This window comes from Phyllostomus discolor, chromosome 8 (assembly GCF_004126475.2).
Source record: "Phyllostomus discolor isolate MPI-MPIP mPhyDis1 chromosome 8, mPhyDis1.pri.v3, whole genome shotgun sequence".
Lineage (NCBI taxonomy): Eukaryota > Metazoa > Chordata > Mammalia > Chiroptera > Phyllostomidae > Phyllostomus > Phyllostomus discolor.
In genome coordinates this window covers 99,530,100-99,602,188 of record NC_040910.2, presented here as the reverse complement: position 1 = coordinate 99,602,188, position 72,089 = coordinate 99,530,100, and positions in this window count along the sequence as shown.

Here is a 72,089-nt window from a genome sequence, read left to right as displayed (position 1 = left end):
GAGGGTCAGAGAGTCCCCTTGGCCGGCCTGCTGTGGCGCCGTTGCTCAGCCGCACAGCCAGCAGTCAAGCAGAGAGATGGCAGCCGTCACAGATTCTTCTTTGAATTTTTTAATTCACTGTGCCGTAGGAACCCGGACAGTGGGAAGAAGTTACACTGTTCCCTCTGGGGAGACAGAATGATTACTTATACCGCTCGGATTCCATTGTAAAAGTGCTGCACCGCATCTTTGAATGAGAACCCGGAGACCTAAGAGCAGAATTCCCCAAATGAGCCTTTCTGCCCAGTGGCTGCTTTCCGCGCTCTTGTTCTGTTTACTTAGGGAAAGCGTTTTTCAGCATATCTGCTGACTGCTCTTTCTAAGAGCAGACACTTAACAAGGAAATAATGGCCCCCTGGGTGAAAAATCATAGAATGAAATGCCCCAAGGCATGTACATTTTATTACATTAAATTAAAAACACATCATCTACTATCATCCAACCAGTAAACAAAGAATAAGCAAGCAAGAAGAATGCTAAGCAAATATTTTTATTAGGGAAATAGCTTTTATTGTTTCTATAATATGCCTAAACTTAATAAATGTTCATTATAGAAATTTGCATAATAAAGAAAATCCACACAATTGCATGAAACTCACCTAAAATAGTAGCTAGAAATAAACAATATTTTCACATTTCTATTGTCTTCAAACAATTTTTCAAAAATCTAAGATTATATGATATATGCTATTTTGTCTATATTTTATTTTTAAATCAAACATACATTCAGAAGTTTTCTTTTGTTACACATTCTATAGAATTATTTCTGACATTTGCCTGTCGATGCATATATGTAATGTAATAGAATCAATTCTTTGTTATTAGTCATTGTGATGACAAATATTTCATAAAATTAATGCTGTGATAATCAACTTTCTACAAATATGTTAGAAGAGGAATTCTTTTTTCTTTTTTTAAAGATTTTATTCATCCATTTTTAGGGAGGGAAGAGAGAGGGGGAGAGAGAGAGAGAGAGAAACATCAATGTGTGGTTGCTGGGGGTCATGGCCTGCAACCCAGGAATGTACCCTGGCTGGGAATCGAACCTGGGACACTTTGGTTCCCAGGCCACGCTCAATCCACTGAGCTATGCCAGCCAGGGGTCAGAAGAGGAATTCTTTGTCAAATGTCTAAGGACTTTGTCTTTAAGAGGTGTTACACAAACTATAAAATACATAATGTCATCCTGATCCAACCCACTAGACCAATGCCTACGGCATGTCTTAGTATGTTCACCCACAGCCTTCCCAGCACCAGATATTTCCCTTAAGAAGAATAGTTTGGAGGTGACCTCTGAATATTGCATCTACTGTCTTAATATTTTATGCATATTTGAGTGAACTTGATTATTATGTATATTTGTCCATATACACATGCATTTTTATTGGACATTTAGAAATTGTCCTTTTGAAGTTATTATTTTTTCCCTAATAGGACTATTTATTATTTTATGTCAATTCTAAGAGTTATTTACATATTAGGACTAGCTCTTTAGTTGTCATTTTATTGCAAATATTTTCTCCAATTTTTTTGTATTTTACTTACCTTTTTATGTATTAAAACATGGCTTTCTCTCTTGCTTAAAATCTTGACGAGTCTTCTATACTCTGATACACATCACACATGAACACACAAATATCCAGACAAGCGGAAAAACATTGCAATATGTTAGTGTCTGTATTATCAGTTATCCATGATATTCCCTTATTGTCCTTTTGCTGTGTGTAAATCTGCAGTGACACCACCTTTCTTGTTCCTATCATTGGTAACTTGTACTCTTTATTTTCTTGTGATCCGTCTGTCTTTGGGATTTCATCAGTTTTATTGATTTTGTCAAAGATTAGCTTTGGTTTGAAAAGCAAGCATAAGGAAAATATTAATGGGTTAATAATATATATGTAATATAGTGCTCAGAAAGAACCAACTGCACCGTATGCAAAATAACAGAGGCCTGTAAAAATTACTCAAGCTTTTTTTTAAATAAATAATTGATCGACAGTGCTAAGATTGTTAAATAGGAGTATGTATACTGTTTGGTTTTGACTTTTGAAGCAACTCTGCATTAAGTAAAGGCATGGGAAAAGAGTTTGGGGTAAGAATAATTGAAGAGTTCAAAGGAAGGCATTTGAATTATAAGGCTACTATTTAGTTAGCCTTAAGTGGATTATTCAGGTAGAATAAAATTCCAAAAGATATTTTCAGCTTAGCTATCTCTACTCTTTGAAAAAAAAATCAGTAAGCCAGCATTACCTCCAATACTCATTAAAAAGATTCTGTAGAAAAGTTTTGGATATATTTCCCTTAAAATAATAATGAAAGAAAATGTCAACATATTGTGGAAGTGTAAGTTAGGACAACGCCTTTGAAATAAACATTTTGGCAGTGTGCGATTCAAACCAGTGTTAATACTGTGATCTGGCAATTCTCAGTCTGGGAATCTTTGTCGGGGAAATAAACTGAAATGAAGAAAAATCTTTATGCCAAAGACATGTTTATTTTAGCAATATTGTTTTTTAATTGTGAAAATTCAATGGCAACTCTTCGCCAATTATAGCAATAGTTAAACTTGCTGGCTCATTCAGTCATTTGAGAATAATCAATGAAATGTTTATAAAGGCTGTGTAATAACTTTGAAAATGCTTATAAAATAATGTTAAGAAGGATTGCAACAGTCAATTACAATTCTTCACAACCAAACGAAGCTACAGATGAACAATAATCAGTCACCATATTAATGTATCCTTGTTTGAAGGAGTTTGGAAAGGCAGAGCCAAACAGTGTTGTGAAGACTGAAATCTAAATTGGTCAGCAAGTGATATCTGTGACTCATTGTGTTTACTTAACTTCCTAAAGTAGGGTACATGATGTCTCTTTTCCTCAGTTTCCTCAACTTGGAACAATAAAGGGTTATATCATAAGAGTGATTGCTTTATTAAATGAGTTAATGCATTTGAAGCATTTAGAACAAAGCTTGAAACAACAGAAACACTCTAAAGAGTGTATTTATTGCTACCTATAACTTGGATGACAGATGATGTATATTTCTGTAGTGTGTTTTCTATATTTTTAATTAGTAACAGTTTATAATGGAGTCATAAAAAGTAACTGGCAGACACTCATTTATCAAAAATAAGTGAGTGTTTATAAAAAATTCCTGCATTTTGTTTCTTTATTTTCAAATCAGTGTGTGTGAAGAAAACCTAGAGCCTTTCATTTTCCAAATTTAGCTCCAATGGCCAAAGGAGAGTTTACAAATTCCATGCCCGCCTTGACAGAAGTGGTGAATGATTCTCTGTGGTGTGCTCCTCTCTCCCTCAGCACCTGCTGCATTGCCAAGCAACACAGAACCAAACTCTCATAGGCTGGCTTAGGTCACTTATTGACTTTCCTGATTATAAACATCAAAATGACATTGAAAATAAGCCAGGAAATCAAATGTAAATTTCTTGAATTCACTATATTTTATCACCACAATTTGAACATATTCAATAACTCTAAGGTCAAGTTTCCTTCTGGAATGAAATGCACTATAATTCAAAAAATGTCTCTTGCCAAACCCTAAAACAACATTTAGAAAGAGTCATACATAGATATGTATGACTATCCACATGAGTGGTAGTGAAGAGGAATATAGAAGACCGCTTATGAGTGGTAGATAGAAGAAGTTCTTTCAAAATACTGAGAGTGTGGTACCCATTTACTGGGAATGAACTTTTATTCATTGGTCAATCCCTCTTCTCCTAAGATTTCAGCTGTAACCATTACTTAAGGGTCTTTCTTGATGACCAGGGGCCATGTTCACTTGAAAACCCTCAACCTGTGTTTTCTTCCATTGAAGCACTTCCAGTATCTTTTACGTATGAAGTTGGTGGTAGAGCATGAGTAATGAAAATTCTACAGTTGTGAGTGTTTCTAACAGCTTATCCTTTCAGTGATTTTATGTCTGCTATGTGTTTATGTGAGTGGTGTTTATGCAGTTCATTAGCTTTGTGTTACTTTTTATCTACTAGTCGGAAAACTTTTAGTAGCAGTAAGCCTAATGTATGATTGATGGAAATTCTGTAGGAAATCCCTTGTCTTGCAACTAAAATTGAAATATAGTCCTTAGTGTTCTTATATATTTTTATTTATTCATGAAGAACAGTGGCAAATAAAGACCTTCTCCCTCCAACCCATGACAAAAAGAGACATGCCTTGCTTATCTCTAGCCTGGTTAGAGCCAAAGCAGGAGAGTATTCACTCTATGAAATAAATTATATGTTTCCATTTGAGAGGAACAGGAGCTGGGAACTACCCTGCCCCACATCATTCAGAGCAAACCCCCAACATAACCCCTCTCCTCAGAAATTTGTACCCAGTGCCCCTAACGGAGCAAAGGCCAGGCTGCCCAGGCAAATCTGCACTCTGGCAGGCTGCACAGTCCAAGTGCCAGGGGGTGTCAGTAAGTCCCAGGGGTGGTCTTCATCTGACACAGAGGTGACAACACTGCTGTCCCAGCAAGGATCTGTCAGTCACAGCACAGCCATGCCGCAGCTTGCTTTGCTGTAGGTTTGGGGTTTCGGATATTGCTGTATATCCACACCTCTTCGCTGATATTCTTCTTCACTGACACTTGTTAATGGGTCAATTGTGAAGCAGAAGGGAGGGGTTCTAAATTTCCTGTTCTTTTTTTCCTTTTGTCTGAAGCATCCCTTACACAAGGCTAAAAAATCTGTTGCTGTTTTTTACCTTTGGGTTTATACTGGGGCCTATGCTATAGTTTTTGTTATTGTGCTTCTCTAGTTGACTTTTTTCTCAGCAATCTTTGGGACTGTCCTATACATAGATCCTTGTTTTCTCTGTTGGAAGGTGGTATGGATCTGTGGGGAAATGTGGGGAAATATTAGACTTTAATGGTGTCCTTCGAGCCATGAATCTGTACAGTAGTATTTATACAGTCATATTTATACATGTATTTATTTTTTAAAGATTTTATTTATTTATTTTTAGAGAGGGAAGGGAGGGAGAAAGAAAGAGAGTTAGTGAGAAACATCAATGTGCGGTTGCTGGGGGCCGTGGCTTGCAACCCAGGCATGTGGCCTGACTGGGAATTGAACCTGCAATGCTTTGGTTCTCAGCCCGTGCTCAATCCACTGAGCTACACCAGCCAGGGCTATACATGTATTTATACAGTCATATAAATATGACTGTAAGTGTATGGATAATAATTAGAATAATTATTCTAATTATTAGAGGGAGCTCATTGTTAGGAAGAACAGAAGTGGAGAAGGAATGACTGTGTGCGTGTAGTGCAGACTGGGGACAAGGGAAGGAATCAAAAGAAATCTGTGGTGGGTTCAACAGCCATGCTTCTAGGTTAGTGACGGAGAAAAAGCTGGGCTGGGTGAGCGTGGGTGGAAACAGAAGGAAGTAAGAGGTGGGCTGAAGTTGCTGAGGGCATCCAAGTAAGCAACCTGCCCGAGTAACCTGATGTCCCACGGGGAGACTTTATCGTGGGCACCACTAAGGCTGTCAGGCAAAGTGAATGTGGGTGGGAGTGTAAGAAGCACCACTCAAGTGCTTGTGGGACTTTTCCTAGAACTCCGTAGTGCTGACCCAGTTAAACATCTTTAGGTCTTTGTGAAACAACATGTAAAATTCCGATGTAGTCAATGTGTTCCCGACTACAGCGGCAACTTGAATATCATGGAGTTGAATACCATTCATAGCTGTGGTCTCAAAGACTTTTGAAGGCTAACTGTTATTTTTAAATCTTTGAACAGGTATGTCTAAAATGTATATGTATATATTTATAAATTATGGATGTATGCTATTGAACTATTATATTAGTAATATTCTAAAATATACAGTAACCAGAGGGGAGAGGGGAGCGGGGAGGGAATTTCAGGGGAAAAGGGGAAGGGTTTTCAGGAGCAAGTATAAAGGACACATGGACAAAAACAAGGTGGGGGGTGGAAATGGGAGGGAGGTGGGGAGGTCTGGGGGTGTGGGCTGGGATGGGAGTAAAAGACAGAAAACTGTACTTGAACAACAATTAAAAAAATAAAATAAACAAATTATACATACTAAAGGATGAAGCGTATATACAAATATTCATGCATATGTTTCATTTTTTTCTTAAAAACGATGGCATCATCACTGATATCACACTTTGAAGACTACTAAATGCGTTTTTCCTTGATTTCAGCTGAAATCACTCTCAAATCCACTATCCCTGATGTCCACTGGAGCAGGTAAGGCCATAAATGTTATTTCTCCATTACAGATGAGACAACAGAGATGCAGGCAACTTCAGGGTGATTTATCCTAGTTTCTATAAATAGATTTAGCTTGCCCATTCAGATGAGCACTAGGAATTTACAGCTCCCATGACAGAAGCCAGCATGCCACATCTGCAGTTTCCACAGGGTACCTCACGTTGGCCCGTTCCTGCCTTCCTCCTTTGTCTCACTTTCTGGGACGCTCTCACTCCACAGTTAGCTCCACAGATTGAAGGCATGTGCAGATGGCCCCTGCCCTTCTAGCTGACTCCAGCTCTCTGCCCTCTGGTTCCCCACACTGTCTCAAAAGGCTGTTGCTTTTCGGCCCCAGTGAAAAAAAAAGGGTAGGTACATTGGACACCTCTCCTATTCCCTATCATGCAGAAGAGGACATCCACAAAACACGCTGGCCCAGGATTCCATTTTCACGTGTTGGTGCAACCCTTCTTCTTTGTCGTCATTTGGGGATGTGCTGAGGTTCTGCACAGCTCGTCATACTTGGCTCCCAAAGAAGTGTTGTCTCTCATCACTGCCACCCAAAGCGATTCAACCTGCTTTAGGTTTTCCAAAAGCTTTTCTTTACTTTTGTCTTATTTTTTCTTTCTTTTTAAAATATTTTATTGATTGTGCTATTTGTCCCAGTTTTCCCCCCTTTGCCGCTCCACACAGCAACCCCTGCTCCTCTCAGGCAATCCCCCACCTTTGTTCATGTCCGTGGGTCATGCGTATAAGTTTTTTGGCTACTCCATTTCCTATGCTGTACTTTACATCCCCATGGCTATCCTGTGACTACCAGCTTATACTTCTCAATCCCTTCGCCTATTCCCCCAAATGCCCCTCCCATCTGGCAACCATCAAAACGCTCTCCGTATCCATGATTCTGTCTCCGTTCTTCTTGTTTGCTTAGTTTGATGTTCAGATTCAGTTGTTGATAGGTATATGTTTATTGCCATTTTATTATTCATTTTATATCTTCTTTTTCTTAAACAAATCCCTTTAACATTTCATATAATAATGATTTGGTGGTGATGAACTCCTTTAGTTTTTTTCTTGTCTAGGAAGCTCTTTCTCTGGCCTTCTCTTCTAAATGGTAGTTTTGCTGGGTACGGTGTTTTTTCTCTGACACTAGATTTCAGTATGAACTTCAAGCAATTTTTCTCTTGCTTATGACTACCACACTTGGAGGTACTTGCAGAGCAAATTACTATGAATGCAGCTGATTTTTTTTTGTTTTGCTGTAGGACAGTTGCAGCTTCAGAACGCTTGGATCCTGACCTGAGTGACTGACCCTTAAAAATACCATCATTTATTTATTTTTTATATGCCGGAAATGACTGCAATGGATTATGTTTGTTTCCTCATTTATAACAGCCCTACAGGATTCTCATTAAGATGCACATTTTAAAACTCTGAACACGGAGACTTACAGCATTACCTCCCTTGCTTACTCACTGTCAGAGTAAGGCAGCGGGCAGGGGAAGGGAGTTACTGTGACAGTCACACCCTGGTCAGTCTGACTCAGTTGCTCATCATCTTAATCCTTTGCCATACTGACTGTAGACAAATTGTTCTTATTTTTTTCTTATTTTATATTCTGCTCTGCATTACTGGGTATGGTTCAAGTATAATCTTGTTGAAATAATCACCGAGATATTTGTGAACAGGTCAGTATAATCTAGACTTAGATATTAGTATATTTGGATATCAGTATCTTCCTGGATTGTGGTACTCAACCGGTATTTTTGCACTCAGAAGTATTTTAGAAAATGCTTCATCTCTTTAATTTAGGTTGCTACTGTATATTGCTAACACACACACACACACACACACACATTCACACTTACACTCTAAATAGCTTAACAGGCCTAAAAGTAGACATAACTATGTCTATCGGCCACAAAGAGTTTACTAATTAGTAGAGAAAGAACATCCATACAGCTAATTTAAAAAGTCGTTGAGGTTAGTGCCTTCTTCTTAATTGGAGTAGTATTGTCAAGTATTTTCAGATTTAGTGAGAAATGGATTGATTCAATTACTGATGGTGAAGGGATTACAAAGATTAGGTCTAGTCCCTGTACTCAAGAATCTATTAGACTTTACCTCTTATTTTCTAGATTTAATGCGAGGTGGTGCCATGCTCACCTTGTAATTGATAACATTATCCTTAGCTTACCCTCTTGTTTCAACTTGGAACCACTGTGCCAGTCTACGAGGTGATTCACCACGTGCTGCCTTTGGCATGTATCTGGTTTCCCCAGAAACATCCTCCCTCGCCCAATGGCAATGGAAAGTCTCTTTGCCTCTTCGTGTTCCCACAATGGTTGGCACGGGGCTGTGCATGAAGTAGGCTGTTATCAAACAGGCAGTGAGTCGCTGAATCGAATTTTAGCAGTAAATTTGGAAAGCTGAGTGGACAGAGTTTTCAGAGCATACTGCCAATAACTAATTATGAGATCACAGACAAGTCATCTCTTTTAGGCTGAATTTTATTTGTAAAATTCATGTGTTATGAAAATGCTCTGAAAGGATGTATCTAGCTAGGGTGACCATATAATATATTGCCCAAACTGGGACATTTTTAAAAGTAAAAGTGGGTGCCCATAGAAATTACACCCACACAAAAAGCAGGCCCCAACTCGGAAGTACTGCCATATACAGACAAAGCATCTGGTCGCACTTCGAGCTCGTAAATTCTGAAGTTCCGTAATTTGACATTTTGTTCATTTTTAGTTTGTATCGTTGGCAATTAAGAATGTAGAATTTGCCTTTCTCTGCCTGCCTTGTTTCACTTCATATAATGTTCTCACATACTGTAAGATCTTACTCATATGTGAAATCTAAAAAAAAAAGTCAAACTCATAAAAACAGAGAGTAGAATGGTGGTTGTCAGGTTGCTGGCAGTAGGGAAATGTTGGTTAAAAGGTACAAACTTTCATTTACAAGATGGGTAAGTCTTGGGGATCTAATGTACAGCACGATGATTATAATTAACAATATTGTGCGGTAGAGTTGAAATCTGCTAGGAGAGTAGACCTGAAACATTCTCTCTACTCACACACACACACACACCATCAAAACGGTAACTGTGTGAGGTGATAGATGTGTTAATTAATGGTGGTAATAATTCGACAAGGTATGTGTCTATCAAATCATCATGCTAGGCACTTTAAATATCACAATGTTATTTATTAATTATATTTCAAAAACAATGAAACTGGGAAAAGTGTATAGAATTTGTCATCAAAAGTCCCGAGTGCAAATTCCATCTCTGCCACGTACTGTCTGCGAGCTTGGGAAATTTTTTTTTTTATCTTTCCTGAGTCTCTATTTCTTCCACTTATGAGAAAAATTGATAGCATTATATTGTTTCACATGGTTATAATAAGAATGCAATAAAATTTGATATTTAGATAGACTTAACATGGTGACTGGCACATGATAACCAAAATGAATGGTGCTATCCATTCATCAAAATAATAGTACTATTATTATGATTATATAATGACTACTATAATGATTAAAATTATTTTTTTGGACAACCGATGTCATTGGCCTTTGCATTTCATTATTGGCTGAACATATTACCTAATGTGACCTACATGCCACAGATTCTCATATGGAGTTGAAACAGTACACCCTCTTGGACGAATGATTTCATCCCTAAGGCATTTTGTCCAACTTCTCACTACCCACCTAAATCACGCAAGGTAGTGTTGGCTTAAGGTGACCACTGTTTTTACAGTCAACTTTGAAAAGTTTTTTCCATTTGAAGCACACTTCTCTTTCACTTGTTTCAACTTTCCTTTGTAACAGAACTCCCCCAATCCATCTGGGGAGGCTAATTGTCTGGATTAAAGTAGTCACAAGGAAATACAATCTAGATAATCAAAGCAGAGCAAAGATGAGGGAGACAAAGAACATGTAAAATGCCTCATCTTATATCAAAAAGGTAACTTCTGGGGACCAGCCTGTGTGCGAAACGGCCTTCAAAGAGAATTTTATGACAAGATTTCATGAAAGAAGGATCCCCCAAACACTGGTTGTGCAGAGTGCTGTGTATTTCTTATCAAATTTCCTAGTGCATTAACTTTACCCTTTACTATTACTCTAAGAATGCTGCACTCCTGAGTGCCGGTGCTATAAATCTTCAATAGCAAGAACGAATATCAGTCAATAAATACTTAACAACAGTATAAATTATGTACACTAGAGTAAGTGAGTATTGCAGGGAGGAGCACAGACTAATGGACCTTCTTACAAAATGCTATCAAGACTAAACATCCTGAATCTTTAAAGGAGGGCTACCTTGCCCAAGAGAAATAATCCTTACAACAGCATCATCTTACATTTTGGAAAAGGTTTTCTCAAAAGGCAAGGCGTAATATATGTGAAATCTGCTAATTAAAAAAAAATTGTTTACTGTCATCAAAATGTCCTTAAGGTATGAAACCTATAATGTACTCTTCAATCAGCATTTGGTTTGTAAATTGTAAATCATTATGGATAAACTCCACAAGATTATTAATGAGAGTTTACATCTTAGTTGCTCTTTGAAATATCTTTATTGAGTTTTACTATACTGCAATTTATTCATTTATCTTTTCATACTTAGATCTAATTTACTGAACAAACATTACTAATTGTTTCCTAGAACCACTATTTGCAGCGGTTTGTTTGAATAAACAAAACCACACATAGATAAAATTATAGTTCAGTAATGGATTTCAAAGGAAGTCATACTATAGATTAGTTTATGCCTATTAAATATGGGCTTACGTTTTTCTGTACTTGCTTCTGGTATCTGACCAGTGATAAACTCTGGATAGAAACATGAGGCACTTCTGCTCAGTGTCCTAATGTGGAGAAGCCCCACAGAGTCCTCTAAAGCACTTCGTCATGGCAGTTCCCTAGACAAGTCTTGTGCAAAAGCCAGGAGGAGGCACGCATGGAAAAGACAAGAAACTAAAAACCAAACTGACACGTTGTCTTTAAATTGAAGTACCCCCACCCTTTCCATAATTCATCTTAAGTGTCATAACATAACTTGCTTTGGAAGAAAACTTAATTGGGGAACCTGCTGCGTGCCTTGATCTTATTTTACAGATGATTATTCAACTTGCGCTTCACCGTGAACACTCAAAGAGAGGTATTGGGTGTAACTGAAGTTGTAACCTAAGAGAGAGACCGCACTGCCAGTTTCTCTCTGCCATCTCTTCCCTGTGGCATAGTGACGGAATATCAACCTGGCAAGATGAAATAAAACCTCAGAAATCCCATTAGTAAGGAGATTGCTAGATTTGTTAGGCATAAATAAAGAAGGATAGCAAACTTTGGTTCTTTACAGCTCCCATTGTTCGTGAGTTTATTTTCATTAGCCACTTTATTCAGGTTTATGTCTATATCCAGTTTTGACCTATTACTTGATAGAAGACTAATCACATGTGAATGTATGCTGGGAATTAGCCAGTTAATGTCCAGGGGCCTAATCCAACCTGTAGCTGGATTGGCAAACCTGTTTGGCAAACACCATGTTCCTGGAGCAAAGTCATGCCCATTTGTCGAGGTAGTATCTGTGGTTTCTCTCCCTCGGCAACACTGGGGGTGAGTTGTTACCCAGACAGCCTGTGCAAGGTTGCCTCCCTGAAACTCGACAAAAGTGTTTGCTCACCCTTGATATGTCCTCATCACATCCTAGATTATTAGCGGGGAGAAAAACTTAGGCGGTTATGCCACCATACAACCGCATCTGACCGAAGAGAAAACTGAGGCTCAGGAAGATACTAATTTGTTCAAAATCACAAAAGCCACCCAAAACCTACCAGGGACAATAATGTGGATGAGGAGCCAGTTCCCACTACTTGACCCATTAGCCCTTGCATTCAGGCAGTACACAGTGCACCAGGCTTCCCACACACCAGCGATGGGGGGTTTTGACAGTGCGGTTAGCAATCACATGAAAGCTTTTGGAAACAAGTGTTCTTACAAAGAGTATCAACGCTCAGCATAGCAATGGAACAGTTAATATTTAACAGTTGCAGTAATGATCTCCAGATCTTCTTAAACTTTTCCCTCTTTCTTCTAAATAGTCATTCCCTCTGTTTTTGTTTTACACTATGTATATACAGGGTCTGCCACAAATAACACCCCTTTTTTGTTCCATAAAAATGTTTTATTACAAAATCATAAGCATGTAATTTTGTAACAAAGCAATGCCACACTCAAGCATACCATGTGACAATTTAGGTGGAACGTTCACATTGCTGTCCATCTCGTGCGAGACCTTCACTTACCCCACCCACCACACTCGATGGTGTTCCTTCTGCCAGGTCCTATATTTTATCACAAAATGTTCTAATACGTACTTTTGGGGGAAATTTTGTGAGGCATATATTATAATTATCAGTGTAGATCAAATAATAAAAGATGGCTTCTTAGAAATTTAAAACCGTGAATGCCAAGATTTTCCTGCCATCCTCAGAAATATTTAAATGAAAAATTCTCTTTAAATCACTGTTGGAAAGAACTGCAGCTGGTGCCTTGTGATTCAGGAGCTCCCAGTTTCGCCTTTTCGCATGGGTGTGCTGGTTGCTTTTAACTCCTAGTGTAAGTTCCAGTAATTCCTTTGTGAAACATTTAAAAAATCATCATTGATTTATCCAGCTGTTATCTTCATGACTGCAATATATTTATGGATTTTTTAAAAAATTGTATATTCTTAGGTTAGTTTCCAGAATGAGTTAAATATATGTTAGAAGCTGAGGAAACAGGTGCAGAAAAAGTGGCACAGGTTGCTTAATTCGACTTTGTAATGCTCAAAACGGCACATGGGGCAGAAGTGGAGTGAGAATCAGGGGTCCTTGGTCAGAATTTACACTCCTGGGTTATACCTATTTTAAGGAGCAAGAAAAACATTGTGTTCACACATCTTCAAACTGTTCTCTACATTTGATCATCTCTTAAAAATTATGAAAATATTTAGTAGGTGATAATAAGCTTCTTCAAACTAATAACATTAGTGAAAAGAAAAAATGTGTATATGTGCAGAATTTATAACTCATAAAGTAATTTCAACATGTATTAATTAATTAATTTAAAAAATTTTATTGTATATGAGAAATCACACACACACACACTAATACATGCAATTCAGTGATTTATTATAGTCTACAACCAGATAGGTCAAGAAATAGAATGTTTCTAGGACCCCGGAGCCTCCCTCCTACCCTTTCTGTCACTAAACCCTTCCTTTCCTTGAACGGCAGCCCTAGACCTGATCTATGTGGAAATCATTTTCTTGCATTGGTTTGGTTTTTCCACATAATCATGGGTCACTAAACATACATGTTTTCTACATTTTATAGAAACGAAATCAAGCATCAATTTTTGTGTCTGGCTTCTGTTACTTACATTTGTGAAATGCGTGCACTTTGTTCATTTGTGTTGCTATATAGCATTGAGTTATACGAACATGGCACAATATATATAAATTCTACTGTGGAAAGATATGCAGGTAATTTCCAGTTTGACTATATTGTGAGTAATGCTCCTCTGAACATTTTTCTCCAATTTTTGTGCACATGTGTGTGCTTTTATATTAGACAGATACTGAATAATGGAAGCCTTTTGTCTGTGGGTATAATATGAGTTTATTCAATATTGGTAGATGATAAAAACGATTTTCTAAAGCAACTATATAAATTTGCACTCCTTCTGTAATTGCAAGGGGTTATCATTAGTCCGTACCATCACCAATACCTGCTATCGTTGTCTTATTTTCAGCCATTCTGATGTGTGTGAAGTGGTACCTCACTGTGCTTTAGTTTCCCATTCCCTCTTTTCTGGAGAGATTGAACAATCACATTTATTGGCCATTTGTATTCCTCTTTTGTATTCGAGTATTTAGTGGGTTTACTATGAGGTTGTTTGTCTTTTTCTTGTTATGCAGGAGATCTCTTTATATTCTAGAAGCAATTGATTTGTGGATCTATAACACACATATCTGCCATCACTGTGGGGGGGCAGCTATGTCCCTCAAAGCCAACTTTTTTTTTTCTATAAAGAAAACTTTAGAAATACCTGGAAAGCAGATATTGTGGGGATCGAGTGTGGCAGATGGTGTGCCTTTACTCCTAAGATAAGCCCTATTGCCAGTGTTGAACTCCTGAGTTTCCACCGGAAGCCTGGGTGGTTATTACCAAGTTTCTCCTCCCCCTGCTTGTTGAGGATCTCCAACTTTGTCTCCCAAGCACAACAAGAATCAAAATAGTTCATCTTTGCTCTTCAGCTGCTTAGTGAGTTCTGATCTGGTCTCATCCCACGTATGCACAGGGCACGCTTGGTTGACTACCTCTAAGGGAAAATGTTGGGCATTTTTCTTCACTCCAGTATCTTAGCTTAGCAGCTCTGAGCTGCCACGTGTGCATCCTCAACTTGGCGAGGATGCTGAGTTTGGCTCGACCTCTATCCCTTACACTGGGAACCCATAAATGCCCATCCTAGCCTTGCCTCTCATGTCCCAGCTCTTTTGGTTGCCCTTTAAGTCTTTAAATATTTTTCCCCTTGTTTTGAGCTTTTGAATCTCGTTTCAGTTGAAGAGCAGGGTAATATAGGCTTACCTGTCAAGACCGGAAGCTGAACCCTCTCATCTGTAATCTAGATCATATCTCCGCCATCCTAAGCACTTCACTCACTGGAATAATCCTTTTATTTTTGTATGCTTTTGACTTCCTCCCATCTGTATTGCAATTCCAGGATGCTCAGGTTTTAAATGTATACCCTTCCCTAAACCCTCCAGTATCAACCACCACCTTTTGACTCTTCTTTCTACTTCCTCGCTTTTCATTCATTCTTCAAACAAATTCACTCTGGCTTGCCACCCCCTCACCCCACTGAATCTACACTCTAGTTCACACTGCCAATTGCCTCTTTGGCACTAACTGAATAGTTTTCTGACTTATTTTTCTTACTAGATTTTTGACAATTATACTCCTTCATCTCAAAGTATTACCATTCTTTGGGCATTGCTCCCCTGATTGTGTTCTCCATCTATTTGTCTTACTTCTCTGGTAGCTCTTTTTGGATTACTTTTGTAAGCTCTAACTTATCTTCCCACTTCTTTTTGTTTTAATTTAAAACTTTATTTCACAAAGAGGCAACTTCCGTTTTTGGTCTCATTTGTTTTTGACATTTTTTAATTAAATTTATTATGTGATGTTAGTTAATAAAATTATATAGGTTTAAAATGTGCAATTCTATGATACATCATTAGTATATTGTGCTCTGTGCCCACCACCCAAAGTCAAGTCTTCCTTTGTCACAGCATATTTGACCCCCTTTACTCTTTATTATTCCTCTACCCCCATTCTCTCTGGCAGCCACCATACTGTTGTCTGTGTCTATGAGTGTTTTTTTATCTTGTTTTTTTTTTTTCAGTTTTATATCCCACATACGAGTGAAAACCTATGTTTTTTCACTTTTTCTCTCTGTCTTATTTCATTCACCATAGGTTCTTAAGATGCATCCATGTTGTCACAAATGGCAGTATTTTATCTTTTTTTATGGCTAAGTAGTATTACATTGTATATATGTATTGCATCTTCTGTAACCAATCAAGTACTGAAGGACACTTTCATTGTTTCTCTGTCCTGGCCACCAGGAATAATGCTGCAATGAACATATGAGGGCATATATCTTTGTGAAGAGATATTTTCAATTTTGGAGGACGATATCTATTGGGGAGCTTTGTCCAGAAGAACACCACTCCTCCCCCATCACAGATGAGAATAAGTCGACCAAGGTGACCAAGGCACGATCTGCTTGGAGAGATAAGGTGGCTGTTCTCTCAAAGGAGATGGGCCTTGAGCCTGTTCCTCAATGGGCTTTTATTGGGTTTAATTTGCACAGGAATATAGGTAAAGCTTATCAATCACTGTCAGGCAGTAATGATCAAACAATAGATAGCATTCAAAGAACTATCAGGGCTTATTCTGAGTCAGTGTCAGATAGCCAAAGGGCCATGAAACTTAGGAAACAAATTCATTTTATGCTTTGACTCTTATCGTCAAAGAATGAGGGCATTCTTAGCAAAGCAGGTTTCACAGGATTTTATGCATTCTTTCTTAGGCCTGATCACCTGGGCAGCCCGCCCTTTCCAGCACAGGGCCACACCCACCTCCAGCAGTGTTTCAGGCTTAAGTCAGGCAGGGGATGTAAGGCAACTAAGAGATTAGGAGACTTTTTACAGATTTAATGAGGACTCAGGCTATGACAAAGCTGAGGGGTGAGGGTCTATGACCCCTTTTCTATAGTCCCCTAAGTCCTTCCCTGATGGTTCCTTCTTGGCAATGCCTATCTTAGGTCATCCCCCCCTTAAGAAATCTTACCCACCATTGGCTAACCAGTCATCCACCTGGGGCCACGCAAAGTGAAGTAAAGGGAGCAAAGGCTGCCTCCCTGCTGGTAGGATAAGCTTTGTCTCCTTAGTGGCTTATGGTCCCAAGGTCTTTTTACTCAGCTTTGGCCATGGGGGGTTACAGCTTCTGAAACCAGGCAGGGCGGTTCCCAACAGATACCCAGAAGAGAAGTTACTGTGTCACAAACTCTATTCTTAATATTTTTTTGAGAAACTTCATATATCTTTGCATGGATATATGAAATGATACTCAACTTTACTACATATCAGGGAAATGAAAATCAAAACTCCAATAAGATACCTGTTAGAATGGCATGAATGGTGTTATCAACAAGACAAGTAATACCAAGTGTTGGAGAGGTTGTAAGGAAAAGGAACTCTCATTCACTGTTGGTGGGAATGTGAACTGGTATAGCCTTTCATTTTGAAAAAAATCTTTTTATTTTCAAATATTTCATCCATATAAAAGAATATGTTCTTTACTTGTATCTTTCTCTTTCCTAGAAAGGAGATCTGATTTTTGTGATTCTTACCCTTTTTTAAATTATAGTTTTTCTATATATGTGTGTATCCCTATCAACATATTGAAAGTTTTACATGCTTTCAATTTTATATTGATGGCTGCATATTATATGTATTCCTCTCTTTTTACCCCTCTCAATATGTAGCGTGGAGCAAAAGTAGGTTTACAGTTGTTCATAAGGAAAATAGTAATAGGAATAATTAATAAATAGTAATATAAGGGTTAACTGTTTTTTGCATACTCACAATTATAAATCTATTAATACTTTTGCCACAACCTATAATTTGAGACTCGTTCATGTTGGAATTATAATAATTTTCACTATTATATGTTATCAAAATTTTACACATTACTAATTTTCTTGTAGATAAATTCTTGGATTTTCACCTTTTTTCTTCTATAAACTGCTGCTATGAACATTTTTATATATACCATCTGATACATTTATTTAGATATATACTTAAAGCTACAATTGTGAAATCACGTGATATGAATTTCAACTTTTCACTTTCAACTTTACAAAAGAATTCTAAATTGCATGTTTAAATTACTTGTATCGTTTTTGCCTTCCACCAACATTATATAAGAGTTATACCATTCTTCTGCATTCTTACCAACACTTAGAGTTCTCTGAATTTTTAATCTTTGTGAATCTATTGTTGCTTTTCCCATGTCTTAAATGCTCATATTTTTACTGGTCACTTTGTAAAATCACCTTCACATCATTCATAGGTGATAAAATCCTCTCCCATTACTATACCTATCACTTACATTTTTAAGGCTATAAATGCATATTTTCAGCTCAGACTTTCTTGCTCTAAGTTGTATATCCATTTCAAATTATTTTTTTGATACCTGCACTGAGATATTTCACAATCAATGTAATTTCATTGTGTCCAAAAGTGAAATCATTTACCTCACCAGAGCTTCTTTTTCCTCTAATCCCTAACTCAATAAATCAAACCTCCAAGCATCAAGACTGCTGAGAGCAACTGAACTATGATGGAGTCAGTCCTGTCAACTAAGATGGTATCAAGGAAGCCATGTGTGGAGCATGTGCAGTAGAGCAATGACTCAGAGGCATGATGTACCCCTTTGAACACAGGCAATGCAACATAGTAAGCAACATGTACTCACCAGAAGGGTAACACTGCCCTCTCAGAGGATGCCCAGTAGACTGACATAAGCCACATGTGCCTATCAATGTTGCACAAAATAATGTTCACTAATCAGAAGCTGACACAACATTGCATCATACAAGAGTATACATGCAGAGGACTTCAGACCACTGAGGATGCATCAGAGAGTCCCTTGAGACATCCTTCATGCTCTGCCTGGGGAGAAATAGTTTGGCCAAAATCTGTCCCTCTAACTCTGCCTTACAAGATGTTGACCTCCTGGCTGCCTGTCAGACGAGGACCTGATCTGGACTGTTGGGACTTGGGTTTTTATCCCCCAGTTCTCTAGTGTAATACTGTTACTGATTGTTTCTGAGTGTTATCACTATTGATTGTTTGTTATTGATTGAGACTGAGCCTGCATCAATAAAAACTGAGGGAATAGCATAGTCACCTGTGTCAACTCACCATTATTCCTTGGTGTGGCATTACCTGTAGGGCTGGTGGCTGTACAGGTGCCTGGCGCTTTCAGTTCCTAAGGCCCAGCTCAGAAGACCTGAGTGAGGGTCAAGGGTGGACTTATAGGAAAGACTATATCACAAAACATTTGCTCATGATGAAGATACTCAATTCAAAATTCCAGAGATAATCTTGAATCCCTTCTGTCCTTGACCAACTACATAGGAGTACACTCCATCACCAAATTCTGTTTGTTTTATCTGTAACTGATTTCTCTGATCCATTTACTTCTTCCATCCCTGTTGAAAATGCTTTATTTCTAGGCACAAATAACTTCTAGACATCAGACAGTCATAATCAAAACAGTGCAGCAGGACATTTTGGGACAGACAAGTGTCCTATTCACATCCTACTGGGGAAAAATGTTTTATTGTGGTTATAAACATGAAAGAACTAAGAAAAATTATAGAAATTACCTATGCAAATGAACTTAAGAGTAGCTTTCCTAACTTTATGACACTTGAATAAATTGGTAAAAATAACAAAACTGAAGAACAGAACAGCCCTGCCTAGCCAGGCGCAGCATACAGCATGATGGCACTTCGGTTGTAGCATCTCTACCCCCGAGTCTCCTGCCTTCTTGCCCGCTCTACCTTGTTGACACTATAGATGCTTACACAGTTTTGCAAACTTCAGTTTATGTGTTCCTTCCTCTGCTTTGATCGTTCAATATTTTGGTGGTTTTTACTTTTTTTGTTTAGTGAAATATGATTCATTATAATTTATTTCAAAACAAAAGTCTCTTTCCTTAAATCTTTCTGGCATGCTCTCCGTAATTATGTTTCCCCAACAGCCTGAAACCACTGGTTATCTATCTTCCTGTTCCTTTACTGCAATTCTTCCACCCCCTCTCATTCTTAATCCATATTCTCCAAAGAAATATTTGAATACAATTTATCTTCCCACATAAGTCTATTTTCAGGGAGAAAATGCACTCATCATACAAGAATACTCTTGTCTTCACATAAATGAATAATTTATAGTGGGTTCTCTCAATACATTATTCATTGATATTTGATTTCTACATTAGTCTTGTTGAGCTGTTTTATATATTCATATATAAACCAACATATATGAATTAATATAAACAATATATATAAATATACAACTATAGATGAACACACAAACACACACACATAGTCAGGAGAAACAGATGGACCCATGTATGCACTCTTGTCGTGTTAACTATATAACTTAGGGCATATAACACTTGCTATTTTAATGATCAAATCCCCAAATATTAGTGATTTAATCCAGCTGAAGTTCATTTCTTGATTATGTGAAATTTCATGGGGTATTCAACAGATGGCACCGCCTCCTTCTACATGGTTCTGATAAATGGAGGGCTTCAGTGACTGCCACTGTATCAACTCAATTCATTGGGAAAATGAGGGGTATGAGGGTATGAATAACTACATATGATGGTTTTGATTTTAATTGATTTTTTTATAGGCCAAGGACTGAAATGACAGACATTAATTCCACCACCATTTTGACAAAAACTGCATGAGAAGCTGGCAAATGTTATCCAGTGTGTATCAAGGAGGAAAGGGGAATGAGTTTGGGGTACAGCTAGCCAGTCTCTCCCACAGTGGAAAAGCAATGGTCTAGGCTCTTAATTGTGTTAAATCATCCATCCCATCCATCCCATACTTTCTTAGATCATGATTTCCATTTAAACCTCAATATATGAATGATCCCTCGCACCTGGGTACTATCTCTATAAACTCAATGAACGCATAAGTAAGTGGTACAACAAATTGATGTCTCTCTCCTTCTCTGTCTCTAAAAAATCAATAAAAAATTTTAGAAGAGGAAGAGCACATTACTCAGTGGATTTTTATTTTGCTTCCTGTAAATCTTTTGCATCATTTGGCTAGAGAGTAGTCACTAATTGTTTGCTAAGTTATATTTTAAAGACTACAGTATGAACTGTATTAGTTTATGAGTTATTTAAAATAATTTTAATTATTTTTATTGTTATTATGTTACAATTGTCCCAATTTTCCCCCTTTGCCCTCCTCCGTCCATCTCATGCCCCACTCTCACAGTCAATTCCCACACTGTTGTCCATGTCCATGGGTCAGTCATACATGTTCTTTGTCTAGTCCCTTCTCCTTCTTTCCATCATTATCCCATCTACTCTGGTCACATTCAGTATGTTCCATGTTTCCATGCCTGTGGTTCTATTTTGTTCATTAGTTTATTTTGTTCATTAGATTCGTCTTATAGGTGAGATCATATGGTATTTGTCTTTCAGTGACTGGCCTATTTCACCTAGCATAATATTCTCCAAGTTCATCCATGCTGTCATGAAAGGTAGGTATTCCTTCTTTCTTTCTGCTGTGTAATATTTTGTTATGTAAATGTACCACAGTTTTTTGATCCACTCGTTTACTGATAGGCACTTAAGCTGTTCTCAGCACTTGGCTATAGTCAATAGGACCACTATGAACATAGGGGTGCATAAGTTATTTTTAATTGGTGTTTCTCAATTCTTAGGGTGTATTTCCAGCAGTAGAATCAGAATAGAGTGAGCATACCTCAACATAATAAAAACCATATATGAGAAACCTACAGCCAACATTATACTCAACAGCTAAAAGCTTTCCTTTTAAGATGAGGAATAAGACAAGGGCATCTGCTTTTACCACTCTTATTCAACACAGAACTCGAAGTTCTAGCCACAGCAATCAGACAAGAAAAAGAAATAAAATGCACCCAAAGAGGAAGTAAGGAAGAGGAAAAGTAAGTAAGGAAGTAAGGAAGAGGAAAAGAGGAAGTAAAACTGTCATTCACAAACAATACGATAGTGTACATAAAAAACTCTGTAGTCTCCACTAAAAAACTACTCAACCTAATGAGTAAATTTGGCAAAATAGTGGGATACAAAGTCAATATTCAGAAATTGATGGTATTTTTGTGCATCAACAATGAAATATCATAAAGAGAAACTAGGAAAAAATTCCTATGTACTATAGCAACAAGAAAAATAAAGTACCTAGGAATAAATTTAGCCAAGGAGGTAAAAGACCTATACTTGGAAAACTGTAGAACACTGAAGAAAGAAACTGAGGAAGATACAAATAAATGGAAGCATATACTGTGTTCATGGGTTAGAATAATTAACATCATTAAAATACCCATACTACACAAAGCAATCTAGAGATTCAACACAATTCCTATTAAAATACCAATGGCATATTTCATGGATCTAGAACAAATATTTAAAAAATTCATATGGAACCAAGAAAGACCTGGAATAGCCTCAGCAATTTTGAGACAAAAGAACAAAGTTGGAGGGATCACAATACCTGATGTCAAACTAGAATACAAGGCCACATAATTAAAACAGTCTGGTACTGGCATAAGAACAGATACATAGATCAATGGAACAGAATATAGAACCCAGAAATAAACCCAAGTCTCTATGGTCAATTAATATTTGACAAAGAGGGCAGGAGCATACAATGGAGAAAAGATAGCCCCTTCAATAAATTGTGTTGGGACAACTCATTGGTACATGCAAACAAATGAAAGTAGACCAACAACTTATACCATATATTAGAATAAATTCAAAATGGATAAAAGACTTAAGTATAAATCATGACACCATAAAAGTCCTAGAGGAAAACATAGGCAGGAAAATTTCAGATGTCCTATGTAGCAATATTTTTGCTGATATATCTCCTAGGGCGAGGGGAATAAAGGAAAAAAATAAACAAATGAGACTACATCAAACTAAGAGGTTCTGCATGGCAAAGAAACCAACATCAAAATGAAAAGGGAACTGACTGTATGAAAGAATGTATCATTTGCCAATGATATATTGGACAAGGGTTTGATCTCCAAAATATACAGGGTCTGACACAAATAAAGCCCCCTTTTTATTACAAAATCATAAACATGTAATTCTGTAACATAACAATATCACATTCAAGCATGCCATATGACATTTTAGGTGAAATGTTCAAATTGAAGCTATAAATTATTACACTCATATTATTATCCTACCAACTACACTCAAACAGGCGTTACTTCTGCCGGGGTAACTCTTTTGGAGACAAGGGTTAGACTCCAAAATGTATAAAGAACTCACACAACTCCATACCAGGAAGGCAAAAAATCCAATTAAAAAATGAGTAAAGGATCTGAATAGACACTTCTCCAAGGAAGACATACAGAGGGCCCATGGACGACATATGAAAAGATATTCAACATCACTAGCCATCAAAGGGATGCAAATTAAAATCACAATGAGATGTCACCTCATACCTATCAGAATGGCCATCATTAATAAATCAACAAACAACAAGTGCTGGCAAGGATGTAGAGAAAAGGAACCCTAGTGCACTGTTGAGGGGAATGCAGACTGGTGCAGCCACTGTGGAAAACAGTGTGGGATTTCCTTAACCATGCAGAAGCTTTTTATTTTGATGAAGTCCCATGTGTTTACTCTTTCCTTTATGTCCCTTGCCCTAGGGGATATATCTGTGAAAATATTGCTCCATGGAATACCTGAGATTTTTCTGCCTCTGTTCTCCTCTAGGACTTTTATGGTATCGTGACTTACATTTAAGTCTTTTATCCATCTTGAGTTTATTTTTGTGTATGGTGTAAGTTGGTAGTTGAATTTAATTTTTTTGCATGTAGCTGTCCAGATGTCCAAACACCATTTGTTGAAGAGGCTATTTTTACCCCATTTTGTGCTTCTGCCCCCTTTGTCAAATATTAATTAACCATAATGGAGATTTGGGTTTATTTCTGGGTTCTATATTCTGTTCCATTGATCTATGTATCTGTTCTTATGCCAGTACGAGACTATTTTTGATTACTGTGGCCTTGTAACAGTAAAAGACAAATGCCATATGATCTCACCTATAAGTGGAACCTGATCAGCAAAACAAACAAGCAAACCAAATACAACTAGAGACATTAAAATAAAGAACAAAGTGACAATGACCAGAGGGGAGGGAAAGAGGGATAACTGGGAAAAGAAGGGAAAGTGTCATCAAGGAATATGTGTAAAGGACCCATGGGCAGAGCCAAAGTGGGGAAGGATTGAGGGTGGGAGGTGGGAGTGAGTGGGTGGGTGGGGAAGGTAGTAGCAGGAAAATGGAGACCACTGTACAAGAACAACAATAAAAAAACAATATGGAATTTTTAAAAGATTTTATTTATTTATTTTTAGAGAGGGGAAGGGAGGGAGAAAGAGGGAGAGAAACATCAATGTGTGCTTGCTTCTCGTGAGCCCTGCACTGGGGACCCAGCCTGCAACCCAGGCATGTGCCCTGACTGGGAATCAAACCTGCAACCTTTTGTTTTGCAGGCCCACACTCAATCCACGGAGCCACGCCAGCCAGGGGAATTTCTTCATTGAGAAAATATTTTTATTTGTTGGTATTTGTATCCAGATTGTGGTATGTAGCTAGAAAAGTAGAAAAGGATTAATAATTCAAGCCTAAAAAAAAGAAGTGGGAACACACTATGGTAGAAGACGGAATTATTCAGCTTGGTTTTAACAATGACCAGATTCACAGGATTTTGCTATTTCATTTTTTATATATTGACATTGTCTAACTCTTTCATCAATTTTGGCTCACAAAGTGTCCACATATGTATTGAAAAATACTTGATAGGTTATTAGAACTTAAAGTAATTGAGATAATTTGTATTGATTATTATTATAATATCTACCCAGTGAATCTGGGCAGAGAATAATACATAATTTCAAAAAGCCACAAAACAAACCTCAATGTGTATAAATAAATCAATGAATTTTTTTAGTGTTTCACAAAGTTTTTTTCTCTCTCCAAACATTTTCTTAAGAAATATGCCTTCCAAAATTTCTTCTATACTGACACAAGAGAGATCTATCTAATATATAAATCAGTGGCTCCATATGATTACCAAGTAATAGATCTTTATAATCCTGTCTCCTGATAGTCTGTACCTTGCATGTCATAATCCAATAATATTGAATTACTTAGAGTCTGGAATAAGATATTAGGTTGACTATTGCCACTATTATTTATGTTCTTCTTTGTTTAAAATTCCTTTTCCCCTTGACTGACCTTTCAACTCCTACCAATATTTCTCAGCATAGGTGCTGCCTTATCAGGGAAACTTTCTCTTATCCCCCTCTTCCCACAAGTTGAATGAGATTTTCTTTCATGTATGTTCCCTGTGCAATGTATCATTTTCTTTTGTAAATGAAATTTTGCAAAAATACATTTTTTTACTTGGAACTATTTTCTAGTGTGTCTCACTGTCCTGCTAGATTATAAGCTCTTAGAATAGCCTTAATTTATCATATGTTATACATAGTGATCTTCCTAATACAAAGTAGGTGCTCAGTTAATATTATTTGTTGAATTGAACTGAACTAATAAAACATAATGTATCCAGAGGGCATAAAAGCACTGTCAAATATTACAAAGGTTATTGAAATCTATATCTGATATATAAGTAATACAGAGATCTGTATATCTATTATTTAAAAGACATCAGCAGTCATAATTTAGATTCTGATTTCTAATCATCAACAACAATTCTTAAGCAAAAATAATGTACCGGGTGAACCTGGTACAAATTTGCTCCAGGTTTGAAACTGTAATTGTTAAAATTTCTCTTCTCTAATCTGTATTACAAATAACACACTATGAGCTGACCTGGTCTTTTATTTTAGGATGTCAGAAAGAAAAATAAGATCTGTTACAGCCAAGGCTCATTGCTTAAAACAGGCAGAAATGTGGATGCCTGCCATCTCTTATTCTTTGGAAATGGGCTGATAATATTTATATGCATATGTACATAATAACACTTCGGTGATTGTTTTTAGAAGGTGTCCATTTTTTTATCAATTACTACTGTCTTAGCCACAATAGTCTAGGTTGTGCTGTGGCAACAAATTAAGTCCCAGACATCAGTGACTTCACCCATGAGGTGTATTTCTCATTTGTGCTAAGTGCCTAACTCACAGTTGCAGAATGCTGGGTCTGCAAAGTCTCTCAGGGACCCAGGCCGATGGATAGTTCACCGAGGTAGATGTTTTGATGACTCCTGAAGCAAGAGAGGAGACCGTACATGGAATTCTCATACCACTTTCCTGTTCTTTGACATGGAAATGATATACAGTATTTCCACTCAGAGCCAGTGGCCAAAGCTAGTGAGGGGGAGTTAGGGAATCTGGGGCAATACATGAAATAAATTGGTATCCATTACTAAAGCTGCCACAGCTACCAAATAAGATGTCTAGAGTGACAACCCATATTTTAGTGGACCTCTTCAGGCAATGAGGTTCCTTAATACATTCTGTTCTGGTACTATAAATAATCAATATACCTCTACTGAGAGATTGAATATAATAAAAAGAGGCATACTGGACTTAGAGTCACAACTTTGCAAATCAAAATTTAAGTCATTAAAAATGTTTAATAAGTCCAAGTGGTGGTGGGAAAATTGAGGCAACTGTACATGAACAACAATAAAAAAAAGTTTAATAAGTCTGTGAAATATGAAAGGAAAAAGTACTTAGGAATCAGTCAGATTTGGGTTCAAACATAGTGTATTTAAGTGACTTGGGACAAATAGTTTGATCTCTCGAGGCCTTAGCATTTTCACCAGTAAAATGTGCTTACTTGCACTTATTTTGTCAGAATTAAAGGGGAGAACATGAAGCACCCATGATAATATGGTGGACATGCAATAGATAAAAGTTATGTTGACTATTCCCATATACACCTGTACTCTTGCCTCCTTCAGTGCTCAACAATACCATCAACAAAATGTGACAGTGTCCTTTAGTGGCCATATGGACAAGGAGCGAGGCAGACAATATACACTGAGCATATTACAATGTGCCGAGTGCCCCGATAGGGGTACGTGTATGCCACTTTTAGAATCCAAAGGGAAGAGTAACTATTTGGGAAGAGTGAGCCCTGGAGGTAGAGGCCAAGTCAGGAGTACTTCAATGCAGACTATAAATAGAGCAAGTAGAGAAAAACATAGCCATCGTAGTTCATAATGCACTAAATTGGTATAATGTTAAAGGTGAAAATGAATATGAAATGCCCAGGAGAGGGTCACATGGAGCTAGCATTTGATACATGATATTAATACTCCATGGGAGGTGTTCACTGTGTAACCCCTGCATAACATCTCCATGATTAGCTGATTGATTGGTTCATTGATTAATTTAGCAATCTGCTTCAGCTTCCATCTCAAGGAAAATCCTCTACAAGCCCTTCAGTATATAATGCTAACGAAAAGGGAATAGTAGTCATAATTCCAGACCAATTCAGCATATATTAGGCTCCTTTGCTTAAATATAAGGAAATATCCATTATAAATCTGAATAGCTAAAATATATGTCAGCTACTTATTACTAGAGAAAGCAATAGGATAGTTAGTTGGAAAATTAGCATCATTTACTGAGAGGGAAGAGTTCACCTAACAGATATATTCATGGTCCAGAAGAAGTGGTTGGTATTCATATTTTTCTGAATAATGGAATTTGGCAATGTAAAAAACGTTGCTGAATTAGTAAAGGCCATAAAATGCACACACTTCATTCAGGGTATCTCCTGCCAGTGTCTGGATGCATTATTTTCTGCCTCTGCCTCTTAACAAGTGTGAGAATTTCATAAGGTACCTAAGCAATCTGTCCTAATCCACTTGTCCAAACAAGATTTCTACTCTATAGTTGTAAGTATTCAGTGAAAAAGGTAAATCTTGGTAGCTGTTTCCATTGTTATTCTTGGTCATATTCTATTCTTATCAATCCAGCATAGATCCGATTACAGAGACTGGGAGTAATAAAGGGGGAGGAAAAATTCATGTGGAGAAACAGCATGCAACATTAATATCCAGACATGTTTTAAAAATAAAACTACATACACCTTTCTTCCAAGGAAAATTACAGAGAAATTAATACGTAAGAGTGATAACTAGATACCTGCCTAGGTTGAACTAGGCTTGAAAGAGGAGTCCTGTCTAATTGGTTCTTGAAAGGCTTGTTGCCTTGAGGCAACCCTAGGAGACAACTAGAACTTGATGTTTTGAAAAGAGCTCAGTCAAAGGCTCTGATTTATTACCTTGGTGGAAATATCTTTTTAATCAAGTAAGAGTCAGTGGAATACTTAACTTCATTTTTTTTTTCTAAAATTAAAAGCAGACATTCTTAATCACTTGTTTTGATTATACAGTTGGGCCGAGTTTACAAGCTTCTTTTCTGTTATTATTTAATGTACTGTGTTTGAAAATATTTTTGCTTTCGGCTTTCCTAATTATTTAAGTTTTCTTTGTTTGGTGAATTATGCAATTGTTACACAAAGTTTCCAGGTGTGAGTTTATAATTAATTTTATTGCTTAGAAATTGGTGTCTTTCTTCCACCAAGAACTTTTGTCTTTCTCAGTTAATGAAAATTCACAGACAATATCTCTTCAAATAGCAGCTTTTTCTGTCAAAAATATTTTCTCCTTTAGTTCTTGTGAAGCTCAGTTCAAATTAGGTTCGATCAATCACTACCTTCCAAGATTTCTTCACCTTTTTTTCCATGTTTTCTTATCTGTCTCTTTGTACTCTATCCTCCTAATTTCCTGATTCTAATCTTCTACTTCAGTAATTACATCATCAACTCTGATAATCTGTATGAACTTTCTTTTATGTCAATGATTATATTTTTACATGTAGAAATTCATTGTACATCTATGTAAAATCTATTTATACTTATTGTATAGTATTTGATCCTTTTGATTTGGTTTCTAGTCTTTCAAATTATACCTGTGAACATTTTTTGAGTATACTTAATGTAGTAGTAGTTGCTTTTAGACTATTTAGTTATTTTCAGTTCTTGTGCTATTTCTAGGGTGGACTCTTTCTTATAATAGTTTAATGCCCCATATAGTCTGTAATAATTTTGTGTGGGTATGCTGCTCTTGGGTTTTATATTCTGTATGGTTTCTGCATATCCTGAATTGTCGATGCCTTTAGATACAGTGGGGTTTGTTTGGTTTCTGTTAGGGATCCCTGTAATTTCAATGGCTCTATCAAATTCTGTTTATTTCTTATTTTGTGGTTTTTGTACCATGTGGATATTTTAAGTTAGGATTTCATACCTACATATATGAATGCTTGGGGTTCTTATAGTAATTTCCCTACCCAAAGCCCAGAAAGAAAAAAAGTTTTCATAACTTTTCTTTGCTGGGATATTGGATAATTTTTTTCTTTTTACATCATGAAGGTAGGTAATATTTTACAGCTCAAGGGTTTGTTCTAGTTTTCTGTCTAAATTGTTTTCACAGTTAGATCCTTAGAATCAGTTCACATTTCATAGATCCCTATTTTATCAGCCTTGCTTACCATTCAGATTGTATTTCTTTATTTCAAGCACCAGGGGTATGGGTCTTACCTGACTTGGCTGTGCATTGTAAATATGTTGTCAAGCATCTTGTTTTTTGTATGTTTGTGGTTGATAGGGTGGACCATTTGAGGATAGTCTGCCATGTTGCCTGACCTAAAATATTTTTTTAGAGAAGCAATTTCATTATGAGCAGTAATGAATATACAGAGTGTATAAGTTTGGATGACAAAAAAACTACCTCTTTCTATTTCCAAATAAACTCAAATGTGTACTTTGTTTTAAGTGGTTTGTATGAATATGCAATATAAAGACTCTTCAGCTTTCCTGGGTTTGTAACTGGAGACATTATTGTAAAGTCCTGCACGCTGATGCAAAGCTGCTGGGGGTTGGTGGGGGGGACCTTTGGCATTATCACTCTGAAATTCAGAGAGCAGTTGCACTTACTGGGTGAAAAGTAAGATTCATCTAAATAAGTGTCTCTAAATGAATTTTTCCCATCCTCATCTTGCTAGACTTTACAGCTGTTGTTGTAAAATAGTTTTTTTTATTTTTAGAATTTTATTCAGCAAACAAGCTTGCTGCAGGGAAAAATCTAAACTTTCTTGAGTCTGTGAGTACATGCCTACTTTGAAGCTTCCTGTCACCTAAGGTGAAAATGCATGTGCTATGACAGAGTGATTAGCTTGATTTGTAATAAGCATACGATACTAAATATATGTATGCATTTTGCCATGTTAATGCACACTTTTTTGCCCAAATTTTTTGAGGGAAAAAATAAGGATACACATTATATATGGGTAATACCTGAAATACCTTGTATCCATCTGTTCTTGTGTTTTGTAATTATTTTTTACCTAAAATTTTTGTATAATATGCTCAAAAACAAATGCTAAAATTCTTTTACAATACAAAAACCAAATATCTCAATATAAACAAATAATTGAATTAAAAAATGAAATTGAAAGATTTTTTTCCCCTGAAAGTCTGGGCCAAAAACATGAGTGCACATTATACACTTCAAAATACAGTACATTCCAAATGAATTCTTTCCCATGCATCAGATAATCAATTTATTTAGAGTTTTTTTAGCTCTCATAAATGCAGAACTCAAGCTACTGCCATTTCCCCAGCTCTTTCTTCGCAGTGTTGTTGGAAGCACCTAGACTATTTCAGTTACGAGAGGTCTATAGATTCTACTGCACCCCCCAAACTAATTAACCTCCTTTTTCCATCCCTTGGCCTCCCAAAGAATGAATCCTACAGGCTCATTCTCTTTCATTTCCTTACCCCCTTTCGGGTCCCATCATGATCCCTGCTAGCCGGCATCTTTTCATTACTGTGCACCCACTGGGTTCTTCTGCCCCTTCCGTGGTCAGGGAGTGGGCCTGCTAGGCCAGTCTCTGTGGCCTGCAGTGATGCAGGGCATTTTCGGTTCGACCACAGATTGTTTGTTTGACAGGGAAAGCACTGGTTTCCTTCTTTCCTTTTTGTATTATACTAAAAAACAATGTAATGGCAAACCAGGGATGCTCATTCCCCAAATGTTTTACACATTGCCTATGATGACAACTACCGTTACATTTTTGTTCCTGGTTCTCCCTACTTCAGTATGACTCAGACACTTGTCAGTTGGGGGTTGGGTCAAAAGAAATCACATTTCCTTAGTTTTCCTTTCAAAGCTCTTCCTGTGAGTTCAGTTCTGTGCCACAGCTTCGGCACACGGGTCGGTGACCACAAAACGGACTGAAGACGGGACTTGTGTTTTTTATTCAAAAAGTATTTTTTAAGGTGTCAACTATATTTGTTGACTCACTTGTTCCAAATAGAGTAGAGGAAGGAAACATTGTTACATTTCTCAAGTGGAGAAACTTGACAGAGACCACTTTTGTTTTTTTAAACAAAGGGATGAGCTTTAGTATCACTAGTAATAGTGATGCCAGGTTCCCCAATATGATATGATAAAGAGGGTGCTTCATCTCCATGGTATACTTCCCCCAAAGCAATACAGCAAGTGCAGTCCTGAGACAGCATTACACAAACTCAAAGTGAGGGTCACCTTATAAAATAACTAACCAGCACTCTTAAAATAATCAAGGTCGTGAAAAACAAGCAAATACAGAAACTGTTGCAGACAGAGGAGACAAGACGATTAAATGCAGCATGGTGTTCTAGGTCAGATCCTGAACAGAACAAGATCATTAGTGACACAACTCATTAAAACCCAATAAGATAGTTTTTATATATTAGGATTGTATCAGCATTAAAACTTTCTTGTCATCAATAAATATGGCACAGTTTTATAGGATGTAAAGATTAAGAAGAGCTGTATGAAGGTTACTAATACAATGTAGTCTTTACAACTCTCCCATAAACCTAAAATTACTTCAAATAAACTATTTTTATTTTTTTAAAAATTAAGTTCTTTTCTATAATTTAAAAGTCTCGCGTGAATGCGTGCCCACCAGGCTCCTCCAGACTTGCTTTGGAGAGCTGGCCACCTTAGGAGTGATGCATTCTGATTCCAAGAATAATCTATTATGTTCTGGATGGTTTCTCTGGAAGGGAACGACCTTTGGCTAAGATAACCATCAAGAACCATCATTTACTGGATGAATCTTATCACAATCAGAAGTTGAACTTAAAAGAACCAGTGGCACGTTTGGATGGAGAAATTTCTGAAGGGATAAGCATAGATTATCTGATTTGTAACTTTGCCAGTCTTTTAAGTTCTAAATCCGATATTCACCAGAGGCTGGTTGTCTTGAATGATCAAATTCTAGATTTGAAACTGCCAGTCCTTTTATAAAACAGAACATTTGATGATGAATATTATATTGAGGATGTGAGGGGAAAAGTGCTCTCATAGGGCAGAAGCATTGATCAAACTCGTGTGACAATTCTTGTAGTCCACTGTAATAGGAATGGGGCCGGCTGTCATTCTGTACAGAATCTGATACCACCGGCGGATGCCAACAGAACTGATTTTCAGCTTTTCCTGTCCTGGATGGTGAAGTGCAAGAATTGTGATGAGGAAGCATTTTCTGCCCTCTCTTCCTTCCAGGAGCCGGAGCATCTTCACAGAGAGAGGGGTGTGGATCGTGTTATTTCATTACCCTTCCTTGGGGAGAAAATGGGCTCTGGTTTTTCACTCTCGCAGTCCATTTACTGAACGAGGAAATGCCATATCCCTTTGACTTTATTTTCCTTTACAATCAATCATTCTGTGTTTGGTCTCTTCTCCAAATCGCAGAAGCAGAGGAATGCTGCAATGATCTGTATTAGTAATTGAATGACTCTGATGGCAAACCTCAGAGACGTATTGATTTCCCAACCTTTCTCAATAAATACCCTCTTACCCATCTCAGGTAAACAGACACCTTCTGCCCTAGACATTTAATAACAAATGTCTCTTAGCCAAGAATCGGGGAAGGCCATAGGAGTATTCACTGATTCCAGACTCCCCTTGCTAAAATAATTTTCCTTTGTTATTCTTATATTGTCTTTTAGGTTATACGAACCTCATACTCTCTACCCCATCATGTTAGACCCGCCAATATATTCTTTTCTTCCCTGCTCCCACCTCTCTGCTCAGAGCTTGCCTACTCAGGCAAAAGGTGGAATTAGTTCTTTCACACCAGTTTGTAAACTTATCTGATAAGTAGGATGACTTTGCATTGTGTAAATGAGGGGCCTTTTGACATTAAATGGGGGTTGTAATTAATCGGGATATGAGAGGCATAAAGTGACATTGTCTAGGAGACTTGAACATATGGTCAGGCTATTGATAAAACTTAAGGTGAGCCCTGGCCAGGCGGCTCAGTTGATTGGAGCATCGTCCTGTACACTAAAAGGTCATGGGTTTGATTCCCAGTCAGGGCGCATACCTAGGTTGTGGATTTGATCTCCAGTCGGGGCATGTATGTGAGGCCACCAATTGATGTTTCTCTCTCTCTCTCTCAAATCAATAAATATATCCTCGGGTAAGGATTAAAAAAATCAATGTGGTGTTTTCCTCTAAATAAAAAAAAAGTGTAATAGGATAAAAACTTATATTTAAAATAATTTTAATCATTGAATTTTAAGTAGCAAGCAGTATGTATGGGATTTTGACAACCAAAGGAAGTCACCCTAAAACTTCTAAAGATTTTATTTATTTACTTATTTTTAGAGAGAGGAAGGGAGGGAGAAAGAGGGAGAGAAAACAATGCGTGGTTGCCTCTCTCATGCCTGGCCACTGGAAACCCAGCCCACAACCCAGGCATGTGCCCTGCCAGGGAATCGATTTGGTGACCCTTTGGTTCTCAGCCTGATATTCATTCCACTAAGCCAAACACCAGCCAGGGATCCCCTAAACTCCTAAACACAAGTGTCTATTTTTTATCTCCAGTTCTTCCACCTTTTTTAGAAACACTAACGATATAGTGAGTAACAGATATAATAAAAATAACTTATACATACATAGTGCTTTAAATTTTTAGAGAGCCGTAATGGCTATTACTTAACTATGTAAGAACTCGGCTGCATTTGTGCAGGTTACTAACATCCTCCTTCTGTAGATGAGAACACTGAGTCAAAATGAAGCCTAAGTTGCCATTTATTTCTGTTTCAGTCATTCAGAAAACAAACTGAGTACCTCCATTCTCCTATCTGTCAGACTCTGTGCTGAATATTAAGAAGATGAGGTAGTCCCTTCTTTCATGTGGCTTATTGTCTAATGGAAGAGGTGGGCAGGTAGTACAGACATGACTCACTCTCACATCCATTACACTCTGTACAAAAGCACAGTGACCTACTTCCACTCTCACTCTAGTTATGACAGCTGCCTGTACTTTCAATGGCTTCATGTAAAAGTCTTGGAACTTTTTGACACCACCGTTTTTTATTGTTGTTGTTGTTGTTAAGTCTTTTGTTATTCCCTGAGAAACTGGGAAAGAGGTCCTTTGTATGGATCAGAAAAATAAAGGAAGTGTGTTTCTGAATGTGTTCCTCTCTAGAGAAAGTGTGACTGCAGTGACTCCAGCCTGGGTGACAGGTGAGCTAGGTATTGATGTGATGTCTCAGGCAGGTGGCTCATTATAAAAGGAATAAAGACCCAAGGTAAATATGAGTTTCAATCTTAGGAGCCTGTGAACAAATACAACGACAGTTAAATTAGGTCATACGAAACAAAACCAGGGAGCTCAGGAATGGGCATGAGTATTTTCAAGCTAATTTCAGGAACAGCTTTTTAAATTTTTTTAAACTGGTGCTAAATGCATTAGCTTTGTTTAAGGCCTTTCAAAATTTCTTTTTTTTTAAGATTTTATTTATTTATTTTTAGGTAGGGAAGGGAGGGAGGTAGAGAGAGAAAGAGAGAAAGAGAGAGAGAGAGAGAGAGAGATCAATGTGCAGTTGCTGGGGGTTATAGCCTGCAACCCAGGCATGTACCCTGGCTGGGAATCGAACCTGGGACACTTTGGTTCCCAGCCCGCGCTCCATCCACTGAGCTACACCAGCCAGGGCTTCAAAATTTCTTTATAGCAACAAACCATAGGGAAGTGTTTAGAATAATGTTGGTTTTTCATACTCAAAATGGGAGCCACGGGCCAGCATCAGTGTTGGCATCAACGGGGAGCTGGTTAGAAATGCAGACCCTTAGTTCCAGCCCCAGGATTACTGAGTCAGAATCTGCAATTTAATTGTGGACTTGTATACCTGAAACTTATATAATTTTATTAACCGATATCACCCCAATACACTCAATTTAAAAAAAAACACAACAACAATACACCCAGGTGATTCCTATGCACACCAAACTTTGAGAAAGACTTCTGTGGTTGGATCATTTATACAATCCTCAGACTGTATTTTAAATCATAAGTTTTTTATAAGAGCTCCGCACTTAGATCCAGTCCAGTCCAGTATAATGCAGTTGCTTGAATAGGAAGCTGTCTGAATCTCCAGACTCTATAAAGGACACTCTTGGGATGGCTTACTTTGTCTCTGAGTACAATGGTTAACTGCCAGATTTCTGTCTCGAAGGCTTCCGAGTCAGTCTGACCTAGTGCAGACTGCAGTGCCTCGTCCCAACAGGTATTCCAGTGAAGGAGATGCTTTTTTGCTCTAGTCGGAGAGAGATTCCAGCTGTTTTCCCCATGTTCTCGTGGATTCACCGTGGGCAGCACATGACCTAGGCCGTGCTTCGGCAGTTCTGAACTCTAAAACTTTAATAAAGGAGGTGATGGTGTGGGTGGGACCATCCTGTTTATTCTGTTACTTGTTCAAGTGGAAAGGATATCCTTTGGGTAAGTTGACGTGTGCCAGTATTTTAGAAAACACCCTACGATTTCATGATTCTCTAAATGCAGCATGGTGGAAAGGGCAGGGTTATAAAATTAGACAGTCTGTGATTTGCTTCTTTATTTTTACCCTCTGAGCTATGTGACTTCCTTCAAGCAAACTACTTAACATCTTCAAGTTTCCATTCTCTCATCTATAAGATGGGGGTAATTATACTTACCTTGAAGGAGAGGTACAAGTAGTAACGAGATTAGGCTAGGCTAGGCAATAGGCTAGGTTTTATATCTCTATATACACATATATATCCATATATATGTAGATCTATCTATCTATCTGTAGATAGATATGTATAGATCTACCTATATGTATCTCTATCTCTATATCTATCTATATCTATATTTGTATCATCTGTATCTATCTCTATATCTAACCCTGTTTAGCCCTTTATAAATGTTAGACCTCTTCATTTATTGTCATTCTATTTCTCTAAATTGATAAAAGTGTGGAAGAAAAACTATTTGAGCTGTTTATTTTTTTATGATATCATCTTGGAAAGCACAAACATCCAGGGAAAACAAATTGCATAAATGGAATGAATATTACCTTTTAAACATGATGATACCATATATTCAAACAACAGCATTAGTATCTTATTAAGCTGGGAGCCTATTATAGTCCTATCCTAAAATTCTGTTATGAAAAACTTAATAGTCTATCATACGAGGTCTCAAATCAGCCCCAGACACATTTTCCAAGTACACAGTGTTTATTTCCAACCAGATCCCTCCTGAGCCTTCTTCCTCGCAGGCGGCTTCCGCAGACAGTGACGCTCCCCCCAGAAGACACCTCCCTGCCCTGCCACTCTGCCGCACACACACATCCAGCTCCAGCTCTTACTTGTTCTCATTCCTTTTCCTCTTCCCAAATCACCTATCCTGTGCCCACAGTTAAGAATGTTTTCCATGATAAAGATCCCAATAAGACAAAAGAATTCCTATTAACAGTGATGAAGAAAGGACATCCTTACCTTTACTACCACAGGTATTGTGCACCTGTTAGCAGAGATTTCTGGAGGTGCTACTTCAGTCCCCAGGGGAGTGACGTGAACGCTGTTCCTGTGGGTACATTGACAACAGGGTGAGATATGGCGTCAAGGTAGGGGCCTGGCGGGGGGAGCCTCTTGCTTTCTTTGGATCACGCACCATTTCTGTACAGAGCTTGCCTATGTGAGCCGATGTCTGCTGGTGCAATATTTAAGCACTTTGGATCTATCATAATTTCTCTTTAAACCAAATTCTTCACAGTACTTTTAGGTATGTAGTACTTTCATCATTTTTTCTCCATAAAAATATTATTTTGAAGGGTTATGTAGAGAGAATCAGATTGTTTAGTCTTATGAGTTATAAAGATGAGATAATACGGTAAGTGTTATAGCAGAGATAATGGTTAGAATACACCTGTGAGTTTTGTTTACACTTAAAGGAAAATTCCAAGCTAGAAAAGAATCAGGCCTTAGAAAGAATGTAAAACCATTACTGCCCAGATTGAATAGATAAATAAGGTTTTCCCCCATCAAATATAATATATACCAAAGGATTGCTCTGCAGCCAGTTAAGGCTGGCAATATAGCCCTTATTCCATTAAAAAAAGGGAACATTATAGTTTCATTATCAGCCTTCATCATTGATCAAGGGAGAAATGGTTTTTGAAAACTCCACAGAGAGCTGTTAGTGTCCTTGATTTTGAAACTTCTCTGGGATGAGAAGTCCCTTTCACTATTTATGGAATTTGGACAAAGCCAATAATAGAGAGGCAACCACCATAATAACTCAATCTTGATTATGTGTAAAGCTGAGGGTTTTGAGTTCATAATGTCCTCTAAGCAATGCCCTTAAATCTTCTTAAAGAGATATTCCAGTTGACACCATTGCAAGAATTAATTTATCATCCGTATCTATAATCCAGAATCCATTGTTTGAATGAGTTATTCAAGTTCACTAAAGCCATTGTTCTTCCTATATCATTCACCAACATACTCTATATACACCAACCCACTCAATACCTACGGCGAGGCCCACTGCTGGCTGAATCTCACTGAAACATTGCACATCATCCAATACTTCAGGCCCCAAATCTTTGCACTAGCGACCGATGTTTTGTTTTGAACAACACTGATACCCTACAAACTAGCTTTCAGACATCATGTGAAATAATAAGTATAAATAGCTGGCACATGGAAAACAATTTAAAATAACAACAACAACAACAACAACAACACTATAATGGTGACCAATCTGTAAACTTTATTGAGGGCTTAAGAAATTCCAGCCACTGCTCAAAGTACATTATATGCATAATCTTCAGCCCATGCAATCTCTCTATAAGAAGTCACTATTATAACCTCTATTTTAACAAGACATAAAAGTTAGTTGATTTGTCCAAAATGAAGTAGAATAACACTAATGGCTAATATAAGCTGAGTACTTATTAAGTGACTGGCACTGTTTTGAGCCATTAATATGTGAATCATTTATTCCTTACTATAAGGTACAGTCTATTATTTTTCTCATTTTGCCAGTGCCATGAGATGAACTGTGACCCTCCCCAAATTCTTATGTTCAAGCTCAAAACCCCAGTGCCTTCAAATGTCATGGTATTTAGATACAAGATCTTTAAGAAGGTGATTAAGTCAAAATGCAGCCCTCGGGGTGGGCCCTAATGCAATCTGCCTGATGTCCTTATAAAAGGAGGCAATTTGAGCACTCAGAGAGACACCAAGGGAGTATTACATAAGAAAAGACCACGTGAGGACACAGTGAGGAGGAGACCAAGCTAAGGAGAGAGGCTTCAGGAGACACCAGACCTGATGATATCGTGATCTTGGACCACCAGCCTTCCGAAAATTAATCTCTGTGGTTTAAGCCCCCCACTCTATGGTATTTTGTTACAGCAGCCCTGTCAGCCTGTTACAACGGGGGGAGGGGGGTAGCTACAGGGTGGCACAAGGAAGTCACATATGCACTGCTACTCAGTTTGCAGAGCAGCCGGGATTCGAACACTAGCATTCTCACACCAGAATCCATACCTGTATTCTCGTCCCAATAAAGTCTCTCGAGACAGACGTGGAAACTCAGGCAGCAAGTGGTTACCGCACATGCCTTAAGTTGTGCATCCATACAATATTAGAGTCAGGATTCAATCCCAGGTCTGTCTGATTTCATCCTAGTCACTTAAAAGAATTTTCGTGATTCCTGAGATAGCCAGCTCAGCTAAAAGCTTGTGTGTCACTGAGTTTCAAACTTACTGTAAATGAGTGCTGAGAAAATGCCAGCTTTGATACATGTATACGGGCTGCTCAGCTAATTCCCATGGATGAAAGAAGGCACAATTTTGCAAAGGAGCTCCGTAGCCCTTTGAGGCATTAGTGGCGTATTCTTCATCATCTTCCAACTGCCCCCGAGGGTAAGCCATACATCATGCAATTTTTCATAATACCATTTTAAACGCAAATTTTGTTTGTCCTGCTGACGTTGAAAACCTTTTAGTGCCTCCTGGAGCTGCTAGAAGAACCATTATAATAGATGCCCTACATTGTAAAGGGTTTCTCAGGAGGCCGACTCTTCCCATATTTAGTTAATGGCAGGATTGGGAGTGTCACTGTGGAATGATTATCTTTACATAATGACTCAAGTCAGAGCTGTTTCTCTCCCGGCGCAAAGCACCCCTTTAAAATCTCTGACCTCGTTCTAGGCCACCTGTGGGAAGTGTTCTGTACATTCTAAGGGTCGGGGAAAAAAGACACCTTCAAGAGGCCAATCTCTCCATTTCGAAGTCCTTCCCATAATGTTGTGTAATAAGCTCATGTTTTAGGTATAGTTCTTTTAATGCAGTGAGTAATACTGAACATTACTAAGTCAGCTGCAAATTCTTCCGTGGAGGAATCTGATAGTATTACTTACCATAAATACTGCCAAGATTAAGCATTTTGACAAAGTACCATATTATAGACCCTTAATAGTGTGCTTTATAGCTCATCTACCATTTGAACATCTTTGCTTACACAGAGCAGCTTTTAAATGAATGTAGTTAAAGCTGTTTAAAAAACGAGCAAGGTGAACGAAACTATGTCTACTTATTCTTTTATATCATATTTTTCTAAGTACCTTTTTGGATCCTAATTTAATTATTTAACAGTAATATCATTTAATACATATTATAATGCACAGTTATGAACTCTGTGCCTGAAACTGTGCTAAGCATTATATATATAATATTTCACGTAAGTCTTATAGCAATCCTATGTGTCAGAAAGTATTCTTATCTCAGTTTGCAAATGAAAAGTAAAACACTATAATCACAGAACTTATATACGAAAGATCCAGGGCTTACACTGAGTCCTAATTCCAGGAGACATGCATTTAATTTGCAATTGTTGAAAAGACATTGTATCTGTCTACGCCCACGTACTCATTCACACACTCTAGAATCATTTACTGAGTACCGACTGTGTGCTAAGCACCATGTAAACACAGGCAGGGAGTGGAATGAACTTGGTTTCTGCCTTAAAGGAGAATGCCAACTGCAGAGGAGATACATGGAATGATGATTATTTTAGTGCATGTGATGTGATGCTGATGTGCTTATATATTAACGATAATCATTTTTAAACCATATGTTCCTTGGAATATTCATGTCACAATATGTACAAAAACTGTGGGAAACTGCCCAGCACGTCCCTTTCTTGGGGATGCCTGTTTCAGATTTACCTACTATAGACTCTCATGAAAAACAAACTATTTAGATGATTGACTATCTTACTTGTCCTGGGATCCCTTGTATTGTCTGTAAATCCCATTAGTATTCTATGCCATTTGTTTGTCTTAGAACGATCTCAGAAAATCTCAGCTAGGAATATCTGTTGTTATGTAATAGTCAACAGTGCCTTTATTGCCAAGATACTGTTTGAAAGAAAAATTCTTTGGCCTGAACAACATTATGCATTTGCTAAATGTTAAATGTATAATCTAAAATTGCAGATAGAGTCCAACTCTCTGCAGATAGAGTCACACTGAAATGTCAGTTAAAATGTTAGTTGTTTAGTTGAAGTAGCATTAATCTGGCCAGGTTCTAGTCTAAGAAATGGATTCATTCGCCTGTTCCCGGGAGTCTTATTTCACCTCCCTTTCTCGTCCGCCCTCTCCCCATTGGGCAGACTGCTGTCTGTAGACCAGGAGCAGGCAAGAAAAACAAAGAGTAGGATAAATGCAAACAAGCTGTTTTGTTTTGTTGTTATTGTAATGTGTTAATCTGTGTAAATATTTTGAAGGGAGTGTTTAGTTCCTATTACCTAAAATGCAATTAGTAGATTATCTGTGAATAGTTATCATGTTTTCTCAGCTTTGACTACTGAGTGACTCTTACCCTGCTTTGCAGAGAAATTTTTAGGTGGCCTCAAGTATCAATACAAAAGTAAGAGATGAGGACGTGGGTTTTCAAAGGCTGGGCCGAGTCTGGTCTGGGAAGCTGTCGTTCTCAACAGAGCTCAGGTTATGGTATTTTGAAAAGTTTGTAGTAGGTAGTGCAGTGATTCCAGAAACAGAGTCTAAGAGATTAAAAGTCATGTTTTCACCCTGGCTGGCGTAGCTCAGTGGATTGAGCATGGGGCTGCAAACCAAAGCATCACAGGTTCGATTCCCAGCCAGGAAATATGCCTGGGTTGCAGGCCATGGCCCCCAGCAACTGCACATTGATGTTTCTCTCTCTCTCTCTTTCTCCCTCCCTTCCCTCTCTATAAATAAATGAATAAATCTTTAAAAAAAAAGTCATGTTGTCCAGAATCAACGCCTCACCTGTATATCTGCATTTACTAAGCTATTACTACATGCCAAATCATGTGGTAAACTTCTATTTTTGCTAGTTATATCCTTTTCAAATCTTGATGCTATAATATAGAATCCCCTTTTTATAGGCGAGGAAAGTAAGTTTTTGTGCCATTACCATATTAACAAAGGATTAGACATAAACATTTGTTCTAGTGTCTGTGCTGGATGAGTGGGTTACACAAATAAAAATAATATTCTTTCCATCTCGATTCTTTCTTTTTATTGAATTCAATCACCGTTTTTTCCTTTTTCCTTTTCTTTCCTTGCCATCATAACCCTTAAACCCAGTTGAAAACGTGGACCTATAAACATAATTTTAAAACAATATGCCAAGTGAATGTGGTAAGAGGAACACCCTCTAGCAACAAGAATTTCAAAAAAACTGTTCCTCTCTACTTGTTTGTTAAAGTGAGGGCTTCACATGGCATCTTCAGACCCAGTTACTCTATCCATTTTTTGAAAAGTTTTTTTTTGTCTTTCTGTCTATATACTGTACCCACCTATTGAGTAGAACAATACTCTTCTTTTCTATTCAGAAATGTAAAATAAGGATAAATAAGAGGAACATAGCTTATAATATAATAATAAATATTCCAATATACCAATGCTCACAAGGGGCTTTACAGTTCAAGGCAAAACTTCCAATTCTGTGTGAGCAGAGCTACCTTAAAGAGAATCATGCTCTAAAATGGTTACTGAAATTGAAAGTAATAACTCCACATTTGTCATAGAAAAACACTGAACAAAGGTATATGAGAAATAGTTTTTGCATGTTACCTATTGAAAGGATTGTCCAAGGTTAATCTTGTCATCTGGGCAGGACTCTCAGAATGTTTGTATTTGGCCATCACTAGAGCACAGTCTTATTGGAGACTTGTCTTCACCCTCAGGAATATAGAAGTCCCCCCTTATTTGTGGTTTTGCTCGCTGTGGCCAACCACTGTCTGAAACTGTTAAATTTCCCCAATCAGAGACATCATCTGTTCCTGATATCCAACCATTGACATTGTCACGGCTTGATGACCCAGGATCACACAAAGCAGGTGACCCTTCTTCTAACGTATCGTCAGAAGGTCAGGAATAGCTTAATGCTAAGTCACAATGCCTGCCTCATTCGCCTCACTTCATTTCGTCATGTGGGCATTGCATAGTCTCTCACAGCATCACTAGAAGAGTGAGTACAGTAAACACTATGAGAGAGAGCAAGAAAAAGACCACCTTCAAATAAGTTTTTACAGTATATTGTTATAATTGTTCTATTTTATCACTAGTTGAAAAATTAAGCTTTATAATAGGTGCATATGTAGAGGAAAAAACAGCAAATAGAGGGTTTGGTACTATCTGTGCTTTCAGGCAATCAAGACTGGGGTTCTTAGAAACTATACCCTGTGCATAAGGGGGGGGGGCTACTCTACACCCTAAGAGGGGATTAGAGAGCAGCTCCTTGCTGTGGTAAGCTTCTGCATTTCCAGCCTGATGAGTTCAGAGATAGTTCTTGCTTGGGCGCAGTTTGTACTTCCTGCTGAACCATGGTTCTCCTCTTCGAGACCCACCCACGTAGGTGTTGCAGGCAGTACCGACCCTTAGTAGCAGGTTCCCCAGGAGCCCAGCACCAGGGACTTTCTGAATGCTGCCTTTCTGACTTTTGATTTCTAAACCCCCCAAAGTATATAAACCTATAATTCCTTGAACTAAACCTACTGCTATTCCAAGCACTTAGAGAGCTTTCATTTACCTTTCCAAACCTGACTGGCCTGCATTATAAGTGACACTTAAGATATTTCTGGGCGAGATTGATGTCTGGGGGAAGCAAGGAGGGCTTCAGGGAGAAGGTGATATGCAACTCAGAGAAGTCAAATAGGCAATAATCAAGTGGAAAGATGAATCATGTGGGGGTGGTGAGCAAGGGGACACCATCTGTGGCAGAGAGCAGAGGGGGGAAGCAATCTCTCTCGTGACCCTCAAAAGGGCACAAATCCCACTCATGAGGGCTCTTCCCTTGTGACCTCGCCTAATTCTAATTCCTTGCTAATGGCTCCACCACCTAATACCATCCCATTGGTGAACAGGGTTTCAAAAGATGAATTTTAGGGGAGACAAACTCAGTTCATAGCACTATTGATGTTTTGGTGCTTTAAAAACAATAACAACAACAAAAATACCTAAAAGAAATAATCACAAAAATTTTGCAACTAGCCACCCTCAAGTGATTTTTATAAACTTGAAGGAGGCAGGTTAATGATGATCAAAGCTTCACTTTAGAATAGTGGAAAGGGAGGAAGAAGAATATGCCTCATGGGTTTTAAAGTGACAATGGGCAATGCATTCGCAGAACGTGGCCAAGTTAGATTTTGGTGGTCTATGTGAGACATGCTCTCATGCAATGAATCAAAATATTGAGAAATGGTAATAATAATAATAATAATAATAGCTAATATTTAGCTCAGTTAGTCCTTACATATCCTTGCAGGCTCCTGACCCATTTAGGTTAAACAAGCTATTACTCCATTCCTAGGAAAATAGCAAAAATAGCAAAATTTTTGTATAACCATTTTTAATGATATTCATAATTCTATCATTATTTTATATATTATAATGTACTTTTATATTTATTAATCAATTTCTGTAGTACTAACTTCAATTGAATTCATTTTCTTCAATCATAGCAGAAGGAACAGTGAGGAGGTGTTTTGGTACCTACTTTATGCTGGACACATATTTTCTCATTCTCTCTCATACAACTCCCTCACACCGCCCCCCCCCCCCCATACACAGTGAAGTAATCGACCTTTTCCATATTATATACAATTAAGGAAACAAAAATATCAGAGACATTGGTCTAAAGCTACACCTTTATTTTTCCCCAGAGCTGGTACTTAGATGCAAGTCATTTTTATGGTTCCATTCTAAACCCTGTTGCATTTGTAATGTGCTGTGCCGGAAAGCTTATGGAGGAGGAGAGACAGTCCTCTACCGTATTTTGTAATCAATATTAAAACAAACATGTAAATACTCACTTTTTGTTCTCAGCTTCAAATCTAAGAAACCTCTAGTACTTTCCCACGAAAGTAATTATTAGTAAATTGTTTACTCTCCCCTCTTTGACCAGGCACCGCTTTCACAAATTGAGGAGTTGTTTAATTGAATACCCATTTGTTTCTGCAAGTGGCTTATGAGAACACATACAGTGATATAATGCCATTATCCTTGGAGACTTCTGCAGTGTGTTCACAATGTTTTATTCACCAGGGGTAAGGATCTGGACTGCGGGAACATTGTCCCGGTCAATAATTCCCCACTTAGATAAACTATTGATTTTCTTCTTTTCCTCCCCTCCAGTCAACAAGAATGCGTAAGACAAGTAATTCTATGGGCAAGCTGTTGCTCCATTGTTAGTTTTTGTATACAGTCCAGTGAACCCCAACAGGAGACCTCTATTCACTTTCTACCTATAAAAGTTGGTGCTAAGAGAGAGAGGAATATCAGCAGGCTGGGGAGTTAGAGTCGGAAGCCTGACTCGCAGAATATAGTGTGCTAGAGACAAATAGTGCATGTGAAAATGAAATGTGAATTGTGTCCAGATTTCTTTTTCTAATTAGAAATGGACTTTAATGAAAATTAGGAATCGACCTTAGTGTGGGGCGGAGCGGGAGAGGGGACTGGAACAAAGCGTGTGGTGTGGCAAAGGTCAAGATACATGGAGCTCCATAAGCCATATTAAAGTGTTTGGGCTTTATTGGTTTTATTTCAGGTAAAATACCAATAACAAGCTATGGAAGACTTTCCTTTAGAAGGGCATTAATGCTATTTTATGTTCTATACCAGTGTCTTTCAAACACATTGAGCTCATAACTCTCCTAGGCTTGATTAACATGAAGATTCTGGTTCAGTAGGTCTGAGGTGGGGAGTGAGATGCTGCATTGCTCCTGAGCTCACAGGTGATCATGGGGCTGTGGTTCAGTCTTTAGAATAATAGGGTTCTAGAGGATCACTGAGTGTCTTTGGAGAATGAATGTCAGGGAGACCAAACAAGCAGGAAGACCAGTTCAGAGGCTCTTCTGGTGGCATCTCCAGTGGCAGGTCATGTGACTCGGACAGTGGTTTTGGTAGTAGAGATGGACAGAGCAGTTGCTTTCAAAACATGCTGTGCAAACGGACTTGACATAAGGTTTCTGATGATTGGCTATAGAGAAGGGAGGGAGGGAAAATGAGAAATCAATGAACACTTCTAGAATTCTGGCTCGAACAATCATATAAACGGCGATGCCATTTGCTAAAATAAGGAAAAGAGGAGAGATGAGCAAGACTGGGATTACGTCAGTCTCATCCTACCTCTATCCCACATTTAATAAGAGATTTAGGTGGAAAAAATTTTAATGATCTTTTACCACTTATCAGGGGCAAAGAGAGATCTATTCCTTAGTGATTTTATCATCAAACAATGGAGCACTTTATAAATAATGACGTTAATGTAGAAATTTCTTCAAAGCTGAGTGTCTTAAATCCACCCCAGATTTCACATGCACACAAAAAAATGATAATTTAGTCACATGCTCAGAGGGAAAAAACGTAGCTCCTGAAAAGTCATACAGCAACGTCAGCTGAGCTTCAGATGTTTAAATCTGGGTATTCCATTGGAGCCGTATGTTTGGCAGAATTAAAGAAGAGAAAAAAGATTATTTCCACATGAAAACAACCACCTAAAATGGATTTTTTATTGCCTGTGTCTTGTAAGAGCGGTTGGCTCCCTCTTCGCTTTGTCAAATGTGATTAATGAGAAGGGAAATGTCTTCCTGGATTTAAAAACTGTGAAATTACAAGGGAGTCCTCCAGTCTATCCAAGCAATTAAAAGCCAGCAGGTGTGTAGCTCCTCAGATCAGGAGTCCAGAGTTCACTCCCCGAGGTGTTTTGAAGGAGTATTAACTAAGTCTGCCTTCAGACGCTCTGTTTGAAGATGCTGATTTTTCCTTTACAAGTGCTGCTGTTTAACGTGGGAAATGTTCTTGAGCTCTCCTAGAAATCTGTGGGTCTGATTGCGGACTAGGCAGAAAGCGTGCTAACGATGCTGGCCGCAGCAATGCATGTGGTCTCGGACCTTGTCCAGCAGGAAGAGATGCATTCACAGACATGCCATCTTATGCCTAGAATGAGAAAACCATTCTAATTGGTAGCAAAACCCTGGCAATTAAGTAATCATCCCAATTATGTGGATCTGGCATGGCGGGAGGACGTTTGATTTCCAGAAAGGTATTGTTTGAAAATAGCAACTCACACCAGTAATGGGAAGATGAAGGTAGGTCAAGTTATAAGTAACAAGAATGTTTCAGGGGAAGGAATGAAAGAGGGAAGAGACACAGGAGTGGCTTTGTGCAGTGAGAGGGGAGGAAACGGTGCATCTGTGGAACTGACTATGAGGAGCAGCTGAAGAACTACAGGGTGAGAGTAGAAATTCCTCCTTTTTCTTTGCTGAGTGTAAAACATAAGGTTGGTAATTCGTAGGTAGACTTTTCTTTGGGAGACAGACAGGCCAAGTTTGGCTTAATTAGAAATGATAAAAAAAAAAAAACCTCTAGGTTTTGTAAACTGGTATAGTTTTGCAAAGCAAAAGGAATTCTTCCTTGTAGCAATTCTCTCTGCAGCTGTCATGCCTATGAGTTTTACTGCACTATATTTTCATTTGGCTTCCTCCAGCCCTGGACTTTCAACTCTATTACATTGGCACTCCTTAATAGGCCCTTAAACAAGTACAAGTAAATGAATGAGTGGATAAATGAGTCAATCAATGAAAATCTTTCAGAACCACCTCTCATTTTGACCTCTTTACAAAGATTTTTAGCTTTTCGTTTAAAGAAGAAAAAATCAAATCAACTGTTTAGATTAGAAAAACTAGGATACATGGGTTCAGCGACGTGTGACTTTTCTGTTGTGGAGCAAGAGCTAGAACACAAGTGTTTGGATTCCAACTATTTCCCTCTTTCTGTTTTACTCTGAGGTTTTCTGGGACAAGAATTGAATGGGCTTCCTCAGTGCACACACAATCACCTGGTTATTTTAAACAACTCTGAACTCCATTCTCTTTCCCAGAAGTGTGTTCTGCTTCCTCAAAGCCCTCTACCCCACCACCTGTCCAGGATGTTCAATGATTTGGGGATCTCTTTTAGAAGACACCAGTAACCAGGGATGCTAATTTCAGCATTTCAATAACCTTAAAGGAAAAGAAAAAAAATATATCCACAGCAAGTATGTAGTGTCACCCAAGGATCTCAACATATGCTTTCTGTGTAGAATCTCTTACCCTTATATAAAACTCACACACAAAGTAAAAATCCCTCCCAACCTCATCACTATATGAAATACTTACAGAATATGAAGTATGAAGTAAGAACCTCTGCTTATGGTCCCTTCAATCCCTTCTCACCCCCTATTTCACGTTAGATTATTCCAGAATTTTCCTCATTGTCTTTCAGATAGAGCACATCCCATTAATCTCTGTCTTTGTGTCCTTCTGGTGTACCCTAAAACAAAATGGGAGGGTGTTATACATACTCATCAGCAACTTGCTTTTTTTTTCTCCTACTTAATTATACATCATTCACATCCACATGAATTTAATCTTTAATACAGCTTTGGAGAAAAAGTGTAATTGCACTCATTTACACAAATGAGGACATTGAAGTTCAGAATTTTCAGAAATCTTGCCCAAGGCCACAGAGTAAATAACAGTCAGGGTCTGCAGTCCCAAATCTCCAGGATTCCACAGCCTTGTCACAGAAGAATGGAATCTCCCTGGGAGAAGAGAAAAGAATACCCCCGCTCTTTTCGCTGTTTTGTGCACAGACTGCTGATTAACGTCAGACACACTAAGTCTAGCTAGCTTTTAGATCTCCTTCACCAAACTTTTGGGTTTCTCTAAATTCCACCTGTGACTGAGCCCACTCCAAAAGCAAGAGCCATGCACACTTAGAGAGCCACAGCTGGCAGAGGCAGCTGTGGGGATAGATGAATCGGCACCGTCCCCAAGGCTGGCAGTGATGTTGGAGAGATGCCTGTGGCTGCTGAGCCAATTCTCTGGTCCCTGTGGCTGGCATCATGGCGCTTCCAGGCGTGGCCAAGCGCATCCAAGCACTGCACACTTGGTGCTGGGTTAACACGGCGGCATTAGCATCTGAACCACACCATATGCTTTGCTTTTATGTAGAAACCTGCATGCTAGGGTTGGTCTTTGCGAGCTGACTCAGTTATGATAATATTTAAAGGCAATGAGATACACTGTAATCTTAGACTTGCCACTTAATTAGCATGCAACCTCAGTCTTTAGAAACTAGGTCTCTGCTTGGCTCCCAGAGCCTGCTCAACCAATTCTGACTGACAGGCTGAATGAATAGAGGAGTGGATAGTACCACCGGGGTCCTGGGTTTTGGCTGTTCACACTGGCTAAGGTCAGAACTTTAGGGTATTCTAGTCAAAACTATCTGATTAAAATTCCTGCATCACAAAAGCAAGAACTTTCAGCTTGGAATAAGAAAACCAGGGTCCTTGTCCTATGTCCATTTATGGCTATATTTATGTGACTATAGATGAGTAACTTTCTGTCTCAGAGTTCTTATCTTCAAAGAAAGGGAGAGAAACTAATGTAAAAGCTCTATCTCTGAGTTCACGTGTGTAATGAATGAGAATAAATGTCAATGTGGCTTTTTAAATATACCACATAAAATAAAACAAATGGAATATTGGGTACATAGAGTTATTGGTTTTCTAATCTAACAATTAAAAACCACACTAACAGTCAGGCAGTCTTTTTTGTCAAGACACTTGAAAATAGTTATGGGAAGGTAGGGAAGGTATGATATCTCTGGCAAAGTAGAATTTCACTCATGTGCGAGAAGCCCAGGTGAGCCTGAAGAAACATGGGAAGTTGAATTGGATTTATCGAGGAAGCCTTCTGAAGTAAACGGAGTTCAAGATCATGGTGCTTGGTATTCACACAGCCTAAGCGATAACTGATTTTTGAAAGCCCTTTCCAGTTGTAAAAATCAAAATTAATTTCTCTTAGGAGTAACACTATGTTGGCCTGAAAACGGTGTGGGCTCTGCCTCCTAAATCTTCTCCTACACCAGTTTTTATTTTATTTTATTTTATTTTATTTTATTTTATTTTATTTTAATCATTGTTCAAATACAGTTTTCTCCCTTTTACTCCCATTCCAGCCCACCCACCCATCCCTCCCCACTTCCCTCCCATTACCACCCACCCGTAGCTTTTGTCCATGTGTCCTTTAAATTTTTTCCTGTAAACCCTACTCATTCCCCCCTGAAATTCCCTCTTCTCTCCCCTCTGGTCACTGTCAGTCTGTCCCCCATTTCAGCATCTTTGGTTATATTTTGCTTGTTTCTTTGTTTTGTTGTTTAGGTTTCTGTTAAAGGTGATATCATGTGGTATGTGTCGTTCACTGCCTGGCTTGTTTCGCTTAGCATACACCAGTTCTTTAAGTAAAACTGATCTCTCAGGGCAGATTTGGAAAAGCGAGTCAGTCATTGGTTACAGCCCAGCCCAGCCCACCTCTTCCTCCTTGCCTTGTTCTGTTTCTGTTTTACGACCCTGGCATCTCTGGTTTCAGTTATCTCTTTCTGACTCCTCCTTTATCTTAGAACCCAGGCCTCTGCCTAAGTGACCTTCCCAACCTCATCTGACACAGCTGAACTCGCAGCTTCCCCTACAAGTCTCTAGTTGAAGTACATTTTGCTGCTGGCCTTGACGTTGCAGGAATTACAGCATTAGAAGGCTAACCTCACCCCCTTCCACTCACACTGACCCTGAATCTCTTCATTACTAGAGGGAGAGTACGGGCATTTCTGACTTTTGCTGAGGGATTAGAGATGGAGAATGGAGGTGTGAAAATTTAACAGCATTCTTATTTACCCTTTAGGAAGATTCCAATCTTTTCCATCTCCATTCTTTTTTTTAAACTACTGGGTTCCTAGGTAAATAATTCAGGCTTTATTTGTTTATTTATGCAAGGTTATCTGAGATAACTGACACATTAACATAGAAGCAGTGAAGACTGGAAAACTGAGAGAGAGAGAGAGAGAGAGAGAGAGAGAGAGAGAGAGAGAGAGAGAAAGAGAGAGAGAGGAGATAAAAATCCAAGTAATCAAAATGAGGGAAGAAAAAGGAATTTGGAAAATCGAGGCTGTGAAGAGTTATAACAGCTGAATCCATCACGTATGTCATTTTCTGGCTTCTAAAGAAAAGAACACACGTGATGTGTCATGAGGCTCTCGTTCTTTATTGGAAGGAAATAGGCAAGTTCATGAGTCAGAAACAGGCTGTATTTCAGTTGAGATTCTGAGGGGGAAAATTCCTAGTGTATTTTTGCATAGGGTTTTTAAACAGTAATGATTGTTCATTATGATTTGATTAGTTGTATCAAATGATTTCAGATAATGATTTCATTAGTTGTATCCCTCTTTCCCCTCACAAATAATGCCCCTGCATTCCATATAGGACTATTTCTTATCCCGAAACTATGTAAATTTGAGAAAATGCATTGTATCATTTTCAGTAAGGGTAATTCTATACGTGCCAGACATTAGGTGTTTGCCACGAAGCAAAAGACCTAAGCTTCAAAGCCCCTCACAGGCGCGGGGCCCTTTCAAGTTTCTGCACCAAATTTACACTTGCAATTTTTTTAAGGTGCATTTCTTTAATTGTATAAGCTTTCCATCCCCCACCCCCATCTGTATCTACTCCAAATCAAATCCCATGTAACCTAGGTGATCTCTGTAATCTAAGGTAGTTTTAGAATTAGAGGAGTGAGGAATAGACAACTTTTATTCACTAGCCTTCTGAAATACCATTTGTCTCCTCTGGGCTGCTAACATTATTTATATGGCAGTCAAATAGCAACTGAGGTCTCCTACCAAAATTCAGAGAAAAGCTATTCATTATTATTGATTGAAAGCATCCACAAACCCTAGATAATATGGTTTTATTTAATGGCTATTTATGAAAAGCTCAAAGTAGACTTTTGTCACTGTGTCGAATCCATTCAGTACTAAAGTCAGCAGCATAGTTCCCACGTCTGAAGAACTTCTAGTCTAATATAAAATAAATTTGCATCACACATAGCGTCACGAATACTATAATTGTGGTACGTACAAGCAGAGAATTACAGAGAAAAGCATGCAAATTTTGCTTAAGTTCTCTGGGACAGTTAGAGAAGAATTCACCCACTGATGGAATTAACAAATGTAATATTTTGTTATGAAAAGTGATAACTACCGCAAATTTTCTAGTCATTTTGGGTATGTTTGTTACATACATGCTTTAATAGTAATCCTCCAGGGGAATAAAAAAGAAGTGGGGAATCAAAAGGGAGCAGAAATGAACTCAGATATCTGTGGACCACTGGGGCTGCATTTAGGGCTTTGACTGGGTTTTTTGTTTGTTTGTTTGTTTCACTTCTTCCACATTAGCAAAATGTTTCCCTTTGAGAACTTTTTTCATCGGGGAAAACAAAAGAAGTTGCTCCAAGTGAGACGGAGTGACTACAGAGGGTGGGGCACGGGGGTCATACTGTTTTTTGGTCCAGAATTGCTGAACATTCAGGATGGCATGGGTGGGTGCGCTCGTAAATCACCCATCATGAAATTAACAAATGCGTTTTAAGAGTTTTCAAAAAATTCACTGAAGCCAAACGCAGTCTCACAATAAAACCAGCTGGTGCACTGATACAGATGGGCTCCTAGAGCACTCACCCAGCGGGGGAAGCCTGTACTACAAGGGGCCCGCCCTCCAATGACAATTCCAGTTTTGGGGGTAAAATTTGCATATTTTTCCCCTCTCATATGGTAATATTTATCACAGAAGCCTTGTTCCTTCCCAAGAATGCAGTGATACTTATCTCAGAAACCTGCCTCGCATATGCATCTTGGTTAGAGAAACCTGAGTTCTTCAGAAACACTTGCTGGTGGAACAGATAAGACTTCTCCTCTTTCTTTTCCTTGCCTTTCTCATGATGTCTGCTCACACCTTTCTAAACAACTTTCAAGTTTTGCATACCAGTAATTCATCTTTCTGAAGACCCTCATAGGCACTGGTTTGTAATCTGAGGAAGACGCAGACACACGCATCCACCTCAAGAAGGCTGTGGTCTCTTGAAGAAAACAAAATCTGAATATTTATGAAACCTCGTTATGCAGCATAAAAATGTGGCCCATGACAAGACACGTTTGAAGGCCGGTGGAAATAATGATTCCTGAAACAAATGCAGCCAAAACACAGGCTTTGGTGATGTTTATCTGTGTTGGATCCATCCAAATAGACCTGGGAGGAAAAGCACAGAGTGTGGAGTCAGGAAGTTTTTGGTCTTTCTTTGAATTGGGTCTGGAAATAACTCGCCCCACCCTATATTTGCAGACACTTCCGAACTGAGCTTGTGTCACCCCCACAAATATGAAAGCCGTCACAGGTATTCCTGTCTCAGCAGCTTTTGCTGGGAAGTTGCCCAGAAGTGAGTAATATTAGATCCTGTATTTTTCTTTTATCAGAAAAAATATGACTCAATAAAAACCTTCCCTGAAGACCTGAATTATTGTATTTCATCAACAATCGGGTTCTTTGGCTATTTTCTAAATGAGTTGATTAAAATTCAAGGGACCCTAATCTCTACACCTCTCCCAATTGTGCATTCCTGTATTTGTCATACAATTTGTGAGTTACCTAACAAGAAAAAAAAGTTTGACTTCTACCCCAAATTACGGCCTTTGCATGGGGAGACTAACAGAAGCTACTTAGAAATGACTTTAAATGTTAAAACTTTTAGGATTTTTTTTTTAGCCTTCAAAGATCAGTGTTCAAATTTCCTAATATATTTAAAAAATAAAACAGGATATATACTCTCATATATGCTACCATGGTTTAAACATTTTTATTCTAAAAAGTATTACACTAACTAAACTCGATTGAAATAAAATAGGCTAGAGAGGAGGAGGGGGAGGTAGAGAGAATGGAGACCCTCAATTATTCTCACATTACAGGTGAGAAGGTTGCTGCCTAGACAAGTGACTTCTCTGTGTCACCAAGCAACAGCAGGGGTTCTGTCTATTGTCCATTGAAACCAACAGTTACGTCTGTTTCCAGGGCTGTTCTCGTCAGTTAGTTATCATCAGGGCAGCAGTCACTACATCCAGATATGTTTCCAAGCACTTTGCAAATGTTAAGTCATTCTCTCCGCACAGCAATCCTATGAGCCCACGCAGTCATAATCTCCACTTCACAGGTGAGGAACAGGGCTTCTCTATGTGGCAGGTCTGAGCTTCCAACCCATGCGGGCTGCATGCAGGCTCTCACCCACTGTGCTGTCCTGTCTCTTCCCACCGGAGGTGCGGCAGGTTTTCAGTCACAGGGAATATTTTGAAAATTTTTGGCCCCAGTTCAGATCAATGAAGTGGGGCTCTAGGCAGGCAAGGTCAGGACATGGATCTATTTTCAAAGCTCCCCAGTGGATTTCCATGTGCAACCAGGTTTGAAAACTTCCGTGCTCCAGGAAGCTTCAGTGGAGTGTGGTGGAGAAGAAAAGGGACTGTTGAATCAGATACTTCTGGGTTTGAATCTTAGTCCTTTCGCCTAGTAGGAGTCTAAGTATGAGGGCGTCACTCTGCTTGCAATGTCTTGGCTTTCTCCTCCATCAGCTGGGAAAAATAGTAATGATGCATCGTAGCTTGATGGGTTTGCTGTGGAGTTGATATTTAACTTTTTCAGCACAATTACTGGCATGTGATAAATGTTTAATCGATGTTAGCTGAAAAGAACTTTTTATATCCTTGCCCTGGCTAGTGTGGCTCAGTTGGCTGGAGTGTTGTCTTGTACAATGAAGGGTCTCAGGTTCAATTCCCAGTCAGGACACATATGCAGGTTGTGGTAAAACATATATAAAATAATTAAAATAAAAATTGTATATATGTTATATGTAACTATATATGTTATATAATTAAATATATTACATATTTGATATATAAAACAATTAAAATTTAAAAAGAAACCTTTTACATCCTTGCCATAGGGAAGTCAGTGGACCGGGAGAAGATTTAGGCTGCAGTCATTTGATGGGATGAGTTAAGTCGATAATCAAGATTGTGCATATTTTCTCTCTTATACTATTTTGTTTCATGGGTTTTAGGGTGTCCAAAGTCATTGCTGGAGTTCTTCCCTATAAGCTGCTTCAGAGATCTCATTGACACAGTATAACTACTATTTTACATATAATTTTATTAAAATATTTATATCTAAAATTTGAGTATAAGTAATATGTATACATCAAGCACTGGTTTAGCAGTTGACACGTGTTATGCAATTAAACATGGCCTTTATGAATTAGTTATGCCTTTTTTATTTCAAAGTTTACCATCCAGGAAGTGGAGACACATAGCTAATGTGTTTTCTAGCCTGACACACCCATTTCGCCTCCTTTCCTGCTCTGTCCCCAACCCTCTGTGACAGATGACACATTTTTCTTACAGCCGTGTCTCAGCTCTGTAACCAATGTCTGGGTAGTCAGCACTCGCCACTGTAATGCTGCATAACTAAAAAGCCAAAGCAAAACAAAGTCAGTGATATATAATAATAATCGTTTTGTTCTTTTTTTTTTTTTTTCACTTCTGTGGCTGCAGCTTGGCAGTAGCTCATCAGAACCGGGGGAGCCTGCTGAGTGGGGCTCCAAGTCAAGGACAGATTCGCGTGAGCTTCATGTGTCTCTCATTCTTCTGGGAGTACCAGTGACCCAGGTCCTGTTCTGATCATGATGGCAGCAGGAGGAAACGAGGGGTGAGTACAACACCGCGATGACTTTTAAGGCTTGGACGCAAGCTGGCCCACTGTCACTTCTGCTCACGCCATATTGATCAGACACCGGTGGGCACGGTCGTTTTCTCTGTCTTTAGCAGGAGGAACCGAGGAGTCATATGGAAAAGGACAGAGACACAGGGAGTGGCAGTGGATCAGGATGAATGATATATACTCCCTTTCAGTTAGTAAGTGGCATAGCTAATAGTCGAAACTGAAATCTCTCTCTACTTTTTTAAGATTTTATTTATTTACTTTTAGAGAGAAGGGAAGGGAGGGAGAAAGAGAGAGAGAGAAATATCAATGTGTGGTTGCCTCTCATGCGCCCTCTACTAGGGACCTGGCCTACAACCCACGCATGTGCCCTGACTGGGAGTCGAACCGGTGACCCTTCAGTTTGCAGGCTGGTGCTCTATCCACTGAGCTATAGCAGCCAGGGCAAAATTGAAATCTCTTTTGCTACAGGACTGAGTGCCTTTTGTGAAATTCTTTCATTGACAACTTAGGGGTGATAATTTTGAAAGGCTGTGGGAAATGATGGAATGAATCCTTATGGTCTTTTTTGCAGCTTCTTTATCTGATAAATTCATTATTAATAATTTTATTTTTAACTAACCTATTGGATTCCTGAAATGTGAACAATTATCAATTGGTAATTCACAGGATTACCCATCTACACAAGGTCAGATGATACATGTTAGCCATGAGCAGCCACACATGCACATACTCATAATGACTTTAAGATTATAGTTGTGGTAGGATATTTTTCCTTCTATGTTCAACATTAAACTCATTACTGTTATAAGCTCTATTTGTGTTTTGAAAATCAAGTTTAGGGTCCTCAATTCATGGGTGTAGATAATTCTATTTGACTCATATATTGATAGGAATATTTTTTCTCCTTTTTTGTATATATTCTAGTACTATTATATTATATTATAAACTTAATATATTGTTAATGTGTTGGAACTCTCTATAGAAGAAAAGCAAACAGGTTAGCTTTAAATGAATGGTCAAGATAAAACTTTGATTTTTATATCAAAAAGAAAATTATGGAAAAAGGCGTCATGTTTTTCAGCTCTCATTATTTAGATCGGACTAGGGATTGGTAAAATTGTGAAGGCAACACTGTGCCTTAAAATCTGAGCTCATTTTTTCCACTTAACCAAGCAATAGTGCTTTGGTGAGTTGCTTTACTCCTGATTTTGCATGTATGTTGGTATAAAAGATGTGGGGGTAGGAGTGTAGAAGAAGGGGGAATTTCTAATACATGTAGTATCTCAAAAAAAAAATGTCAGCATAATTGCACAAAGCCCAGGAGAAACATTTCAGTTCCCCTTACAGTCAGGATACATTAAAAATATTGAACCAACAAAAGACTACTCCCTAATATGACATTTATTTTCCATAATGGTTGTATGTCTTTAAATATAGCTTTTTATGATGTAAATGTTGGATTAAAAGCCAAACATATATGAAGCTCTATAGGTTTCCAAATCAATAGAGAAGAGCAAAGATGGTGATTTTAGAGCTCCACAAAAGAATCAATCATTCCAGTAATAAATGTCAAACTCTCCCATATTTAATTCTTGTAAGGGGAGAAACTTTGGAGGCTTGAGTTTATCAAATAATCTGGTAGAATATGTTTTTATGTGGCTGACTCACTTATAATCCTTATTAGTAACTGACACCTTTATCCTAAAGGATCAGCTGCAGATAAGTCTCTTAACAGAGAAAAAAAATGGGGCTGACCCATAAATGACTTGAACAAAACATTCGCTTTGGTTTGGTTCTGCTATTTTTTTCTACGGTGGAAAAACATGAAAATCATTAGAATTCGAGGTCATGGTCACCCACATTGACTCCTGCTTGAAATCTAGGTTGGATTATTCTCTGACCCCATAAAACAGAATGTGTCTGTTAGTTCTATAATAACCGAGCCGGGAAGATACTGTGCATAAAATTAAATTGAAGGATGGTTGTGACAGCTCTCATTTCAAATGACAGCTTCCATTTGCAAAGGCTTGTGTGCAAATGAAAAGAAACTCAAGAAACATACACTGTAACTTTGCAAGATATCTGATAGAGGCGTGTCTCACTTAATACTATAAGAGTTACACCTCCTCACCACAGTGTTATAAAAGAGCCACCCTAGTGTAAACACAGCCATGCTGAGAATTAAATTGCATATATATTTGAAACCTTTTTATTATGAAAACTTTAAAATATATAGATGAAACTTCAGGGAATATTAGGCTGAACCACCATGTACCCATCACTCCTTTTTAACTCACAGTCAATCTCTGTCATACTTATCCCACTCTACTGTGACCTAAGATGTTTAAGGCAACCCCAGATGTCATGCCACGCTTCATCCATAAATAGTTCCATAGGTAGATCTCAAAGTTAGGGACTCCTGTGAACACAGCCCTAAGACTTGTTGTGGCTCACATAACCATAATTTCTAAATGTCATCAAATCTCCAGTCGATATTAAAATTCCCCAAATTATCATCCACATGCACACATGCATGAGAGAACATCCCCCACACATACACACTCACACGTGACCACTCATCGTGTTCAAAACATGATCTGAAAGGCTCATTTGTTATGATTGCTTGAAACGTCTCCTGAGAACCTCTTAATTTATGGGTTTTCTCCATGCTTTTTTTTTTTGCTTTTCAGTTAATTTCTTGATAAAATTGGGTTTGTCCCACAGTTTCCTATAAGCTGGATCAGGCTGTCTGCATCCTCACGGCATCAGTTAAGGCTTTTGTTTGTTCCCTTTATTTTCTGTAAGTTGGTAGTTGGACCTTGAGGCCTAATCAGATTTGGGGTTGATTTTTTTTAAAGATTTAATTAATTTATTATTTAGAGAGGGAAGGGAGGGAGAGAGAGAGAGAAACATCAATGTGCGGTTGCTGGGGGTCATGGCCTGCAACCCAGGCATGTACCCTGACTAGGAATTGAACCTGCGACACTTTGGTTTGCAGCCTGTGCTTAATCCACTGAGCTATGCCAGCCAGGGCGACTTTTTTTTTTTTTGAAAGAGTAGGAATACTTTCATCAGGAGGGATGTGAAGCCGGGTCCTGGGTGAGCGGCCATTGGTGACCAGGGCCTAGCCCCTCCTTTCCACTAGAAGCTGAAAATGTAGCTTCTAGTAGGCTTGTCCATGTCGTCACGCCTTCCTCCCTATTAGCTGAAATAGTTCTCTAAGGACAAGCTCCCCTGTTGAGCAGTTTGGATTCCTGAGTTTATTTTCATAGGAAATCAAGGTAAGTGTTTGATGCTGTGTTTACCTTTATCTACTGCATTTCAATAACGTTGTTTCCCTTGAATCCTCCAATAATATACCAATTACTTTTTAAATTTATATTACTATTAACATAAAGATTTAGACACAGCTAATATGTTTAAATCCAGCCCAATAAGCATTGATCTTGATGATCTAAATGTCCTAATCTGCTCTGGGTCAGCGGGAACTTCTTCTGCTTAGCTCCTGTATCCATTCAACTCTCCCCATATCATATTTGCAAAGTTCCTTGCTTGTCATCTATATGACAGGAGGCTCCACGGTCATCTTGTACACTTCCTACCTTAGACCAGAAATTGCACATGTTTGCAAAGTACCCCATTTTCTTTTAGTGGTAGAAAATATTTGGCGACAAAACATGGGGACTGTGGTTATTTATTGCCACCAGGTCCATCACTGTTTACTTTTCAGTGGGTGAAACTCAGATACATGTATTTTATTTTCAGGAAATGCTTTATGAATTCATATGGATACTTTCCAATTCAAATCCTAGGTTGCCGAGTAGTCACTTAACCTCTCCCATCTCCCAGATGTATTTCCTTTCTTTTGTGTCAGGAGTCAGTTCTTACAGGGGCCAAAAGGATCAACCACTTTCTTATCCCACAAGATATGCAGTGTTGTCTCAGAATAAAAATAACACCACTCACAACAGTGAGACTGAAAAGCTTTAATCCATTTTAAACTTGGTTTTGTTCTTGGAACATGCATCACTCAGATAGACCTCATTAGTAACATGTAGTCAAGTTACACTGCTTTAGTGACCTGAAATTATTCCTAACTTATGTTAACATCAGCTTGATTTACCATTAGCTCATTTGTTTCATTTTGCTTCTGCTCTTGGGGATTTCTCAAAAGTTATTTCTGTTTTAAAATTATGTAAAAATATACCAGGTCCCAAAGAAGATCAATACAATAACATGCATATAGAAAGGAGATTACTTTCAATAACTGCCCTGGGTTCCCTGTAGTGTCCTTTCTTTGTAGGTAAAATGTTTGTTTTAACATTATCTTTTATTTGTCTACTTACTATTGTTATATGCAAATATCTATCTACTATCTCTCTCTTTACACACACACAGAGCAGAAATGGAAAAATATTACATACTGTCCCTTCTGTCTCACTTCTCCCTTAATCTTGAATGCTGAATATTTTTCAGTTTCAGTGTACACAGTGATACCTCATTTTGTTTTTCCACCTGTATGTTCTTCATATCTGCAGTGCATGGATATTTCATGATTTATTCCATGTGCCCTCTTTTGGTAGACATTTGGGCTGCTTTCAGTGTTTTATTATTACAATTATTGGTTCATTGAATAGCATTTTCCTAACTTTGCTTATGTAACTTTTGTGTATATTGTCAATTCTCCTCCTTTAGTAAATTTTACACTCCCACTAGCATTATCTGAGACATTGTTTTCTCACAGCTTTGCGAGGAAGTCGGTTGTCAAGCTTTTGATTTTTGCCAGTTTGATAAGTGAGAAATGCTACTCGGTGAAATATTAATTTGTGTGTGTCTTATTATAAGTGAGATTTAGTATCTTTACTGTATTTAAGTTCCCTTGCATTTTTTTTCTGTGAGGGTCATGTTCTCATTTCTAGCACATTCTAACATAGTTGTTTTTTTTCCCTCTTTAGTTTTAAACATCTTTAGAATATAAATAATAACTTTATAATTTAAGCTACAAATATTTTCTACAGACTTTCAGTTTATTTACTTGCCTCTGATGTTTCTGCCAGGCAGTGCATAGTTCTACTTTTATATTATTAAATGTCTATCACTGTTTTTCTTTAGCTTCTTAATTTGAGTCATAGTTAGGAAAGTTTCTCCACCCTGAGGTTATGAAAAAATTTACCCATGTACAAGAATGGAGTTTATGAATAATTGACCACTTATTTTATATCTATAAACTCCAGTGGGAAGCTATAATGAGACTCTGACACCTAGTTCTCGCTCCTGTCTCTGCCACAAACTAGTTTTGTGAGCATGAATATGCTACTCAAAGAAACTGAGATGCAAATAGCTTGTCTAAAATTGGGTTAACTACTAACTACCACTAGTGACGATGATCAGGCTTAATTGAGAATACGAAATTCCAAAAATGACTTGCACATCACAGCAGGTTCTTCAAACTTATTTGTTGCTTCTGAATTTCTTTTATGTGTGACTTCCTTATATAAAAGGATTTATTTGGGCTAGGTTCTTTCAAAGGTAAGATTGTTTGGCTCAGAATATTATCACATTAAAATGATAGCTTATTAATTTATATGAATTAAATTTCCATTCTTCAGTTCTTCAGTAACAAAGAAGACTAAATTTGTCAATTTTGTAAGGAATGAATAGAGGAGTTTTAATTAAAGATTGAAGCAATCATTTTCTTTGCAGTATCTTAGAAGTGTGCTCAGTTTCTCAGATGATTTTATAAAATCCTTTGCAACTTGATAAATGCTCCTTCATGCCTAAATGCTCATCAGTTTCTTCCCCTGTGCCATGTGCACCGGGCATTCAGGACTGCTTTTTGTTTGGAAACCTTTCTCGTCGCTAAACCTTTACGACTCCCAAACCTTCCTGAGTCCTTTCTATGTGTCAGGAACTCTTCCACACCTGAAGTTCACTGCTGCCATCGTACTTAGCTCTTGATGCTTCCTTTGCTGAAATGTTCGATGTTCTCCCTCCCTTGCAAAACTATTCCGTTATTTACTGACAGTTTCTGGCTATTATTTCTATTCAACCCACACATGTTTCATTGAATAGAGTACTCTTTTAACATTAGGAATTTTTTAATATTAATTACTTATTGAGGTATAGCACATAACAGAAAAGTACATAAATCAAAAGCGTAAAGACAAGTGAACATTCATAAAATCAACAAAGCTGTGTAACAAGCCCGAGATCAAGGCATACACAGCTACACCTGAGAATCTCTTTTCATGCTGATTCCAGGGGAATGTACCTCCCCAATAGCAACCACTATTTTTAATTAAAGCACCATAAATGTTTTGCTTCCTCCTTTAAAAAATACATCTGAATTGCTTCTTATAACATGTGCTCTTTTGTTTCTGGATTATTTTCCAGAAACATATAGCTGATTAATATTTGCTTACAGTTATTGACTCTTGTAGACTGTGCTGTGTGAACATTCTTGCACATCCCTTTGACTGAACAGACAATGCACTTGTGCTGGGTGAACATCTAGGAGTGGAACCAATAAGTCATAGTGTGTGTGTGTGTGTGTGTGTGTGTGTGTGTGTGTGTAGAACATAGTACTACACTGTTTTTTTTAGTAGTTATGCAGAATTATAATTTGTATGTATAGATTATAGGTATAACAGTAGTTCTAGTCATTTTACATCCTTGTCAACACTTGCTATTTGTTAGTTTATTCTCAGATGTGCTCTTCTTAGCTGATTTCCTGTCTCCCACCACCATACACAGGTAGCAATGCTGTCATTATCACAATGCCATGGCTCTTTGGAACCTGTTAATATAGAAACAATTGCGTCCACAATTCCCTGCTATAATTTGTTTTATGCTGATTACTTTATTGCTTATGGCACTGCATTGTTCTTCATGGTCCCTGTAAAAACTGGCTTCTAATGACTTTCTCAAAGGGTTGCGTGCTTTGTTGATGACGGCCACAAAGGCAAGTCTTATTCGGACTATGCAGGAAAATGTGAAAGATAATTTGCTTGTAATGTGAATTTGACCCTTCGTAAGCATAGAACAGTGCATCTTCCAAACAAGCCGAAAGACCTTATGCTGTGTTCATACCATTTGTAGAACAGCTCTTTCAATGTGATGGCACCCCTGCCTTCTACACGCTACCACCAGCGGGTGCATAGGCTAGAAACCTACAGATGGGACAAGGAGAGCAGTCCCATTTGCATTAAGAATAGCTGCCCTTCACCAGGCATGGCTCACGAATGACCTAAGAGAACACAAAGTCACCACATTCTTTTTTTTAAAGATTTATTTATTTATTTTTAGAGAGGGAAGGGAGGGAGAAAGAGAGAGAGAGAGAGAAACATCAATGTGAGGTTGCTGGAGACCATGGCCTGCAACCCAGGCATGTGCCCTGACTGGGAATCAAACCTGCGATGCTTTGGTTCGCAGCCCGCGCTTAATCCACTGCACTACACCAGCCAGGGCAAGTCACCACATCCTTTTGCAGCAGGAGAACCCATTGGCATTGTGGAGCAAGTCTTCCTCAGAAGAGGTAGGCATGACCCTCCCAAAGGAATGGTTGACATATCACAGGGAGTCTACAGAGGGACTGGAGTTACTATCCTGGGTACCAAGAGCAGAAATAGGGTAGGAGACAGCCAACAGGGAAAATATGCCTGCCACCTCCCTTATTGTCCTGAGGCTATAAACTTGAAGTAGGCTAGAATAGAAGGTGGGTGCACAAAAGCCGATGACAGGCATCTGCCCCACCATGATGGCCCTTTCAGCTCCAACCAATCACAGGTCCTGGAGGAGGACTCAGATGATTTTTTTAAGGAACCACTGTGAATACTGGCTTCCCAAGCGTCAGTACAAAAGTGAGGTACAGGGATCCCCTGAGGCCAGGGCTGAAGCAGCCATGCTTGTCCTGGACTAAGAGTTGGTACTGTTGACGACAGTGGGCAAATCAATGTTCCGATCTTAGATCTACATTCACTGATTAGGTGAACAAGAGCAAGTTCCTGCCTTCAAAATAAAATTCTGTTTATGGTTTGAATGATTCTTGTGAGAATCACAGATGGAGTGGAAATAAATTGAGGTGGTTTCTTTAGGTACCACCAGCTGCAACTATACCATGTTTTTTACAGTCATCTCTCCTGTCCCACTGCCACCAGAGTAAACATGTATTTTACCATGAGATCCGAATATGAACTGAGCTGTTTTCCTGGTTATGGTCATTATTCTTTGGATAGATACCCAATCCATTCTAGGCTAATATTGTAAGCTTCCTGGCATTTGCCAACAATAGCTGGTCTAGAACAAAACCACAGGGACTCTTCTTAAGGATTTTTCCATTTTTGTGGAGTTGGGGTGTGGAGAATTCTTTTTTTTTTTTTTTATGATGGCAAAGCTGAGAAGATGTAAGCCTCAAGGACGTGGTAATCTTTTCCCTCAGCCTCTTGGAGAGGAATTAATTCTCCGTCGCAGAAGCCAAATAGTACAACAACAACTATGGGAGATTAAGAGGGTCTTGTGCAATTTTACCCCTGATTGTCTCGATGTAATTCTGTTTACTAGATATGATATAGTGCATTTGCTCTCTTTATTTAAGCTAGTTCAAGTTAGATTTTTATTTTGGGCAAACAGATGAAAAGTTCTAATGCATAAAATAATGAACATGATGTCTATTTAGGTAAATTTCTAAAAAAGTCGGTTGTAATTATTCATAGTAGTATCGGTTGTCTGCTGAATGCTACTGTAATTGTTGATAATATTTCCAGCAGTCATATATTTGTCCATGTCTGATGATAATGGTCTGTTTGGCTGACCTCCAACTGTCCCTTCCCTACACACTCTCTCAACTAAAAACTTCTTCGAGGTCCTTCATCTGATACTCCAACACGTAGCTCAGTGTTTGAGAAAGTAGAAACTCGGTAAAAAAAAATCGGTCAAAGGGAATTAGATTCAATCCTTGAGAAGCAGGAATGATGAACCAAGGTTTTCCACATGTTTCCGTTTTCAGCCATTTCAAATTTCCATGTTGGTATTTTACAGTGACATTGTACAGAGGACCTAATGTTGACAGGGATACGTGGAAGATGAATTTATATTTAAACAAACTGGAACATGCTAAGATCGAAAAACTTTATCAGCTTCATGTAAGGTGATTTAAAACTTCTCTGTTGACAAGGCTTGCCAGTATTTCTATTTTTATTCACAAGTCAGGTTAAGTTAAATCGAATTCTTTAAAAGCACTTTTATATTAACAAACCTCTAATAAGACAACTAATTTTAAATAACAATGCTAGATTATATCTCTGTGCAGCTGTGAGAAAACACATACAATCTGTTTTCTTTTTCCTGTTGCTTTGGGAGGAACTTCTGCAGCATTGTCATGCAGAAACAAATGTGGACATTTCCATAATTCATATATGCTCAGGAAGATGCAGAAATATGTCAGACTTATTCTCCTCCTTTAATATAAACTGTCTTATCTATCAGTGAAAATGCAATTTGTTATTAAAAACAACCATTATGGCCCCGACCCGGTTGTCATCCCAATACACAGAGATTGTGGGTTCGATCCCCAGTTAGGGTACATGCCAATGAATGCATAAATAAGTGGAAAGACAAATTGATGTTTCTCTCTCTCTCTCAAGTCAATAAAAACACTATCATATTAGTTGAAATCAGCTTTTAAGTCCAAAATTGTGTAAGCTTTTGCAACACTATGATTTATTAGTGTTCAGGTGAATTGAGTCTCCAAATTTCCAAAAGTTTTTGCAATCAATCCTGATTGTAAGGGATAAAATTCATCACAACATGACTCGGAACCTGTTTCATTCATTTTCTCTTCAGTTGATCATAGAGTCGCTAAGTTATGCTGCTTCTGCCCGCCCAGCATCCCTGCATCGTTGCCTGCTTACTCATTCCACTTGGAACAACTGGAACACAACAGATACTTAGGCTTTCAGAAAATCTAACCAACTGTCTGCTAAAAAATATATTAAAATTTCTTAGAGACAAAGTTATGCCTCGGGGAATCACACATTAGCTTTTGTATCTTTCAGCCTTAGGGCTATTTATCAGGCCTGTTTCCTCTTTTGCTTCAGGCAGCAAGAACTCGAGTTGTTTACCTCTCGGTCTGTGGTTTTCGTGATTGTGTTTCTTCAAGCACTGGCTCCGGAGCAGAATGTGGTATCTGTATCTCCCCTTTTCTTGACTACTCCTGAAGACAAGCCAAAGTTCCTCAAGTGAATAGTAGGGAAGGGGAGGACTAAACTCGTGAAATAACAGCAAAAATAACAAATGGGAATCTTATAATGCTTCCAGAATTTTATAAAACTTTGTAATATCACGAATCTCAGATCTAAAGGTCTTTCTGTGACAGTAGCTTTATGTGTACAGCTCACTTCTAGCCAATTTTATTCGCCTAAGGACAAGATCCACCAATTTGCCGCCCTCTTTTGCAGATTTTTAGAAAATGCCGAAGTAGTTCCATTCTCTATAATTCTCCAAAACAAGTCATGGATCATATAGATTCTATCCCTCCGTGTGTACTTTCCCAGTATGGATCTATAGCCCAGGAAGGAAATCCACCCAGAATCATAAATAGATGCTAAGGATTTAAGGCTTTATCCTAATCCAGAGAAAATGTTATCATCTGAGTGTAAATGTCCCTAAAGCACAAACATTAGGTACAGTGAGTGAATGGGGATTTCAGAAACAAGGACAAGAATAGTGAGAGGCTGTTTAAAAGGATCTGAGACTTTCTTTCTCCATGATCTCTCTGGTGGATCATTATGAATCAGCTTGAAGGTTATTAGAATCCCTGGAATCTTTAAAAAATGGAGAAACGGGTTTCATTGACCTGGAATTGGAAGTGAGATTCTGTATTTCTTAATGAGATGCCGGACAGGTGAAGCAGACACCTGGGCAGCAGGAAGAGGTTGATGGGCCCCCGGTGACACAAGAGGTGCCGTGAGAGCCACCTGCGACTCTGTGTTCAATGCCTTTAGTGAGAAACTCGCTTTCTGCTTTCCACATGATGGGCAGGTCTTTCTAGGACTGGCTGATGAATGACCCTTTGTTGGACATGAATGAGCAGGTGAGATTATGTGATCAAGATGTCCTGGGAAAAATTCATTTAATTGGATGAAAAAAAACACTATTTTTTACCATACGATTATGTGAAAATAACACAACTGTTGATGATTCAAAAGTTTCATACTAATTTTTTAAATAGATCGAAACAATTTAGCACCCTAAAACTACGACTTTTCCCCTGACATTAGCAAAAATGAATTTTGCTGCGAACCTGACTTGAACCTCAGTGAGCCTTTGTTTTGCGTTCCTTTATTGTGTTTGGTGTAGTATTTATGCTCTTTGCTGCAGAACTAGTGACACCCCTGGTTATGGAGTGCTACTCTAGCAACAATGGGGACGTTGCCTAATAGTTTGTGTGTGCCCTTTTATTTATTTCTTTGACAAAAACTTTTAAATATTATGAATTTTGAAAACCAACTATATGCAAGAAATCTCCACAGGAGATTAAAGACTTTATTAATTGTCTACAAAGATGAGATGCCCTAAATGCCTAGGGCATTAAGACCCTCATACTAGCCCTGGCTGGCGTAGCTCAGTGGATTGAGCACGGGCTGAGAACCACAATGTCGCAGGTTCGATTCCCAGTCAGGGCACATGCCTGGGTTGCAGGCCATGGTTCCCAGAAACCACGCATTGATGTTTCTCTCTCTCTCTCTCTTTCTCCCTCCCTTCCCTCTCTAAAAAAATAAATAAATAAAATCTTTAAAAAACTCTGACAAAGAACATGTGGGATGGACTTAAATTCAAAAAAATGAATTAAAAAAAAGACCCTCATACTTAATATAATTTGTATCTAATGACATCTAGATATTTGTACCTTTATTTGTTTGTTTGTTTTGGCCAGAAGGGAAAAAAAAAACTTAATTGGATTCTGGTCTCCCAGACAGATAAATCTGGATACAATGAGGTTTTATGTTATAAAATTTAAAAATGCGAAAGAGAGACTTGCAGATATTTTGATGAAGATAATGTTGTTATGCACTAAACCTGTTCCCAGCAAATACTACTCACTACCACCCCCTGCAGCAAGCCTGGGTCTTCAATTTAGATTTGTCAATATTTAACCGCTCATTTAACAGGGGTTGCTGTTTATCTCCACAGTAATCAATACATATTTAATATTTAAGAATTTAGCAAAAGTAGTAAAAAAAAAAGCACATTATAAAGACAGTTTTGCTTCTCAAGTATTCACCTTCCATGACATTATTGCCATTTAATGTATTTTTCCATAATCATTGTTGATTTTTCAATTGAATCCCATGATTTTTCAATCTTGAATTATCTAAACCTCTTGTACTATTCGTAGGGGTTGGGATACAGAAGGAAACTGGTACTCACTAAGACAGAATTTTTGGTTAATCTTAGTTTGTAAAATCCTGATTAAAAATTGTATTATTAATGATGAATATTGTCATCAATAATACTGAAGTCTTGAATTTACATGAAATGTGATTGTCCTTAGTATAAATGAGATGTTGACTATATAAGTAAAAGAGGATTGGCTTTTACATATCTATAGTTCCATTTGCATACATTCACAGATTACCCATTCATATACAAATACACACACATAATTTTGCCAATGTGTCTAAAGTTTAGAGGTATAAATTGTGATTATTTTACTGTGAAAGAGGTACACTGAATAAAACCCCAATGAAAGATTTTTAATGAATTATATTTTATTACCCAGACAAACCAATCACACCATCAAACTTTACACAACAAGATTTCAACCTAGTAATCATGATGGCATAACTACAACACCAAGAATTATAACTAAGTGTTTAAGGAGCAGCAATGGTAACATTTTATCCCTAAATACTTTGTATTATCAGTTACCAACATGATTCTCATGCATTATTTAAAACCAGAGTCATAGAGTTCCATCGACAACACCCCAAAATTTATGTAGAACAATTGCCCTTTATTTTTCTTAAGTGGAAGAATAGATGGTGTCGTGGCATAGAGAGAGTGAAGTGCCTTGAAGAAGGAAAAAATAAAACAAAATTCACCCAGAACACACTCCAGCTCACCAGTAAGGCTCCCGGCAACATTGCTTAAGTCCCATTTAAACTTACAGTCATCAGATCATACCTGCAGTACTGGATACAGTTATGTTCACTCAGCTTAAGAGAATTGGGAAAAATCGGAGAACAATGGGGAGGAAACTCAAAATGTTCGCTTAGAACTCTACATGGTTGTGGGTGCCAGGACTGTATTTACAAAATTATCTTCAATCTATAAATCTTTAAGTGACTGGGATCCAAGAATCATGAATTTCGTTAACAGCCTAGGCAGTTTGCTGGATCGCGGAACTGATACTCTGCCATCTTTGTGATAACAACTCTGCAATCCTTTTTCTGATATTATCCTGGGGATGATGACTGTGTTTTTCTATTTTTACCACTTTTGCTGAATTCTTTGTTGTGAGTTTTCCTTTATCTATATTGCTTAGCTCCTGACAGTGCTGACCAAGAATCTATATGGAGGAATTTCCTAACACTGATTATATCTTTCCAAGCTTTCAAAATATTATCTTGTTCTTTCTATTTTCCTTTGTATTTTTGAGAAACATAGAATAAGCTCCCAAGAACACTGGATAAACTCTACCAGATTTAGATTCTTATCCTTGCCGACTAAATTGGTGCTCAGATGTAATGCCTCTGATGTTCAGGAGGGTACCTCTCTCATTAACCACCAGGTGGATGAGTGTAAAACACACATCATTATCTTACTTTTTAAATGAAGGTCAGTTTCTCCCAGGATACTACTCTCTGAAGCTCTGAGTTTTGTTGTATCATGTTTCCTCTCCTCCACCCTTTTTCTAACTTGGTTTATTTGTGTGTTTTTGAGCATAACCATTAGCTCATCTATTTCCATTTCTTCCCGTGGGAATTAAAGTTTTCAATGAATAATACATTTTCATGTCAGTCTCATTATTGCATATCTCCAATTTGGACATGCGGATTAGTTCAGAACCCTTTTGTTGAATATATAAAAAATGTTTAAAGTTAAAGAAAGAATGTCCAAAGAGGCAAAAGGCTCACTAGGGATATGGTGATTGTTCTGGTTGAGTTTTTAAAGACACGTCTTATGAAAGAATTAAAATTATTTTCTTAAGGGTTTAGAAGTAGAGAATCAAGGCTGATACCTCAGGTACAAGCTTCAAGGAATAGATTTCTGATAAATTTATTAGATAAATTTCTAATGGTTACAGCTCTTCTAAAATGATAGAGAAAAGACCATAATGGTAACAGAGCTTTGTAATAAAATACCCTCATAAAATAGGTAGAGCAAATAAAATATTGAAAAAAGAAAACATATATGGTATTTTCTTTTTTTCAACAAAATTAGGTAAAAAAGAAATTGTCAGAAACCTCAGACATGAATGAATTTGGCCAAAACATCCACCAAGCAATGTGTCCTGCACAATAGCAGCAGCTATGTGGTGGTGGTGTCAAAGGTAGAAGGAAGTAAGGAGGAAATGGTGCTGTGAGCTGCCAGAAATCAGCCCCGCAGGAGAGAACTACATGCAGAGTGGTAACCTGGGAAGACAAATTTGAGGAAAGCCAGCAGGAAACACAAGATGCAGATTAAGTGCAAAATGACAAAGGAGAAGTGCTGGACAAATATGACACTATCTGAACATTATAACAAAGATTGCTATTTATTTCAAAAGGAAATAAAAGAAAGCCAGGAGCTTGAAATGACAGATCCCTTCTCCGGATCAGGAATGATGGAGGGGATAAAAATGAGAGAGAGGACAGAGTGCCACTCATCAGACACCATTGAAAGTTGCTAGGACAACAACTCGTGGCCTCGACAATTTATAATTGATGAGATTAGCATTTATTTTACTTCTCTGATATGTTTCTGGGTTATCAAATAGGTCCAGTGAATGAAGAATATTTTCTTATTAAAAAGGATTCTAAGTAACAAATGCACAAGGAAATACAGAATCAGAATGTAGAATTATAGAATTGGAAAAATCACAATTTTACAACCCTTAACTGAATAGCATCAACAGACAGTGTGCTGGGCTGTGTTATGTCCACATGGCTAAGGCCAAGAACTATGCATCCTAGAATTCTCTTCTTTGTATGGGCCCACATTAGAGGTGAATAAAAGAGGAATATGTCCAATACTTATTCATCAGTGTAAAGCAAACACTATACATTTCAGAGAGTTACTGTGACAAGACTTGGCCACAGACAGATGCAGGACGCCCAGCCCATTATGTTCCTATTCTCCTCTGCTGTCTGTCCATTTTCCTAAGTGCTGGCCTGTTCATCAGCTGTGGCCCCAGGCTCACCACGAGCTGTTGGGCTGCATGCAGATCATAGATGTGACTGCTACAGAGCAGCATGGTTTCCCAGGGATTCCACCTACCTCTCCTGAGGACTCTTTTTATCCAGTTTTAGAGGCTTCCCACACTTGGCTTCTCTGATGTGCCTGCTACAGAATTTCAGACAGATCAGCTGCTGACTATTTTTTTTGGCCCTGACATCTCTCTTCCAGGCTTTTGCCTTTTCAGCCTCTCCCTCATTTGCCTAGGTCAAATTCCCTCAGTAAACTTTTAGTACCACAGTGGAGTGGCTCAGTTTTTTAACTGAGTTCTGATCCTTGATCCGGATTATAAAATGAATAAATGTAGAGGTGGTTCAGGAGCTTACAATGAAGGGATCAGGAAGTCCAAACGCATTTGACCTCTGATATGATGTAGTATGAGTAAACAGACTACCTATTTATACTGAAGGAAATAGTCAATTCTTTAGATTTAACTTCCTGCATTCAGGAAATAGGGAGGATAGTCAGGCAAAGATCAAGGGTGACGGCTACCACAAGGATGAAATCAGCCAACTATAGAATGGAGAGCACTCTGTAAGGTAACTACAGCATGTATTTCCAGCCAATGTCATAACCAAAAATAAAAGAGAGAAAGAGAGAGAGAGAAACTGGTCTAGAATAAAAGTGACCTAAGATACTGAAGACACAAAACAGCAAACATAATAAGCAGGACATAGTTGTGTCCTGGTGTGTACAACACATTCACAGATACCTCAGTCTGGACCAGCCACAGTTCACAGGCTCCATTGCCACGTGCGTCCAGAGGCTAACGTATTAGACAATGGAGATCCACAGAGGAACCGGTTAACCCATGTTGTGTTTATTTATCTTTTTCATAAAAATAGCTGATGATGAGTATTGACTATGTCTATTTTGTTTCACAAGCCTAAGTTTGGGAAAGTTATCACCATCATTTTACAAACGAAGAAATAGAGCCTTATAGAGGTGGTACTCTCCCAAAGGCACGTGGCTACTGGCAGAGATGAGAGGGAACTGAGGGTGACCATCTAACCACGACCCTCGGCCTGGCAAAAGAACACAGCACGTGCACAAGCAGAGCTGGACTGAGGGCATTGTGGGACTAAAGCTGGGCTAGTTCTACTGCCTGTTAGAGATCCCAGGAGGTGCTGCAATTAGGCAGGGCTTCTTAGAAGAAAGGGGACCTGAGCTGAGCTTTGGAAGATGGGAGGTATGCAGACAAGGTTAACCCATATTGTTTAAACAATTAGAAACTTATATATGAACAGACAAAAGTGTTAAAATTAGAAATTAATATAACCTTGTTATAGCACAGAAAACTGCCAATCTTAACATTGTATTTAGTTTGAAAAAATATTTCTTAGAGGTTTTGTTCAGAGTATAAAAAAGAGAAAAGATAATCATGAGTTTATTGAATGAGTACTATAATATTTACAGCAA